Source organism: Perca flavescens, chromosome 3, assembly GCF_004354835.1.
Source record: "Perca flavescens isolate YP-PL-M2 chromosome 3, PFLA_1.0, whole genome shotgun sequence".
NCBI classification, from domain to species: Eukaryota; Metazoa; Chordata; class Actinopteri; order Perciformes; family Percidae; genus Perca; species Perca flavescens.
Window position 1 is genome coordinate 6,161,873 of NC_041333.1, and position 72,089 is coordinate 6,233,961.

The 72,089-nt window shown below is 42.6% G+C and overlaps 1 protein-coding gene and 1 long non-coding RNA gene across 2 annotated transcripts; both read right to left on the reverse strand.

The window, feature by feature from the left end:
* Positions 1 to 10,011: 10,011 nt before the first annotated feature.
* Positions 10,012 to 10,419, reverse strand: LOC114549797 (uncharacterized). The gene is made up of 3 exons (XR_003691579.1): positions 10,385 to 10,419; positions 10,178 to 10,272; positions 10,012 to 10,080 (listed from the first exon to the last, which is right to left on the reverse strand). It is a non-coding gene; the product is annotated as an uncharacterized LOC114549797 (long non-coding RNA).
* Positions 10,420 to 18,030: 7,611 nt separating this feature from the next.
* Positions 18,031 to 42,362, reverse strand: gal3st2 (galactose-3-O-sulfotransferase 2). The gene is made up of 4 exons (XM_028572850.1): positions 42,252 to 42,362; positions 40,910 to 41,137; positions 36,241 to 37,062; positions 18,031 to 18,159 (listed from the first exon to the last, which is right to left on the reverse strand). The coding sequence occupies exons 1-4, from the start codon at positions 42,360 to 42,362 to the stop codon at positions 18,031 to 18,033; spliced, it is 1,290 nt and encodes a 429-aa protein (XP_028428651.1).
* Between the last annotated feature and the right edge of the window lie 29,727 nt (positions 42,363 to 72,089).

The window sequence follows — 72,089 nt, forward strand, 5'->3', positions numbered from 1 at the left end:
TCAGGGACAGCTTTGATATACCAGACGTATATAATAAGATTTAACAGAACTATATATTATATCCAAACAAGCCTTCGTGATGAAGTTGAAGATATACAGTATATATATATATATATATATATATATATATATATATATATATATATAAATATTTATTTAAAAAAACACTTATCTGTCAGACATTTTCCTCTGGAAACAGCCGGTTTCACCCAGAATGGCGAGGACCTGTATTTACACCGGGATGGCACGGTTCCGGCGCATTGTCCTCTCTACTGGACCCAATTCAGTACATAGATCCAAGATTGCAGCTATATTACTATTACAGCTATATTAGGGAATTTAAATCAGCATATTAAATCATCATGGTCCCTGAAGTCTCTTTTTCTCCTGATTCTTCCATTGCTGTCCTCCTGCAGGGCCAGCAGTGCCATCATGCAGCATTACGCACAGGTTCACTGCAGTACTTATATGTTTAGCCTACAACAATTTGTGATTGTTAACACCTTGCTAAAATCACAGCAACAACTAGTGGTATCCCCCACCCCGAGATACAATTTGAAATCAAAATGTAATAGGCAAACACACTTTTCTTCATGCAGGGTTTGTTATAAACAGTATTAAATTTTAGACCGATAACAAGGACATAGAGCGTAACGATTGTGCAAGAGCTTAACGGCTGTATTTACAGACTTTGACATCTGATGATATATGCACAGTTTTAAAGACAGATATTTAGTTATTTACACTGTGTTGTGCAGTTATCTAATGGTAGGGTATTTGATGCTATCCTGTATTCCATGGAGTCGGGCCATCTCCTCCTCCTGCGCTCCGTAGCGGACAATGTGACGGCGAGACAGCGCTGATTAAATATTAAGAATGAGTTTTTATTTAATATTTGAGTTTGAGGTGTTTATGGAACAATTAGCACTCAGTACAAGCGCAAATAACAAGGCTGGATTTAATCTTCATATGGTGTGAAGACATGTGCGTGAGGCATTATTTTTTAATATTTAAACATATTAAGAGTAGCCTAACCCTTATTCCCACATTTACTTTCTGCAGCCTGACTTCAGTTCACCACCTCACCATCTGCGTCGCCAATTCCTATTTTGTTTCCAAAATGTGCGTACGCATGGGTCAGAGTTTGCGTGGAGGACCGCACATTCTCCCGTCAAGTTTGTTTTTTATAAATCACAACCTTTGCGTGGGAAGTGGCGTACGCACATTTTCAGCCCCGTTTTGTGCGTACGCCACGTTTATAAATGAGACCCCAGGTCTAGACAATCTCCTGAACTCCATACTGAATGTCAGAATGGGAAAGAAAGGTGATCTAAGCAACTTTGAGCGTGGCATGGTTGTTGGTGCCAGACGGGCTGGTCTGAGTATTTCACAATCTGCTCAGTTACTCGGATTTTCACGCACAACCATTTCTAGGGTTTATAAAGAATGGTCTGAAAAAGGAAAAACATCCAGTATGCTGCCGTCCTGGCGGGCGAAAATGCCTTGTTGATGCCAGAGGTCAGAGGAGAATGGGCCGAGTGATTCAAGCTGTAACCACTCGTTACAACCGAGGTATGCAGCAAAGCATTTGTGAAGCCACGTCATGCACAACCTTGAGGCGGATGGGCTACACCAGCAGAAGACCCCACCAGGTACCACTCATCTCCACTAAAAATAGGAAAATGAGGCTACAATTTGCACAAGCTCACCAAAATTGGACAGTTGAAGACTGGAAAAATTTTGCCTGGTCTGATGAGTCTCGATTTCTGTTGAGACATTCAGATGGTAGAGTCAGAATTTGGCGTAAACAGAATGATAACATGGATCCCTCATGCCTTGTTACCACTGGGCAGGCTGGTGGTGGTGTAACGGTGTGGGTGATCCCTTTTACCTTCAGAACTACCTTAATTCTTTGTGTCATTGATTCAACAAGGTGCTGGAAGCATTCTTTAGAAATGTTGGCCCATATTGATAGGATAGGGTCAAACACAGTATTACTATGGTGTTCCTAATAATCATCATTTAGGTGAGTGTACATTCACTGCACTTATACAAAAAATTACTGTATAAAATAGATTCATATAACGAACATAACATGGTCTTCATCGTTTCTTATATGACAAGGATGACTACATCAGTGCCACAGTCCAGTCAATGAGGATGTCATAGGTGCAAAAAAAAATAATGACAGTGGAGTTAGCCTATGGTGCAGAGTTCAATGTTAGAACAAGGGCAGTCAGCTTCACTGAGGTACATTGTGGAACTGTAATGTTTCTATGTGGTTGAAAAAAGGTTGCCGGATCTTAAAGAATTTAGCTAAGGATCCACGTAGCGTGTGCTTAATTTTTTCTAGCCTACTAAAATGGAGAGCATCTCTGATCCAGGACTCAAATGAGGGAGGAGAAGGAGCCTTCCAGGGAAGTAAGATCAATCGTCTTGCCAGTAACATTAGGAAGGCTACAAAATCTGCTTTGATCTTTTGCAGGGTTACTGTGGTTGGCATGACTTCAAAGAGGGCTATCAGTACATTTGGGTCCAAGGTCACACCGAGAACCCCTGATAGTGTCCCAAAGATGCTTGACTAGTAACTCTGGAGAGACGGGCACGACCAAAACATATGAATAAGAGAGGCTGGGGCTAGTTTACACCGGTCACAAACAGGATCAATGTCGGGATATACTTTTGAAAGCCTGAGTTTTGTCCAATAAGTGCCGTGTATTAACTTATACTGGATCAGGCCATGTTTGGCACACAGGGATGAAGAGTGTACTCCTACGAAGAATATGCTCCCAGAGGCCCTGGTTAAGTTCTTCACCTATGTCCTCTTCCCATTGTGCTTTGATAGCTGAAAGTTGGCTACTTCTGAGAAAGAGGATTTTATCATAACCATGCGAGATGGCACCTTTTGATATCGGGGGTGTCAATAACAACATATCAATAGATGGGGTTGCTGGTTGGGAGGGAAAAAGGGAGCTAATATTCTTTACAAAGCTACGATATCTGAAAAAAATACTCTTGGGAATCTTATAAGCCATAATCTGGGAGAATGAGGCAAAGATGCCCTCAGTATATAGGTCATTAAAAGATGTTATGCCATGATTGGACCACAGGGTAAATGCTCCATCTCTCAGCGAGGGCTTGAAAGTGTGATTTTTACTTACGGGGGCCTGCATTGAAAAGGAGTTTAGCCCAAAATGGCGTCTAAACTGGTTCCACATCTTGAAAGTAGTCTTAAAGGTCCCATGGCATGAAAATTTCACTTTGAGGTTTTTTAACATTACTATGCATTCCCCCAGCCTGCCTATGGTCCCCCAGTGGCTAGAAATGGCGATAGGTGTAAACCGTGCCCTGGGTATCCTGCTCTGCCTTTGACAAAATGAAAGCTCAGATGGGCAGATCCGGAATCTTGCTCCTTATGACCTCATAAGGAGCAAGATTCCAGATCTGCCCCCTAAGGTTACCTCCCCTTTATCTGCTTTGCCTGCCCAGAGAATTTGGCCCACCCATGAGAGAGAGACATCATGGCTTTCAAACGAGCAAAGTGGCAGTTGGTCAAGGCCACACCCCCACCCTCCACCTTGCCCCCCTCTCTCCTCCTCAATAGCTACTGACACAGAAATGGCACATACTAAGGAAAGCTCATTGTTGGACTGGCTCTAGTGGCTGTAATTCTTTACCAAGGCTGAATTTTGGGAAAGAGTCTTCAGATACAGTATTAGGAGACCACTAAGGTTTATATAAAAGCATCCAAAGATCACCATGTCATGGGACCTTTAACTAGAATATGTTTACAGTATTCTGTGCAGATTGAGCCATTAAATGTGCCAGAGCTGCCAGTGAGCATGGCAAACATGAAGCCGCCTCCAATCTCAACCACGCTGGGGCATTGTGTGAACTACAGTCAGTAGTGGAGTATACGGAGGTTGGTTGCCCAATAGTAATAGTTCAAATTAGATAAGGCCATTCCCTCCAGCACTTTTGGCCTCTGAAGAAATATATTACGGATTCTCTGGGTCCTATTTTTCCAGATAAACGCCGAAATAGCCCCTTCAAGTTTCCTGAAGAACAATTTTTGAATAAAGATTGGGATACATTGAAATAAGAAAGAAAATTTCGGTAAAATATTCATCTTTACTGAATTTATTCGCCCAGCCACAGATAAAGGAAGTAGTGACCACCTCTCAAAATCTTCCCATGTTCTAGTACAGAGGAGTGAAATTATACTTAAAAAGATCTTTAAATTTTTTTGTCACTTGGACCCCAAGATATGTAAATTTGTCGTGGACTACCTTGAACAGGATTGTTTGGTGTGGAAATTTATGAGCGGCAGCGTTTACTGGGAATAGCTCGCTCTTATCCAAATTTAGCTTGTAACCTTTGATTGAACCAAATGAGTGAAGGAGCGAGAGTGCAGTTGGGATAGAAGTATTAGGCCTGGAAATATAAAGAAGCAGATCATCCGCATGATACTCTCTACTCAAGGCCGCCCCTAGTCACCCCGGTAATTTTAGGATTAGATGGAAGTGCAATAGCTGGGGGCTCAATAGCAACAGTAAAGAGTAAAGGGGACAGTAGGCATCCCTGTCTAGTACCTCTAAAGAGGAGGAAATAGTTTGAATGATAGTTATTGGTTCGGACCGACGCAAGTGGAGATGGATACAACAGGCTAATCCATGCAATAATTTTCTCACCAAGGCCAAACTTCCCTAAAGTACGGAAAAGATAGCCCCACTCCACTCTGTCGAAAGCCTTCTCGGCATCCAAAGAGATTACAAATTCAGGCTCAGTGGAGTTCGACGAGTTGTACATAACATGAAATAGGCGTCTAACATTTGAAAAAGCATACCTATTCTTAATAAATCCAGTCTGGTCAGAGGAGATTATAGATGGCAAAACTGTTTCCAGACGCATGGCCAGTAACTTAGCTAGGATTTTGTAGTCCACATTCAGTAATGAAATTGGTCGATGGGATCCACATAACAGAGGGTCTTTATTCTTTTTTAATATCAATGAAATAGAGGCCTGTGACATGGTCTGGGGAAGAGAGGCAGTATCCACTGAATATAAAAATAATTTAAGAAGAAGAAGGGCTATCTTATCCTTAAACTTCCTGTAGAATTCAATAGGAAACCCGTCCGGGCCGGGACATTTAGAGCACTGCATTTTACCCGTCAAATTTCCTCCAATGTTATAGGCTCTTCTAACTGGAGGTTGGAGGTGGGGTCAATACTAGGGACATTAATGGAGTTGAAAAAGGAATAAAAATCTGAGGGGTCATTTGACTGTTCAGACATATACAAAGATGCATAAAAGCGGTTAAATTCATCATTAATTAGCTTTGGATTTGGGTGATTTGATGTATTGAACAAGCCTGTCATAGTTGGTGAGAAAGCAATTTACTTGGTTTGTCTCCGTATTCATAGTGGGCATATCATGACTTTAATAGCATGTCCTCAGTTTAAGCTGATGCCAAATTGTCAAACTCACCCTGTAAAGACAAGTGGTCCTTATATACATTAGGGGATGGTGATGTTGCATATACATTATCCAATTGTAATATTTGAGTCATCAGATCAGATATTTTCTTTTTTCGTTGTTTCCTCTCATACCTCGTGTATGACATAATTTGTCCCCTAATATAGACTTTAAAAGTCTCCCAGAGAAGAGATGGTGAGACATTAGCTGTTTCATACATTTCTATAAAAAAAAAAAAAAAAAAAAAAAAAAAAGTCTGAGCATTCAGAAAAGAGACAAATTTGTCATTGGACAGCAAACGTGTGTTAAAGCACCACGGAACGCCCGGGAATTAAGCTCTCCACCTAATGCGAGATCTAAGGTGAGGGGAGCATGGTCGGATAAGACGATGGAGTTATAAGAACATGAGCGAACTAAGGGTATAAGTCTATTGTCTAAGAATAGATAGTCAATGCGGGTGTAAGTATGGTGAACAGTGAGAAGTATGAATATTCCCTACCTGTGGGGTTAAAGAAGCGCCAGGAATCGGTAACTGAGAATTCTTGAAGAAAGTTTCTAATAATTTTGGAAGATTTTGAAGGAGTAGTAAGTTTAGCGGAAGACAAATCTAGTGAGCCCAACCAGCAATTAAAATCACCCCCGAGCACAAGCAGACGTGAAGACATACATACGAAAAAAGTTTGCATCATCCCAATTTGGTGCATATATATTAGCGAGAATCAACTTGGTACTATGAATGTGTCCTGTGACAATAGCATATCTACCATTAGGGTCTAGGATAGTACTGAAAGAGACAAAAGGTACGGATTTGTGGATCAGAATGGCAGCCCATCTGGCTTTGCTATGAAAGGTGGAATGATAAAGTTGCCCAACCCAGCCCCTCCTAAGTCTTGAATGGTCAGAGATTTTTAAATGAGTCTCCTGAAGAAATGCAATCTGGGCGCCCAAGTGACGGAGATGGTGGAGTACTTTGCTACGCTTTATTGGATGGTTCAAACCTTTACAGTTCCAACTGCAGATTCTGAGCGTGTTCCCAGCTGGCTGCCCCATTGGACTAGTCTGAATCATACTTGGAAACACAGAGAGAAAGGAGGATGAAAGGACTGCGGCACTTTGAGCATAAGAAGACCGGTTGTAGTGAACCTAAAAACAAACAAGAACAGATAAGCAAGCAAACAAACTAATGAACATTTTCCAACCCACTGAAGCATCTTCCGAAACAAGATGTGGGTGTCCCCCCCCCATTACAAGCCCTTGGGCTCTTCCTAAAAGACATAGAATACCTAGTGGCAAACAAAGCCTCCATTACAGGCAAAGAAGACAGCAATTTTCAAGCTGCATATGTAATAAGTGAAGAAGAAAAAAAGGGCACAGTAAACCAATTTGTAATGCAATCATCTACTGCAAAAGTCTTCTAGTAAGGAAGGGGAATATATAAATGAGATAAGTGGCTAAGCAAGAACTGTCTTTTTGCATGGCATTAGGAAGGTTAATTAGTAAGTAAATCAAAATAATATATTCTTTGACGTGACTGTATTGCTGATCCCCTCACTCTGGGTCTGGAGAAGCAGACTTCCTCAAGTCTCTCTTAATAAAGTCGATTGCGAGAGCAGGATCCGTAAATTTAAGGGGAGCTCCACCTGGCAAAGTGATCCTCAGCTCAGCCGGATAGTAGAGGCCAAATTTGTGCAGGAGACGCTTAGCATCCACAAACTCTAAGTGCTTCTTGGCCACAGATGGGGAGAAATTGGTGAAGATTGATAGTTTCTTGCCAAGGTGTAGTAAGGGGCTGGCTTCCCCTGCTCGACGCAGAATCTGGTCTCTGATGTGGAAATAGTGGACTCTGATGATGACAGGTCGTGGCGAAGTGACCTGTGGGCTTGGTCAAGAAGAGGTGCCTCATCCAGATGTAGCAGGTCCTGCAGAAGTGTAGAAATTAATTCTCTGGGACGTGGACCTTCCAGACCCTCTGGGAGACCTGTCATATAATATAAAACAATATATATATTTATATTGTTTGCTGTGATTTTTCTATATTGTTTCCTGTGATTTTCTTGTTTGCTGTGGATTTACTTTATTATATTTTGCTGTTCACAAGTTATCTTTTCCCTCTTTCACGAACTGCAACAACAAACACTAATTGACACACCTGTAGGACCCCATTCACATCAGCGATCTAATTGGCCAGCTGATCAGACCACTCCAAATACAAAGGAGGCTAGATCTCTTACCAGGGGGACAACGCTCTGGACGGACGGACGTGCCGTGTGCCGCAGCGGACTGGGGGGGTACAACGCTCTGGACGGACTTCCACTGTGTCTTTCTCGCTGTGTTGGTGTGGCCCGGGAATCCGAATCTAGATTAATTTAAAAAGTAACAGACCCCAACCAATCTGTTACATTCCCAGGGTGAAACAATACCCGAGTCCAGTCCAGACTGGAGTGAGCTTCGTGTTTCCCCTGTCGCCGTCACAGAATATCTTGCTTCAGCGGAGTTTCGAATAGTCTATTCCAATCCAGAGATCCAGGACCAGGAATTCTGTAGTGCCGTTCTGCTTCTGTCAGTGGAGAAATTGTAAAATCAATGTGCAGCCTGCTCGTAGCACGGCAACTTTGAAACAGTCTCAGGTAACTAGAGTGACAACTTTCCTTTCGTACACTTCATGTGGGCTCATCAACAAATACTGTTGTGTCTGCTGCTCTGCCGTCAGCCCCTGGATCTGGTACCTTCACAGAAATAAACAACTAAAAACGGCTCCTTTAGCTCAAATGCTAAAAACATCAGTGTGGGAGAAAAGGACCACTTTCCTTTAGTCAGAGTTTTATGAGCGTTGACATTGCAGAATCTGGGAGTCGGTTCCACCAGGGCACAGGAGATCCAGTCAGCAGCAACACCGAGGGCAAAGAAGATCAGCAAGCCAGGCCGCTGCAGCACACAGTCCATCCATCCAAAGCGTTGTCCCCCCCCCCAGTCCGCTGGGGCACGTGGCACACGGCACGTCCGTCCGTCCAGAGCGTTGTCCCCCTGGTAAGAGATTGTAGCAGTTCCACTGATGTAGACCTCTGTTCACAGATAACCACAAACACACAGGGAGGAATATTTGCCACAGCTCTTTATTTGATGATCGCATCAGCAATGAATTGTCCCACAATCCGTCTGGAGCTCCCTCGCTCCCACTTGGCCCGAGGCTCTCGATCGCGAGGGAAAAACTTGCGCTGTCCAGCTCACCACACAGTGTCCACGTCTCCTCTCTCACAGTTGGCCATCAAGAGCTTGCTCCGGCTCACTACTGCTTTAAAGGGAGAGCATGATTAGACAACTTGCTGCAGCTGTAGCAATCAGTCCGAGCCTGAGCCTGAGCCTGAGCCTGAGCCTGAGCCTGAGCCTGAGCCTGAGCCTGAGCCTGAGCCACACTCCCTCCACACCACCACAGAGATCTAGCCTCCTTTTATCGGGAGTGGTCTGATCAGCTGGCCAATTAGATCGCTGATGTGAATGAGGTTCTACAGGTGGGTCAATTAGTGTTTGTTGTTGCAGTTTGTGAAAGACGGAAAAGATGAATTGTCCACAGCAAAATATAATAAAGTAAATCCACAGCAAACAAGAAAATCACAGCAAACAATATAGAAAAATCACAGCAAACAATATAGAAAAAATCACAGCAAACAATATAAACTGTTACCCATCAATCACACTGCTCCACTTGTTTTATATTATATGACAGACCCACCAGTTGCACATTGCAACGTCTTGATCTTCCCTCTAAGTCATCACATTTAGCTTTGAGTATGTTGATTTCACCTTTGAGTAAGTTCACTGTTACACTGCATGAAAAGTGGGATTTCCGTCCCCGTAAATGCCCGGAAATCCCCCTAATTTTCGGCAGTTATCGACAATTTACAGGCTGTGAACGTCACGTTCGTCTGTGCCACAAATTGTCGGAAACGAACCATGACGTATGTGGAGAGCCCCTGCGGAGGTGTTAATGGATCTAATTAGAATATGAATAGCAGCGACACCTCTCGTGTCCAGAGAACGTCTGGACTGGCTGGAATTTCCTGGAATTGCCAGGAATGTGCTGTTTATTCAAAGATAGAGCTTTATTGAAAACACAAACGCAATCAGAAAAAAACTATGTACAAAGCATCGGAGACACACAGCACACACAACAAATCCCACGCTCACAAGGAGCAGCACCGTCCACATCTAACCCGTGGCCGGCTCGGAGCTGTAGGTAACCGGCAGCATTCGGTCTGAATTCGGTCCATAGTGCAGACGTCTGTGGTGCGTTGTCCTGTATGTCTATGGTGGCGCACTTCCAAATGTCCACCTCACCCGCAGCCAGCACACTCTGTCTCGCTTCCAGCAGCTGTAAAATCAATCAATAAAGACAATCAGTACTGCGCGATATACTGCTTACGGACACAACACATCTATGAAGACACCTGAAAAATATTACCATTGACCAAAAATGGATCTAATCTTACCCTCTTTTCTTCTCGACCGACTCCGAGCTGAACTCTTCACAGCTTCTGCCCGCGATGCCACATCTGGTTGTTTCTACCTAAAGCTCCTGTGTACTGTCTCGTCATGTCTTACAGGCAGCTGGAAAACAATTATATGAGAGTGGTATGAATAAAAAAACAAACATAAGTCACAGTAAAATTAAACAAGGAAAGATGAAAAAGTAAAAATTACTTACACACAGTGGTGTCATTATCAGCGTCATGTAAATCTGGACCCGCAGACAGCTCCGAGCAAATATAGGTCACAGCCTCGTTATGAGGCGAGGTTAGTCTGTAAAAAAAAAAAAAGTACGGTTAAGATCGGTATCTATTAACGTATTTATGTCCTTATACAGAAGAATTAATTAAGTTAATTCAATGAAAGCATATTCTTTAAATCTTACCCTTGCTCCGGTTCGTAGCGCCTGCTACAGTTTGTGTCAGAGTTGTGAATACGATAACTCTGCAAAGTTAACTCTTTTTCAAATGGAAGCAGTGAAGGCGGGGGTAGGGGGCGGGGCAGAGTGATAGAGAAACAAAGACAGCAAATTAACCAGCAGGGCGCGAACAGTGCACATACTGGTGTGGAGGTGAATTACAGTGAGTTTAAATGGATTACTGGGAAAGCTTAATAACCATAGGACAATTGAAGTCTAGATTATGAGGCAATTTCAGCAGAGCCAACAGCTTCATATGCCATAGACATGTGAATATGGTGCTGAATTTGCCAGTATTTTAAGAAGACAAATGGTTGGGACCTTGTCATGCAGTGACAAAGCTGATATGCGAATATTTGAAGCACAGTGTTTTGGTGTCAGCAGAAAGACTTCTCTTAGAAAACTGTACAGTGGAGCCTCTGTCTCCATTCCACCAGACAATGTTGGATGAGCAAGACCAAAGACTGTAGTCATGTCACTATGCACAGTGGTTGAGCTCTAGGAGACTGTGAATGAATCATGGAATGTACATTTTACCTTTGTGGCAAAGCCTGTAAAACTAATTGTTGAAATAAATTATTTTGTGTATCTTTTTTACATAACATTGGTCATTGCTAATGACATACAAAGTAATTAATCTAGCATACTTTCATTAAATAAATCAATTCAAGCTAAAATTGAACAGTCTACAATTAGGCTATACTGAGTCTGATCTATTTTAAGAGATTTTCTTAAAATTAAGTTAATACCTTTTAGAAAAATGTCACCTGGGGTAAAACTCCCCCTGCTGCTACCATGATTTGCATTTGTATAGCTCACAGCATTTTCATTTACATGTGAAAGCCCCCCTTAGAATTAGAGGGAGGGGGTCATGGGGGGACAACTGCCAAGCAAGGCCCACGTCAATTTCCGACAATTTACGGCAGTTTTCGGTGTTGCCTGTAAATTGCCGTGTGCAGTCGTAAACCTGAAGTTCCACGACATTCTACAGTGCTGCTTACTGACAAAAATCCCAGTTTTCATGCAGTGATTAGCCTCGTGAGACCGTCCTGATCTCGTAAGCTCCAGTTTTCTACTCGCAGATCAGTCTGGCATCTTGAGATAGAGAAAATTTTGAGCCGTTCGCCAAACGACCGACCAGTCAGCGACTGTTAGTCTGAACAACATAGTACCTTCCACGGATGAGATGAGCTTAGCTTTTGCGCAAGTTTTATCCAAATTAGAAAGTATTCCTTCATTGAAAGAAGAGCAAAAAACGGCACTGGAGGCTTTTCTCGGAGGAAAATGTTTTTGCTCTTTTCCCGACTGGTTTCTGCAAGAGTTTGATCTGATTGGTTGATATGGCCCGTCTATCACCAACATAGTAGCATTAGCATTGGTGGATTGGATGATTGAAGTTTGAAGAAACAAGACATATTGGCAATTTAACAATGTATTCATTTAACAAACAGGAGCCTCAGTAGCGTGTGGAAGAACCATACACAGCCACAACAGCCTGGCACCTCCTCCTCATGCTGGTCACCAGCCTGGTCACACACTGCTGTGGGATGGCATCCCATTCTTCAACCAACATTTGTTGCAAGTCAGCCAACGTGGTTGTGTTGGTCACTCTGGCACGAACAGCATGCCCAAGCTGATCCCACAAGTGTTCAATGGGGTTGAGGTCAGGACTGCTGGCAGGCCATTTCATCCTCTCCACTCCCACATTCTGGAGGTAGTCTCTGATAAACCCTGCTCTGTGGGGACGAGCATTGTCATCTTGGAGGATAGAGTTTGGTCCCAGACTGTGGAGATATTGGATGGCCACTGGTTGCAGAATCAGGCACCTGATTGTCAGCACCTGGGGGAAGCTCAAATAGCAACAGCAAAGAAAAGCTGTTTGGCATTGTCAGAGCCGATTTGGCAAATTTTTCATGGGCGCAACCCACATACTGAGCTCTGCTGCTCATCCCACAAATGTATTTTCCTTTCAGATGGGGCACCATTTGAAAGGGAAGATTTATTGCCAAAAAGCATTGTTACCACAGAGAAATAATCCACCAAACACAAATTTCCTTACTTTTTGTTTTAAGTTTATAAACTGACTTTATTGACCTATTACGGCATTATTAACCTGTGGACAGCCAGGGGGAACTAGCAGCTGGTAAGTTACATTAGAGAGTAGAGTCCATCACTCAGACAGTGACATATTTAGGTTGTTATGACTGGCATATATGATTTGAAATTAAACAAAATATCTTGTGTTGTGTTGAATATCTGTCACTTCCACTAATGTCATCTTCTCTCTGTAACCCTAGTGACTCCCCTCATCCGCTCCATTCCAACTTCCTGTAAGGGAGATCACATTTTCCGAAACAGTGTTGATCCAGTTCAACTTTTCCAGAGGAGGCTGTGGTGTCATCCATTGTTTTGAAAGGTGTCACTTGACTGTCAGCTCTCCATCGCAGCCCTGCATGGCAGTCAAGAAAAGAACCTCCTGAACCATTCCTGCTTAACTCACCTCCACTGGACTTCCATCTCAACATCAAACATATTGAACGATACTCTATAATATATATACAGTACAGGCCAAAAGTTTGGACACACCTTCTCATTCAATGCGTTTCCTTTTTATTTTCATGACTATTTACATTGTAGATTCTCACTGAAGGCATCAAAACTATGAATGAACACGTGGAATTATGTACTTAACAAAAAAGTGTGAAATAACTGAAAACGTGTTATATTTTAGATTCTTCAAAGTAGCCACCCTTTGCTTTTTTATTAATAAGGGAAAAAATTCCACTAATTAACCCTGACAAAGCACACCTGTGAAGTGTAAACCATTTCAGGTGACTACCTCATGAAACTCACTGAGAGAACACCAAGGGTTTGCAGAGTTATCAAAAAAAGCAAAGGGTGGCTACTTTTGTTAAGTACATAATTCCACATGTGTTCATAGTTTTGATGCCTTCAGTGAGAATCTACAATGTAAATAGTCATGAAAATAAAGAAACACATTGAATGAGGTGTGTCCAAACTTTTGGCCTGTACTGTATATATATATATATATATATATGTGTGTGTGTGTATGTATGTGTGTGTGTGCACGAGAGAGTAATCAAATGTTCAATTCTTGATGAGTGCCTTAAATTAGACAAACCATATTCTCGTCTATCCTGTCATATAATTAAGTAAGATGATAGTAAGCCACCATGTTTCAACACTTTACTAGACTGCACCGAAGCGGCATTTCAAAGAAAGTGTCCACTGTCTCCATTTGCTGGACAGGAAGAGCTGGTTGCCTAGAGTCGGCTGTATGTTGTCGATGAAAAAGGCTGTAGCGGCAGATGGCTCGTCAAACTTGTGTTCTCTGTCATGGAACAGAACCATCAGCTTATAGGGATACATAGGACGGAATCTAATGCCTGCATTGTAAAGCTGAGCTTTAATTTCCCACGGGGCAGGGCGAGTTCAGCAGAGATATCAGGAAAGATCCGGACGGAGGAACCTTGAAAGTTCATACTGTTTAAGTATCTCCTTCATTTGGTAGTGGTGGAAGCGGACTATCATTGCCAGAGGGGGATGGACCGGGCTTTGGGTTGAGGGAGCGGTGCGCACCTTCAATTACCAGAGTGCAAGACAGTTTTCCTTCTCCAAACAAAGTGGTAAAAAAGGATGACATAAACTCAGAGGGTCCTCCCTGTTCCACACCCTCGGGGATGCCTGTAACCCGGAGGTTCACTCTTCATGCACGGTTTTCAAGGTCGTCAATCTTCTCCCTGAGGAGCTAATTTTCTGTGGCTAAAGAAGCGCACTGCTTCTGAACATTTTGGAGGCTGCAGGTCATGTCGGTAAGGGCTGACTCCATAGCCACGATTCTGGTTCCGTGGTCCTCGATAGTGCCCACCAGAGCAGAATGTGACTTATGAAGTTACGAAAGAAACTCAGTCCTCAATTCAGAAATTTCCTTCCTCATAGTTAGGGTTTCAGTGGCCGTAGCTAGCTTACTGTCGGAGTCGCTAGCGTTAGCTTCAGTTGTCTGCTCTGAGTCGGATTTAGGTCCCTTTCGTGGCAAACACCTGTTGATGTTGAGGCCTGAATTCAGTTAGGAGTCAGTCAGTTGGTCAGTTAGTCCATCATGACATCATGTTAGCTGATAAATAACACCTCTTGTCCTTTCTTCATCTCCCCTCCTCCTTTCTTCAACTCCTCTTCTTGTCCTCTCATTTTCTCTTCCTGTGACAGTACATGTTGCTAAAGTGATTTGCACACTGAAGGAGTGGAGAAGGGAGGGGGAGACTATGTTTGACAGGTCAAAAATGTCCATTTAATGATGGACATTTTTTTTTGTCATTTAATTAAAAAAACGTGAGTCCAAACGGCAGAATATTACTATCATCAGAGAGATTAAAGTCTGGCGAATGCACTGATGTGGTTTTTATGTTTGTGGTGTCAAATATATGAGACACAGAGCAGGTAATGAAAAGGGAACCGTCTGCATCCTTCCAGATATTTATATTGTTTCTATCAGCAGTTGGTATGAACAGAGCCAAGTTTAAGTCCGGTGGATCCCTGGTTACATGTCTGCGACCAAGGTGTGTGAGAGAGAGAAAATACAATGATTGAATATATAATAAAATAAATGGAATATAAATCTTGAGAATAAATATTGACTGTAGTCCATACATGGACTGGACAAAGAAAGTTTGTCACAGTCTGCATTTATTCCCAATTCCTGTTCACCTGTTTATTTATCAGTTTCACATAGCCCAAATCCATTTCTTTGACAGTTGTATGGTTTATTACTGGCCTTGTGTTTGAGGGACTATCTCATCTAGATCTGACTGTACCTCTCAATCAAAATCAGTAAAGTCATCCTGATGCCACCGTCTGCCCCAGCTGCCTGAACTTTAAGTTATGTAGAGGAGGTTGTACACAATCGTAATAGTGACAGGATTAAATGAGGGATGTAAAAACTGATAACCCCATTGCATTTACGTGGCCATGGGAAGGTCCATACACAGACACACTGTCTATTAGCGCATCAATGTCTACTAGTTCTGGAGTAGTGGATGTCTAGATTATGGCCTGACTGGACATCTTTTCTTAGTGTCATTTATCAACCCCAAAGTCCAGTTCAGTTGATTAGTATGAATAGGGCATAACAGTCACTTTTTTTCCCCAAGGAGCACATTTTCCTCCTAAATTGAACAAATTAGGAGTAACTTACATAAACTAAGTGCTATTACTGTTGTAGCTCATTTGTACAATAATCTAAAATGTTATGAAGTGCAATGTTTTTTTTATTTTGAAATACATTCTATTGATCAATAAATTGTCAGTGATGTTGAGTATACAGTAGTGTAATGGACCGCCCCTGAACTGCATATTAATTGTAATTACGAGATTCTCAAAATTATGAGATCTTTTCTTGTAATAATAACATAAGAACTCATAATTGCAAGATAATGTGTCTAATTTTTTTATGTTGAATGCAATACGCTTCCGTAGCAGTTTCATAGTTATTATTATTCATGTCAGTTAAACATGTTGGCAGAGTTCATCCAATATTAGATTTGAGCTTGATCAATATTTAAGAGCTTTAAACATTTGATGAAGATATATTGGCTGTAACAAATATCATTGGTTACAATGTATGAAGTGAGTGGAACATTTTACAGTGTTAAAATAAAGTCAGTGCTCTTTGAGGGACAAACAAATTGAGACATCACATATATTACTTTGAAATTTCTCTGCTGGAGCATCCTATTGTCACCTCACATATACATATGATATGTCTTCATAACTTAAAATTGGTTGATAATATTGACCATTTTGATGTTGGTCAGGTAATATTGGCAACCACATGAGTATTATGGTTGTCAAAAAGTAGTGATGGAGTAAAAATTTATTTGCTCCTGATCACAAGTCCCAGAATACATTTTATATATTTATTAAATTTTTTATATTTTTTATACAGATATAACTACATCGTATAACTGCAAAATGTTGTTGAAGGGATGCAAAATAGATTGATAATATCAGCCATTGGTTGGGTTTTAATGGCAAACCACATCCAATCCAAACTGTGTAATTTCCTGTTGAGTGAAGGCTGAGTTATCGTCTGAGGCCACAAGAACTTAAAACTGAAAAACTGTTTTATCCTCTCACACCACTAAGTTGCAAGAAACCTATTGTTAATGTCAGTCAGTTTTGTCACATGAATGCCTAAAAACACATACAATGAAATAACCTTCAGAACCAGAGAACAGCCAGAGAAGGTTGAGAGGAAGCAGGAGAGTCCAGCATATATGTAGTGACAGATTTAAATTTTTATCAGTATTAACTGATGAGACAAGTACACACTGTGTGTGTGTGTGTGTGTGTGTGTGTGTTAGTCTTCTTTACATTGCTTGTTACAAAGCCTAATAAAGAAAAGCAGCTTGTGTGGTGTTTGTGTGAATACTTTCAGACTGAGTACATGTGTGATGTATGAAGTGAGTCAACCTTCAGTGGCCCCGGGCTGCTTAGTTGCTGTGTGTTATTTCAAACTAAACAAACTGACACACGTGCACACAGTGCAAACAGAAAGCATCATCTGCCAGTCACATGCTGCTGCTAGAGAACAAACACACATGCAGCACAGACTACTGCATAATACATCTGTTTGTATGTAATGTGTATTACATTCTGAATGTCTTCCTGGGTGAGTTTATTATGTAATGTGTATTACATTCTGAATGTCTTCCTGGGTGAGTTTATTATGGGGATACATTTCTGTTTCCAACATAGTCTATGGAGAATATGTGCATGGCAGAAATAATGATACAATTATGATAACCCAGGCTTTCCCTGGATTTTCAGCTACATATTACATATTAATGAACATATTCAGATCTGTTCATGCATCCATCCAGCTAAGGTGCTAAAAATAAAAAATAAAAATGCAAACAATGACCTCTAGTGGAGCCAAGATAAACTTTAATGTCATCAGACCATAGTCAGCCTTTCACACAAACCAAAGAAGGTTTTGAAAGAAGTTTTTTGGGAGTGCTCTGCCCGAATTGATTACCTTACTATTTATTACATTGTTACACTGCTCCAAAGGTAGGACATAGTTGATAATATATATATATATATACTGTGTATACTTCATTATACTTGTATACTCTGTCATACATTTTACCAGGATTTGATTGACTGCATCCTGTATCGCTACTAGGGGTGGCATGATTTTACTTTTGATTTTAAGTTCACAATTAGATTTAGTTTAAATATTTTCTTTTCAGCAGTGACAGCAGTGCCGCAATCAGAGCCACTAGATGGCTTTAGAATTTTCCAGTACTGGACCATCTCCGACTCCGGCAGCAGCCATGGAATCTGGTAGAGTCAAGCTGTGTCTTTAGCTACATGCTACCAGCCGGTAAGCTACGCTGTGTTGGTTGTTGTTGTTTTTCAGATGTACGCACCGAGGGGCAAAATAAAAAATGTTCTACTCTGTTGGTATTACACATTATACAACAAGTAGATTCAACCAGAAAATCTGATTGGTCAACTAGACATTTAGAATGTGCTCAAATAAGCATGACTGTTTCCCGGCGTGTAAGACGTCCTTTCCTCGTGGTTTTTTCCTAAACCAAACCTCCGCCATTACCGTTATTGTCGCGCATCCCCCGCGGCCGTCTCCCGGCGTGTGAGGCGTCCTCCCCCGGGGTGTGGCATTTGCTTTCCCCATTAATCTCCATATAGACCATTTTGTCCTGGCCACCACGAAACAAACGTCAAAAACGTCCCCGTGAACACATATCTATAGATTAAAAATAACGTGACCATTACAAGAACTGCCATGAGACAGTGTTGTAATATATCACTACGCCATTTCTGTGTCAACATTACGGAGTTGAATTAAAAAACAGTTTTAAAACATTTGTATTCATGTAAATAATGCAGGAACCACAGTGGAACACACAAAAGCTCTACAACTAGTTTATAAAGCGATTCATTGGATTAAACGACTTATTTGTTACAACGCTCTGAAGTTAACTTCACTGGAAATGTTTTGGATCAGCTGTGATGGCGCTATCTTCAAAATAGCTGCTAAATGTGATTTTCGCGGACATACAGAAGCTAAATCTGTTGATGGAAAAAAAAAAATTTCAACATACACCTTAGTTGTAACAGGATAGAGCAAGCAAGGCAGTTCAGTGTTTATATTTGCGGTAATTATTCAGTTTGGGAAATCGCAGGATCTCTTCAAAGCTAACGTTGGCTTAAGTGGACTGGCTGACTAAACAGGGAGGGACTAGAAATTGTCTCTGTTGCTGTTTTTATTTTGAGATCGAATTGCCCCACAACATGAATACAGTTTGATTATAACTTTGATTTTTTGGTAATCGTATAATCGCAATATTATTGCTTAATTACATGCAGGCCGGAAATACACACACACATGCACAAACAAGACCTATACATGCACTAATGGAGAGATGGCAGTGGGAGGGGGCTGCCAATGAATGCGCCCCGTGCAGTTGGGGGTTCGGTACCTTGCTCAAAGGCACCTTGGCAGTGCCCAGGAAGTAGTGGTGTGCGATACTGCAAAATTTGGTATCGATCCAATATCAAGTAAATACAGGGCCAGTATCACCGATAACGATACTTTTTAATAATTAAGGTAGATTCATCATCATTGCTAAATCTGAATGAATTTTCATGACCTTTAAGTGTTTTTGTGATTTTTCCTTAAGATTATCAATAAGTTAAAACCCAGAACACAATTTGAATATGCTTGTATAAATTTGTTGTGTTAACACTATCTTACAGCCTTTTTACAAATTATACAGCTTGAAAATAGCCCATGGGCCCACCACCTGTGGGAGGAACCGCTGGGGTCGGGTGCGCTGCCACATGGGTGGCAGTGAAAGTCAGGGGCCTCGACGGACCAGACCCGGGCAGCAGACGCTGGCTCTGGGGACGTGGAAGGTCACCTCTCTGTGGGGGAAGGAGCCACAGAGGGGTGACAACTGGTGCGGGAGGTGGAGAGCTACCGGTTAGATCTGGTGGGGCTTACCTCTACACACAGTCTCGGTTCTGGAACCGTACTCCTGGATAGGGGTTGGACTCTTTTACTTCTCCGGAGTTGCCGCGGGTATGGGGATACTCACAAGCCCCCGGCTGAGCGCCGCTACGTTGGAGTTTACCCCAGTGGACGAGAGGGTCGCCTCCCTACGCCTGCGGGTTGGGGGGGGGAAAACTCTGACTGTTGTTTGTGCATATGCACCAAACAGGAGTTCGGAGTGCGATGACCTTTAAGTGTTTTTGTGATTTTTCCTTAAGATTATCAATAAGTTAAAACCCAGAACACAATTTGAATATGCTTGTATAAATTTGTTGTGTTAACACTGTATCTTACAGCCTTTTTACAAATTATACAGCTTGAAAATAGCCCATGGGCCCACCACCTGTGGGAGGAACCGCTGGGGTCGGGTGCGATGCCACATGGGTGGCAGTGAAGGTCAGGGGCCTCGACGGACCAGACCCGGGCGGTAGACGCTGGCTCTGGGGACGTGGAACGTCACCTCTCTGTGGGGGAAGGAGCCGGAACTGGTGCGGGAGGTGGAGCGCTACCGGTTAGATCTGGTGGGGCTTACCTCTACGCACAGTCTTGGTTCTGGAACCATACTCCTGGATAGGGGTTGGACTCTTTTCTTCTCCGGAGTTGCCCAGGGTGTGAGGCGCCGGGCGGGTGTGGGGATACTCACAAGCCCCCGGCTGAGCGCCGCTGTGTTGGAGTTTACCCCGGTGGACGAGAGGGTCGCCTCCCACGCCTGCGGGTTGTGGGGGAAAACTGACTGTTGTTTGTGCATATGCACCAAACAGGAGTTCGGAGTATTCGGCCTTCTTGAGACCTTGACTGGAGTCCTGCATGGGGCTCCAGTGGGGGACTCCATTGTTCTGCTGGGGGACTTCAACGCACACGTGGGCAATGATGGAGACACCTGGAGGCGTGATTGGGAGGAACGGCCTCCTGATCTAAACCAGAGTGGTTGTTTGTTGTTGGACTTCTGTGCTAGTCATGGATTGTCTATAACAAACACCATGTTCGAACATAGGGATGCTCATAAGTGTACCTGGTACCAGAGCACCCTAGGCCAAGGTCAATGATCGATTTCATAATCGTGTCATCTGATCTGAGGCCGTATGTTTTGGACACTCGGGTGAAGAGAGGGGCAGAGCTGTCAACCGATCACCATCTGGTGGTGAGTTGGGTCAGGGGTGGGGAAGACTCTGGACAGACCTGGTAAGCCCAAACGTGTAAAAGCGGGTAAATTGGGAACGTCTGGAGGAGGCCCCTGTCCAACAGACTTTCAACTCACACCTCCGGGCGGAGCTTTTCGTGCATCCCTGTGGAGGCTGGGGCATTGAACCCGAGTGGACAATGTTCAAAGTTTCCATTGCTGAAGCTGCGGCGAGGAGCTGTGGTCTTAGGGTCTTAGGTGCCTCAAGGGGCGGTAACCCACGAACACCGTGGTGGACACCGGTGGTCAGGGAAGCCGTCCGACTGAAGAAGGAGTCTTTCCGGGATATGTTATCCCGGAGGACTCGGAGGCAGTTGCAGGGTACCGAAGGGCCCGAAGGGCTGCAGCCTCTGCCGTGAAAGAGGCAAAGCAGCGGGTGTGGGAGAAGTTTGGAGAAGACATGGAGAAGGACTTTCGGTCGGCACCAAAGTGCTTCTGGAAAACTGTTCGCCACCTCAGGAGGGGGAAGGGGAACCATCCAAGCTGTGTACAGTTAGGATGGGACACTGTTGACCTCAACTGAGGAGGTAATAGGGCGGTGGAAGGAGCACTTTGAGGAACTCCTGAATCCGACTAATACGCCCTCTATGTTAGAGGCAGAGCTGGAGGATAATGGGGGATTGTCGCCGATTTCCCAGGCGGAAGTCACTGATGTAGTCAAACAACTACACAGTGGCAAAGCCCCGGGATTGATGAGATCCGTCCAGAAATGCTCAAGGCTCTGGGTGTGGAGGGGCTGTCCTGGTTGACACGCCTCTTCAACATTGCATGGAAGTCTGGGACGGTGCCAAAGGAGTGGCAGACTGGGGTGGTGGTTCCCCTTTTTAAAAAGGGGACCAGAGGGTGTGTGCCAATTATAGGGGTATCACACTTCTCAGCCTCCCTGGTAAAGTCTACTCCAAGGTGCTGGAAAGGAGGGTTCGGCCGATAGTCGAACCTTGGGTTGAGGAGGAACAATGCGGATTCCGTCCTGGTCGTGGAACAACGGACCAGCTCTTCACTCTCGCAAGGATCCTGGAGGGAGCCTGGGAGTATGCCCAACCGGTCTACATGTGTTTTGTGGATTTGGAGAAGGCGTATGACCGGGTCCCCCGGGAGATACTGTGGGAGGTGCTGCGGGAGTATGGGGTGAGGGGGTCTCTACTCAGGGCCATACAATCTCTGTATGACCAAAGTGAGAGCTGTGTCCGGGTTCTCGGTAGTAAGTCGGACTCGTTTCAGGTGAGGGTTGGCCTCCGCCAGGGCTGCGCTTTGTCACCAATCCTGTTTGTAATATTTATGGACAGGATATCGAGGCGTAGTCGGGGTGGGGAGGAGTTGCAGTTTGGTGGGCTGGGGATCTCATCGCTGCTCTTTGCAGATGATGTGGTTCTGATGGCATCATCGGCCTGCGACCTTCAGCACTCACTGGATCGGTTCGCAACCGAGTGTGAAGCGGTTGGGATGAGGATCAGCACCTCCAAATCTGAGGCCATGGTTCTCAGCAGGAAACCGATGGAATGCCTTCTCCAGGTAGGGAATGAGTCCTTACCCCAAGTGAAGGAGTTCAAGTACCTTGGGGTTTTGTTCGCGAGTGAGGGGACAATGGAGCAGGAGATTGGTCGGAGAATCGGCGCAGCGGGTGCGGTATTGCATTCAATCTATTGCACCGTTGTGACGAAAAGAGAGCTTAGCCAGAAGGCAAAGCTCTCGATCTACCGGGTCAGTTTTCGTTCCTACCCTCACCTATGGTCATGAAGGCTGGGTCATGACCGAAAGAACGAGATCCAGGGTACAAGCGGCTGAAATGGGTTTCCTCAGGAGGGTGGCTGGCGTCTCCCTTAGAGATAGGGGTGAGAAGCTCAGTCATCCGTGAGGAGCTTGAGAGAGCCGCTGCTCCTTTGCGCCCGAAAGGAGCCAGTTGAGGTGGTTCGGGCATCTGGTAAGGATGCCCCTGGGCGCCCCCTAGGGAGGTGTTCCAGGCACGCCCAGCTGGGAGGAGGCCTCGGGAAGACCCAGGACTAGGTGGAGGGATTATATCTCCAACCTGGCCTGGGAACGCCTCGGGATCCCCCAGTCGGAGCTGGTTAATGTTGCTCGGGAAAGGGAAGTTTGGGGTCCCCTGCTGGAGCTGCTCCCCCCGTGACCCGACACCGGATAAGCGGGACGAAGATGGATGGATGGATGGATGGAGGAGTTCGGAGTATTCAGCCTTCTTGGAGACCTTGAGTGGAGTCCTGCATGTGGCGCCAGTGGGGGACTCCATTGTTCTGCTGGGGGACTTCAACGCACACGTGGGCAATGATGGAGACACCTGGAGAGGCGTGATTGGGAGGAACGGCCTCCCTGATCTAAACCAGAGTGGTTGTTTGTTGTTGGACTTCTGTGCTAGTCATGGATTGTCTATACCGAACACCTTGTTCGAACATAGGGATGCTCATATGTGTACCTGGTACCACAGCACCCTAGGCCGAAGGTCAATGATCAATTTTATAATTGTTTCATCTGATCTGAGGCCGTATGTTTTGGACACTCGGGTGAAGAGAGGGGCAGAGCTGTCAACCGATCACCATCTGGTGGTGAGTTGGGTCAGGGGGTGGGGGAAGACTCTGGACAGACCTGGTAAGCCCAAACGTGTAGTGCGGGTAAATTGGGAACGTCTGGAGGAGGCCCCTGTCCGACAGACTTTCAACTCACACCTCCGGCGGAGCTTTTTGTGCATCCCTGTGGAGGCTGGAGGCATTGAACCCAAGTGGACAATGTTCAAAGTTTCTATTGCTGAAGCTGCGGTGAGGAGCTGTGGTCTTAGGGTCTTAGGTGCCTCAAGGGGCGGTAACCCACGAACACCGTGGTGGACACCGGTGGTCAGGGAAGCCATCCAACTGAAGAAGGAGTCTTTCCGGGATATGTTATCCCAGAGGACTCCGGAGGCAGTTGCAGGGTACCGAAGGGCCCGAAGGGCTGCAGCCTTTCCCGTGAAAGAGGCAAAGCAGCGGGTGTGGGAGAAGTTTGGAGAAGACATGGAGAAGGACTTTCGGTCGGCACCAAAGTGCTTCTGGAAAACTGTTCGCCACCTCAGGAGGGGGAAGCGGGGAACCATCCAAGCTGTGTACAGTAAGGATGGGACACTGTTGACCTCAACTGAGGAGGTAATAGGGCGGTGGAAAGAGTACTTTGAGGAACTCCTGAATCCGACTAATACGCCCTCTATGTTAGAGGCAGAGCTGGAGGATAACGGGGGATTGTCGTCGATTTCCCAGGCGGAAGTCACTGATGTAGTCAAACAACTCCACAGTGGCAAAGCCCCGGGGATTGATGAGATCCGTCCAGAAATGCTCAAGGCTCTGGGTGTGGAGGGGCTGTCCTGGTTGACACGACTCTTCAACATTGCGTGGAAGTCTGGGACGGTGCCAAAGGAGTGGCAGACTGGGGTGGTGGTTCCCCTTTTTAAAAAGGGGGACCAATTACAGGTGCCAATTACAGGGGGTATCACACTTCTCAGCCTCCCTGGAAAAGTCTACTCCAAGGTGCTGGAAAGGAGAGTTCGGCCGATAGTCAAACCTCGGGTTGAGGAGGAACAATGCGGATTCCGTCCTGGTCGTGGAACAACGGACCAGCTCTTCACTCTCGCAAGGATCCTGGAGGGAGTCTGGGAGTATGCCCAACCGGTCTACATGTGTTTTGTGGATTTGGAGAAGGCGTATGACCGGGTCCCCTGGGAGATACTGCGGGAGGTGCTGCGGGAGTATGGGGTGAGGGGGTCTCTACTCAGGGCCATCCAATCTCTGTACGACCAAAGTGCTGGGGATCTCATCGCTGCTCTTTGCAGATGATGTGGTCCTGATGGCATCATCGGCCTGTGACCTTCAGCACTCACTGGATAGGTTCGCAGCCGAGCGTGAAGCGGTTGGGATGAGGATCAGCACCTCTAAATTGGAGGCCATGGTTCTCAGCAGGAAACCGATGGAATGCCTTCTCCAGGTAGGGAATGAGTCCTTACCCCAAGTGAAGGAGTTAAAGTACCTCGGGGTTTTGTTCGCGAGCGAGGGGACAATGGAGCGGGAGATTGGTCGGAGAATCAGCGCAGCGGGTGCGGTATTACATTCAATCTATCGCACTGCCAGACGAAAAAGAGAGCTGAGCCAGAAGGCAAAGCTCTCGATCTACCGGTCAGTTTTCATTCCTACCCTCACCTATGGTCATGAAGGCTGGGTCATGACCGAAAGAACGAGATCCAGGGTACAAGCAGCCGAAATGGGTTTCCTCAGGAGGGTGGCTGGCGTCTCCCTTAGAGATAGGGTGAGAAGCTCAGTCATCCGTAAGGAGCTCGGAGTAGAGCCGCTGCTCCTTTGCGTCGAAAGGAGCCAGTTGAGGTGGTTCGGGCATCTGGTAAGGATGCCCCCTGGGCGCCTCCCTAGGGAGGTGTTCCAGGCACGTCCAGCTGGGAGGAGGCCTCGGGGAAGACCCAGGACTAGGTGGAGGGATTATATCTCCAACCTGGCTTGGGAACGCCTCGGGATCCCCCAGTCGGAGCTGGTTAATGTTGCTCAGGAAAGGGAAGGTTGGGGTCCCCTGCTGGAGCTGCTCCCCCCGCGACCCGACACCGGATAAGCGGACGAAGATGGATGGATGGATGGATGGACAGCTTGAAAATATTGCCACACAGCGCTCCTCTTCCTCTCTGCCATTCTTCTGCTCTGTCTCTGTCCTGCTTGTGTGTATGTGTGGTGCTGGCCGCTGCCGGGCCTGGCTGGTTGCTTGTTCGTTTGCCCGGTGCCGCTGAGCCATGTGACGGTACAACATAAAATCACAAGAGGGGGGAGGAGGAGCAAAGTGTGCCTGCTCTGCGCTGACAGGAGCGGCACTTGAAAGCAGTGGCACTTACGAAGACACTGACAGCCACACAGTCACACTCTTTGATGAAACCGCAGCAGTGTATACTGGATAGAAACTAAAACTAAAGTATCGATCTCATTACACTGGTATTGATCAATATCAATATTAACGTTGGTATTGATATTATTGATATTTGGATCGATCCGCCCACCATCACCAGGAAGTGAACTGGCACCTCTCCAGTACTCTGTAGTTGGACCGTAGGGGGACTTGCTCATTTCAATCAATTTGTGATTTAAAACTGCAATTGTGACTCCCCTAATTACTACATATATTACATATATAACTATCTGTGAAAGGTCTCCTCAGCCCAGCTTAATGTTCGACGTCCAGCTGGTAGGTTCCTGAGTTGGCTGTTCTTACTGACATCTCGTCGGTTCCTGAGCCTATGGATTGCTATGGGCTCACAAAACGTCACCATTCCCATGTGATGCCGTTCTGAGCTACACTTGATGTTTAATAAACGCCACCACGTGTCTAAGAAAACACTACCAGGTGATTATTAAATGCCTGGTGGCGTTTTGATAATGCACTTCGCCCTATGGTTTTCACCACCAATCAATTGAACTGTAATCACCAGGGCTCAGTATTGATTTCAATACTTTTTAGGCACCAACCAACTTGCCTTTAAGCAGAGATTTTCAACAGGGGGTCCGGGATGCCTGGGGGGTCCTCAGAGTTATTGCAAGGGGGGCCACCAAATTATTGGTAATATTTGGAAAGCTTTTTTCAAAAATCAACTTTAAAATAAAAATCAACCTATTTGTGAAAAATACAACACATTCATGATAAATTTGCTGGCCTATAAGTAAGGTCACTAAAGTAGCCATCCACAGATAGTTACTCCTAACGATTCACTGTGCCACATGCATGTTTAACATTAAAACATGATTTATAAAATCATGTCAGCAATTATTATTATTATTTTTTTAACTAGTATTTCATGCACTAAAAAGGCTTTATGCCACCCAAACCCATCTCTCTCAGTTAGTGGGTCCTTGGCTTAAAAAACATTGAAGAATGCCTCGTCATCGTGGCCAGGTTGGGTCAGTGGGTAGAGCAGGCGAACATATACTGAGAGGTTTAGGTGATTTCCTGCATGTCTTCCCCCTCTCTTTCCCCTTTCTCACCTAGCTGTCCTGTCAAATTAAAGGCGGAAAAGCCCCAAAAATAATCTAAAAAAAAAAAGCCTCGTCATTCATTACCCAATTTCAATACCTATACCCAATTTCAATACCTAAGGAGTAAATCTTATCAGCGTCAGTGAGTCAATCTCCATGGAAGATGCTTCTACCAAGATCTAATAATGTTCGTGATTGGCTATCTAACGTTACACGTCATAGAGACATGCAGGAAAAACAAAAAATAATGTTGTAATATTTTTTGTTTTATAAAAATTGGTATCGTAAAAAGTATTGTTTATGAACCAGTAGCAAAGTCACGGTATTGGTACCGGTATCTAACATTTTTGAACGATACCCAGCCCTAGTAATCACCCAGTCAGTAAAGAAGAAGGGCACGCCACACTAATCAAGCACTGATCTCTTTTGCGGTTTGTTTGAGAAGCCTAAAGAAAATCTAAGTATGTGGGTGTTATTTTATTATTTATCATTTTATATACCTATGATTGTATGTTCAAATATGTAAGTAGAGTGTAGTTATATCATTTATAAATCATTCATCCGTTTGTACTTGCTGACTGGGCTAAACCAGTTTGCCTGTTGTTGCTCTAACATTTCTGAAGGAGGCAGCAGAGGACAATTTATAATTTAATTATTCTTTCTAAAAAGCAATAGGCTTAAATTATTGTTTCTATTGTAAGAAATTAATTCTAGTTTGTCTAGATATTGTTGTTACAGTTTTATTGCCATTGTAAAAAGGTACATAGTCATTTAATCCTCCTGTTATCCTTATGGTCAGTTTGACCCCATTCAGTGTTTTTACATTATCAAATAATAGACAGGACCACTGAAGATATATTAAAGTTCATTTTACTTGAGAACCCAACAAGGAGGCAGTTACAGTACTCACAGCATGAATACAGAAATGACCTAACGAAAAGCTCTCTACAGCTGCTTTTTATAATAAATTTAATAAATCATGATACAGAGTAGATGTCGTCTATTGTTATCTTGTCAGAGTCGATTACGTCTCCCCTTTCTGGTCTGGGAGGGCATGTATGACCTCAGGAACACACCATGCTTAGACAAGGATACACAATGGCTCCATGTTATCTTATTTAGAGTATTCAGTATAATATTATTCTATGCAAACAGTTTAATAATCACAGGGAAAGTATGTATCATAATTTCCCTAACAAACATCTATAAATAAATGCTTGACATCATTGTTAGTAAAGTTTTGTCACAGCTCTTCGACACTGAAAGTGACAGAGTAGAATGTGTCTGAGACTGAGGATAATGTTGATCCTGATTATAAGGCATCCTCCTCTGATGAAAATGAGACGATTTGGTTTGACCCTTCTGTTGTCGCTGAACCACCAGCAGACACGTTACCTTCCAAAATGGAAAATTATTATGGTCCCTCTCCCCACTTAAATGACAGGGTAGACTTAGTGCTGCTAATGTGTCCAACACATAACATCAGCATTTGAGCTTTTCATAACACCATCAATTTAAAAAGGGGAGGGAAGTGTATGTACAGAGTTGGAAAGATGTGGATGTGACCCACCTCCAACCCTACATTGGGTTGCTCATTTTGGCAAGAGTTAACAGGTCAAAAGGTGAAGCAACAGCAAGCATTTCGAATGCTGACACTGGAAGGACAATATTTTCAGCCACTATGTCTCTGAAACATTCAATATTTTCTCTCATGTCATATGCTTTTATGACAGAGAAACGACACAGAGAGTGTGTTAAACTGGCAGCAATACAGGATGTATGGGAAAAGTGAGTGAAAGGATTACCCTTTCTTTACAATCCAGGCCCCCACGTGACTGTGGTCACATTTCTTAGTCCCTGTCCTTTTAGACAATATATACCAAGCAAACCAGCCAAATATGGTATAAAAATGTATACACTGGGAAATCCCCTGGGCAAGCACCAGAAAAGAATCAAGGCATTGGGGTGGCCAAGGAACTGGATAGATAAAGAACAGGAGGCAGAGTTTCCCTAATAACTGGAAAGGCCAACGGGAACCCTTGCCTGGCCTGAATTATTTCTTTTATGCCAAAATAATGCTAAATATTTAGTGTTTCCCCTATATTCATTCTGTGGCTGTGCACTGCCATTAAAGTGATAGTTCGGAGTAATTTCACCCTAGGGTCCTTTGCACCATGACCTCGAGCCAAACACCCCCCCAGAAGCTTTTTTCACCTGGGTCAAACATTGGACGAGTTAGCGTTATCAGCTGAATAGCTTAGTGCAGGGGCTAATGGATCCGAGAGTGTCTCTTGTACATTACCCCACTAATAATGCCCGAAATGATACCAAACTTCTACACTAGTACAAATAGGTTATGTACTCATATAACGATGGATTGTAAAGTTTGTAACTACACTAGAAGTTTATGTAAATAACACTTGCCTGTTGGCTTCTCGTCTCTGCTGCTGTTGCTGTTAGTATCGGGCAGTAAGAGCACTTAGGGCTGTCTACAAATTACAACACCGAAAAGAGATGCAACAAAAATATTTATTAATTTAATGATTAAATAAGGTAATGTCTCTAAACTTACCTCAATTATAACTTGTCTCCTGCTAGTTATACTACAGCACTTACTTTAAAAAATAAGTTAAATTAATAAATATTTTTGTTGCATCTCTTTTCGGTGTTGTAATTTGTAGACGTCCCTAAGCACTCGTCTTACAGCAGCAACAACAACAGCAGAGAGCAGAAGCCAGCAGGAGAGTGTTATTTACATACACTTCTGGTGTACTTACAAACTTTACAATCCATCGTTTTATGAGTGCATAACCTATTTGTACTAGTGTAGAAGTTTGGTATCATTTCGGGCATTATTAGTGGAGTAATGTTAAGAGACACTCTCGGATCCATTAGCCCCTGCGCTAAGCTATTCAGCTGATAACGCTAACTTGTCCAATGTTCGACCCAGGTGAAAAAAGCTTCTGGGGGGGTGTTTGTCTCGAGGTCACCCTAGGGTGAAATTACTCCGAACCATCACTTTAAGTGCAGCAAAGAACTGCTGTGAGTCACTGAATGAGACAGCAATTGATGGATAGTTCACTTCTGTAAAGCAGGACAGTCGAGTGTGTTATTTAAAGGCCCCCCTATACCATAAAATGAATATAAAAACTAGGGGACACACTGGGACGGTAACATATTTAATCTCTGCCTTTACTGACTATCATCTCCTATTACCCCCAAGAGAGGGAAAAATGTTCTGATGATGAGCATCATGCCAAAAATCCTGCACTGAGCACTAGAGAACAGAAAACCACAAATGGTCTTGGACTACAACAAGTCAACGGGAGGTATTGATAACATGCACAATGTCACAGCCACATACAGCTGCCGATGCATGACTGCCCGTTGGCCCCTGGTCATTTTCTTTCATTGATGAGAGTGCCTACAATGATTTTGAGCGAAATAAACAAGGACTGGAATAGTGGAGAACAGAATCGAAGGAGCTGTGTTACACGCTGGTGAAACCTCTTATCGAGCAACGGCGCTGCTGCAACTGCTCAGGACATCCAAATGGAGACACACATCCAACTCCTCAAGTAGTTGAAACTGCAGGCAGGAAATGTGGCAGATGCCTCTAAGACTGTAAGGGCGTTTTTTTACACCTATAGTTCATTGCTCTTGTCTGAATCAGTTGATGAGTTTGTAAACTTGGAGCGATTTCACCTTGGTTCGGTTTCGTTTTACACCTTGGAAATCCAAGCGTACCAAAATGCGTCATTACAAATCAGGCATGACCTCATAAGGAGCAAGATTCCAGATCGGCCTATCTGAACTTTCATTTTCTCAGGGCAGAGCAGGATACCCAGGGCTCGGTTTACACTTATCGCCATTTCTAGCCACTGGGGGACCATAGGCAGGCTGGGGGAATGCATATTAATATTAAAAAACCTCATAAAGTGAAATTTTCATGCCATGGGACCTTTAAATCCTCTAAATGTCTTTCTGGTGTCAAATTTACCCTGAACATATTACATGTTACATTCCATTATAACAGAAATTGTTTTGTTTTTTTCCAAATGTTGTAAATAACAAAAAGCTGTATTGAAACACCAGAATATCTTTCTTTTCAATTGTAGGTTAAACAGGGAGATTTTATAGGTATTCTGGATGTATCCAACCCTAACCCCTATTTTCCACCAAGGGCGCAGCGGGCCCCACGAGCAATCACACCCATTCAAGTCAATATTATATATTCCACCACCTGCGTCCTGAGAGATTTGTAATGTTATTCAAAGACACGGGACGTTTCGTGTAGTCGCCCGTCAATGGTGTCATATACCCTTTGACTCCTCTAGTTGCTCTAATTTCAAGGGAACCGCCAAACGTAAAGGGGAACACTGGAAGTCCGCCAATAAAACCAAAGAAGAAGACAGCGAAGAAGAAAAAGCAGCAACACTGAGCCATTGCATTGAACTTGACCGAGACATACAGTAATTCTCTAAAACGTTACTATACAATTATACTTTTTTTGTGAATACCTCACTTGTGATTGAGCATGATTATTCATTGCATGCAAGTTCTGCTGCAGCAGCTAGCTCTGTGAAGCGCAAACGTAGGGGTGAAAAAAACGACCCAAGAACATTTTGGGCACGAAAAGAAATTAAACGAGGGAACATTGGGTGGCATTTCCAAGATGGAGAGATGCCGATCTCTCATGTGTTCTAATAGACAGGTAAGCACCTATTCAGCTAACATTATAGTAATAATAATACCACTGATGATAATCACAGCATGCTGTATGTTATATTTATTGCAGTCTAGTGAGCTAAAGTTAGCTCAATAACGATATGTGGTGACACCAAAGAACCTCTATTACTTAACCGTCTCTGGTAAAACCGAATGCAATCGTTACCTTCAGTGTCAATAGTTTCAAGACGGGTCGGGTGGGTTGCCCTGACATCGCAGTGTTGAGGGCAGTGTGCCCCAATGACAGTCGCGTGGAGGGCAGGGAGAGAGGGCGCAGCTAGTACTTGTAGTACACGCCAAGGAGGAAATGCCTTGGGGGAGGGCCAATCAGTGCTGGCAATCCTCACACACTGAGCGACTATGAGCTGAATTTGCAGCACCCCACCCGGTAGGTTACATATTTTCGGTTCTACATGAAACTGTGCCCATCTAGTAGGTAATAATAACACATTAAAATACAAGGAACCAATAGCTGAATTTTCGCTTTAAACAGGACTCTGTGTGGGTTTGTTGAAATATAGTGCTCAGGCTCGCTGCTTGTTTTCCTAGGCATGTTATGTACTGCCGTAAGTTCTTTAGTAACTTAGTATAATTCTAGATGTCTGTATTATGAGTTGGTGGCACACACACAATTTCAATTTATTTCCTTATTGAACAGTTATCAAAGAGAAGGACCATCCACATCAACTCCTAGCAAGAGACATGGAATGCCAATTCAAACCCTCTCTACCATAGCACCTTTGACCATAGCACCACTCCAGTGATCATCAGATAGGTAAGGAATACAGAAGTTTTAGAATATTACTTCTCCAATTTGCTACATATAAGTACACCAGAAGAATAGCTGAAATTTGTTTTATAGAGACCATTGCTTTCTGGAGCCTGGGATTGAAGACCTTTCCATGGTAGAAATAGAACAATAGGTGCTAGATAAAAGGTGATTTTAAACTGGTATTTAGAAGTAATATACTGTTATTTGATTGAAATTAACAATAGGCAATTGAAATAAGTCCTTTCATATGCAATTATTTCTTACTTTAACCTATATAAACCAGGGATGCACAAACAAGAGAAATGGCCATTGTGCTGCGTACTTGTTTCACAACAAATCCACCCGTTATATACCAATATTTTAATTCTTTGTTTTGTTTAGTTTTTCTAAGATGAGCATTCATGATGAGACCACCATTCACCTGACTGAAGACAATAATGATCTTCGAAACACAGTGTAAGTATTAATCTAATCCATTGTTCTAATCCATCCATTTCTTGTTGGTGGTGAATGGCGGAAAAGTGAGAAACTTGCTACACTGTATAGGGTAATGTTGTGTCTATAATAAGTTTCCATTTTATTGAGATCTTTTCACATCGAAAACGAAATACATTTTTCTGTAGTAAGCACATAGTAACGATACATATTCTGACAGAACTGGTTGAGAAGAAAAAAACTTTCAGATAATTGAGGAGCTTCCGTTCATCAGTCTGGAAGAGACAGTGCTTTTTTCTACAGAGAATGAAGTACCGCCCCGACGAGAAGAATCTGTCACGTCTCCTTCTGGCCACCAGGTCATGTGTGAGGACGATTTAATTGGACAACAGGCATCGATAGTGTATGAATCCAACTTGAAACAGCTGGTTATGTTTCTAAAGCTATCTGTTGTGAAGTGCAATTTCACAAATGTGACAGGCTTGCCAGGCTTCAGCACCATTTGAAGTAAATCTGACGTCAAGAGGCACAGGAACAATCATCGAATAGGTGAGGCAAAAAAATATCTCTATACCACAACATCATGTAAATCTCAACTATTATTTTACCTTTAATTTATAAGACATACAAAACATCCATCCTGTGGTGGTAATCAGGATTTATGGCACACATTACCATGCCCCTCAGTCACTTACATCTTTAGTTTGGCACATTCTGTATTTTTATTTCACATCCACACACCCTCCTTAGGTAACTGCCTACCTGCTTTAACAAGCATTTTGATTCAAGGAAGAAAAAGCTTCATGAAAGAAAGGTGAGATTCCAAATCCTGTATCCTGCCAAACTTAAAATAGAAGCCAAGAATGGAGTTAAGGCATTTGAATGCCCCCGAAAGGCAATGGCATTCATAGAAAATATGGAGTGATTTGTCGGCGAGGGATTTGTAATGATGTGCAGCTTCTGCTGATGGCTGCTTTACCTTTTTATCATTTTTCTCGGCTTTCATGGGACAGACTGGCGCAAATGTGAAACACCGGCTGGGATCCTACTTGGACATATTTCCTTTTGTATTAATCTGGGGATGGAGCGTGTGGGACCAAAACCAAAAACTTTAAGGAAGTTGAACTGGGTATTGCTCAGGTTGAGGTGCACATGGACTGTTCTGTGATTGTTTGGGATTTAGTTGTGTTCATTCATCACCACTTTGTATTTGTTATGTGCTCAGAAGATGACTGATATTTTAATATATAGTTATGAAGTCTTACTTAAGCTCTAAACGTTTCTTCACCTGGAACGTTAATGGGCTGGGGAATTCCATTAGGAAGAGGAAGGTTATTCTAGTCTTAGAAAAAACAAATATATGTTAAGGAAAGGGTCGTGGCTGGGCTTACGTTTCCATGACACACAGGACAACAACGGGACGGTTGGGTTTAGGAAAAGAAGAATGGTATGGTTGGGTTTAGGAAAACAAACGGTTGGGTTTAGGAAAAGAACAACGCGACGGTTACGGTTGGGTTTAGGAAATGTGACACGCGGGACACATCCCCGGTCTCTTTTTAAAGTTAGTCAATGTGTCGGTGATAATAGGGCCATAGGCTAACATACACTTTTTTGGACACACACCTGCAAAGGCCAGGTCTTGCAGTCTTAGACTTCCAGTGAGGTTTTGCTCTATTTCTCTCCATGGGACTGGATGAGGGGTCCATCCACACTCTGAGGGCCCGTAGCTGAAAGGCTCTGTCATACACTTTAAGGTTGTGGAGGGCCAAGCCTCCTGTGTTTGAGGTACGTTGCAGGGTAGAACATCTATTATTGTAATTCTAATATTCCCCCTAAACAAATTATTAAGGGGGATAATTAATTAATTAATTAATGTATGATTAGGTGAATAAGTGCCACATTACTTCCCCAAACAAAAGACACAAAGAGGAAGAGTAAATATGCCTACATGTGTGCTGACTTAGCAGAGATACTGTAACATTAAATTAGAAGTTATATTCCATTATGTTTTTGTATTTAAAACTGTCACCTGTGTTTTCCTTTACATAAATAAGGCGTTTCCACCATAAATTGGTGAAGACAGATGAACCACAAGGCAGGAAATTAAGTGTATAATGCTCAACATTTTCTGGTGGAAGTCCCCCAGACCCCCTGCTTCATATGTGTACCAATGTTGAAATAAAGCCTACCACATTACAGACTAGCTGTTATTTCAACCGGCAACCTTTTGGGCTACTAGTCTGTTGCCCATCTATGATTTCTACCAGCCCAGCCTAATAAAGCAGGCTAAAAGTGGTGCTGAAACCATACACTGTATAATATTAATGGACAAAGCATCCGGCAAATGCGGAAGTGCCTTAAACCTGCATTCTGAGTCTTCTGCAACACAGAATGATGTTAATTTTTTTAAATAAGGTCTCGTTGATTTTAAAATCGGCGATAAAGTAGGGGGTGTTTTAGGGCGTGGCTATGATGTGATTGCCAGTGACTCGTCACACATGCTCTGTCCATTAATATTATACAGTCCATGGCTGAAACACCACGTAACAAACGAGGTTTAAGAAGCAGCCACACACATTGTTGTTTTTAACTTCTTTAATAGGGTTTTCTGATAGTGTAGATATTTATTTCCCTACACATTTATTGTACTTTTATTTGAAATGTACATTTTAAAAACCTGAAGGATTTGCCATTGTCCTCTTTGAAATGTTCTTATTATTTATGAACTAATTTAAAGAAATCTACTTGAAATTCAATTTTATTTATATAACATTATAACAGAAGTTATCTCAGAACACTTTACAGATAGAGTAGGTCTAGACCACACTTTATAATTAACAAAGAGCCAACAATTCCCCCCAAAAGCATTAACATAGCTGTGCACTTGATTTTTGAAGTTTTTTAAAAACATTGCCATAGCAATGTGTACTCATACAGTTCAATTCCTTTGGAATACATTTAAATTTGACGCAAAATTGTATGATTCAGGTATCGAAACCGGAACTGAGAAAAATGGATCCGTGCATCTCCAATCAAAAGATGAACCATGCTCATTTGGTGCAAGTCTGAATTTTTGTTTGGTGCAACCATCAGGCCAAATTTTCCACTTTATACAAAAGAGATTTAATTGGCTGATTACCACAACACATACATTCATGTTATTGACAGGATGAACCCTTTACATTTATAACACTATGACAGTTCCTTTACCCCCACCTTAATAAAACCTCTACCTTTTTATCTTCACTATTAGCAAGGATAACAGAACAGCCAAACCATATGTTGTTTGTTTTATATCAACACTTTCATAATGTGGGATATAATGGATACTGCAACGGCAGTGTAATTATAGAAAGTGAATATTAGACGGAAGAGCTGCTTCCATACATCACAGTACAAACAAAACATTGTCCCGTGACTATTAGTCACAGTTACCAGTCATTGCATACTTGTTTTGTTGTTAGATTCTGTGTGTGTTAACATGGCACTTGTGGAGGCCTTTTGGTTCTTTAGATTTGAGAATTTGCTTCTTATAATTTGTCTGTGATGGGCTTCCCTGGCCCAGGCCATTCCCATCATACCAGTTCTGTCTGAGCGTTGACGTTGTGGAGCAACCATCCTTGTTTCTTGTCTATGCTTAGCCGCTAGCTCTGGGAACTGCTGGGTGTATAAACGGTCTGTGTACTGCAGTTCTGGAGTTATAAGTCTTTGACATTTTATTTTGGTTTGTCTGTCTATGTGTGGGTTTAGGTTATAGCCCTGAATTACAGCTGCTCCATACTGGAATGGCTTTAGTCCGGCGTCTTTAATCTGGGATGGGTCAACTGCCCCGCCATCTTTCAGGCAGCTGTTTGCTAGCTTGGCCTGTAGCTCTCTCAACTGAGATACTTCCCTCTTTATCTGCTCTTGCCCAACAAGACTATCCATCTTGTGCCAGAAGGTGGTGTTAAAGTGCAGGTAGATCCTCCAGTCCAAAGCATTCCACCTCTTGATTTTCTCTGCAGTGTTTGGTAAAAGTGGGTGACGAGTTTGTTCACTGCGACCGTTGAGCTTAAAGGAAACCACGTCTTCCAGGGACCAGCAGAGGGCATGCTTGAGCAAGATCATGGACTCATCAAAGTATTCAGAAATAAGAATAAGGTGGAAGTCCCGCTCAATAGCTGCAATAGCCATGCTGGCTCTCTCCTCCAGGTCTTCAGTATCAGCTGCAGCATTGTTGTCAAAGCCAAAGTCGAAAGCCAGGATATTATGAGCGTAGTGGTTGTTTTTCAGAGATGAGTTGTAGTTTCTCCAGCTGCTGTCTAAAAAGCTGTCCAGGCTGTGAGTCTTGTGGAAGGCTGGGATGCTCTTGTAGTAGATAAAGATGGACTCCATCATGGCCACAGGATGCCTCAAGATAGAAAAGTAGAAGGTATCCTCAGGCATCACTTTTGCCACCTGGGACATAACATGAAAAACAAGTAGTTGCAAAAGTTGCATTTAACTAAGTTCTACTTAAAAAAATTGACTTTTTATAAGTAGGAGAAATTAAATCTAAAGAGACTGGTAAAATTTATTTTATTTATTTATTTTGTTAAACTCTTAAGCAAACATATCCATTGGGGCCACAAGTGGGTAAGTGCTCTGGTATTTAAGACCCCTTTGGACAAAAAAGGGTAAAAGTGGTTCCAGCTGTCATTACTAATTTATATTGTACCATACCATATGTTGGGCCCATACCTTAAGTGGGGAACTTTTCATATGTACCTAACATACAGCACACCCAGCCCCCACATGGAAGTTTTTGGACTTCACTGAGGTTGCCTAAATGAGTCCCAAATACCAGTCCATCACTCCCCAAAGGGGGTTCAACATAGACATGTTGGCAGCACTATCTGTAATCTGTCTGGCTAATCAGGTCTCTTCTGTTTCTCTACAATCCTTCAACAATCACTATGTTACAGGTAATCACCAAGCCAGTATGTCCAATGGGGCCCCACAAGGCTGAGTAATGCATTACCATTAAGCCCCATTAGGGCAACTAAATTTGGACCCATTAAAAATACTTTTACATATTAAAAGTACAGTAAGAGCCCCACTAATGTGTCTCCAACATGTGTTGGGCTGCAAGTCAAATTCAAACACGGGACGTTGCCAAGGACTTAGCCTAGATAGGGCCCACACTCTACCGGGTGCTAGAGGTCGCTCCTGTTCCTATATTTTTTATTATGAATTACTGACACTGTACAGGAGTTTTTTTAATTTTGTTTAATTGTAACGTGCTTCTAATAGGCCAAATATGGCCAAATTATGATGCTTTGTGATCCGTTTTATTCATTTTCTGAGGCCACTAGATGGAGCTCTTGGATTAAAGAAAAAGGCTCACAGAATGACAATCCCGTGTGATTTAACCGTTTGTTGAACAGAGTGCTGAATGATTATATCGGGTATTTCACACTGTTCCTTAAGGTCTCCTAATAGGGTATGTAACATTGGCTGGGCTGAAAATGGCATGGTTGATATTTTATTGGCCCTTATGCATCCCTGTGAGCTTTTCTTCCAAATATGGTATGCTCCTGAATATTTAGATGAGCGCTGATTGGTTGAGCGAATTCCCATACACACACATTGGAGACGAGACAGTAGGTCTCATATTTCAGACACTGCAATGTTTCATTACCAAATTCACTTCTGAGACTTTTTTATGCGAGAAATCAACTGAATAAAGCTCAAATATGGGCCGTTTTACGAAAAATTGTTGGCTAATTGCAAATTTGGTAAGACGTATCAGACTTTAGGAGAAAGTGGCAGCCTGTTGGGCTCCATACCCAGGGCAACGTCACCCTTTGTGGATTACTGCACTACCGGGGCTCCGGAGCTGGGCGGCTGCCGGCATAACTATAATATATTTACAGTTTGAATTTTGTCACCGCACTTATATCACAGCTACCCCAAGGTCTTACAAAGCTAACAGTCCGATTTCAATTTAAGGTGTTTTTGTGAACGTGAGGGGTCTTGTTAGGAGGAGCAGCTAGCTAGCTATGTGTCCCATTCAATACAATGGGAAAAGATTGCGGCTAGCTACACTTTCGGCATAAGTATAGTATATTTACAGTTTGAATTTCGTCACGCCACTTATATTACAGGTTCCCCAAGGTCTTATAAAGCTAACAGTTGTGTCCGATTTCAATTTAATGCATTTTTGTGAATATGAGAGGTTTCGTTAGCTGCTAGTCTCCTTCAATCCAATGGGTAAGGATAGCGGCTAGCTAGCTACACTTTCGGCAGTATATTTACACTTTGAATTTCGTCACAGCATGTATATCACAGCTACCAAAAGGTCTTACAAAGCTTAGCTAACACTTGTCCGATTTCACTTTAATGCATTTTTGTGAATTTCAGAGGTCTCGTTAGGAGGAGGCTAGCTAGTTGATGGACTCATTGATGGACTCCAGTTCACCGCAGGCTCTATCAATGAGACTCGCGGACAAGAGGCGTTTATTTCCCCGATCGTTTGTTTAAATAACTCAACACATATCCATTATAAGATTAACTGGAACCTGCAGTAAGAGATTGCGGGCGTAATAAGCTTGCTGACCCTGCTCTCAGTCACACACCGAATATTTAGCAGAAGAGGGGAGGGAGAACATTGAGCTGCAAGCCCTGGAGCTCTGTCAGGGCAGCGGCGTTTGGTAGTCCGATGTAGCAACACAGGCAGCACCGGCCGCTGAACTCCGACACACATTGCAATTAGCCATCAATTTTTGTAAAACGGCCCATATTTGAGCTTTACATAGTTGATTTCCCGCATAAAAAAGTTTTAGAAGTGAATTTTGTAATGGAATAGCAGAGATCTGCGTGACCTTGATTCAGAAGACTACCTGATCTCAGGTCACTTGTGTAGCCTATGTAAATGTTGGGGCATTACAAAGAGAGAGACTGGAGCCAAATGAGGAGGAGCCACCAAGTTGACGTCAACTCGGTGGCTCGTTGAGATTTGAGAGTTTTCAGAGGCAGTTTCATATTGTGAGATTTGCAGAGGAAAGAGGTGTCAATGGGGTTTTGAGGTTCTATGTATGTCCTATTTACCCACCAAACTAAAATCGCTTTTGCATTCTATCACCCCTTTAAAACTGCCAGCCCATTATTTACCAATGTGGCCAATATGGACATGTTGCACAGGCTTAAAGGGTAACTACCATTTTTTTTTACCTGAACCCTATTTTCCTATGTTTTTGTGTGTAAGTGACTCATAGGAACAACAATCTTTGAAATTGGTCAAGTATTAAGCATGAAGGCTGTAACCGGCAGCCACAGACCTGGCTGCAATGTAACCCTATAGGGCAAATGTTCAGCATCAGTTTGCTCAACTAAAAGTGCTTTTTTGCCACTAAAAAGGCTCAGATTATTATTCTAAGTGTCTGACAACATTATGGAAAGGATCTCTACAGAGATAGACCTTTTTAAAACATCTTTGAGACCTTTCTGTTTGACCAGAAACAGCTCTGAGGTTGCTAGCGCTAAACCAGACAAAACAATGTTTTTAGTGTTTATAGAGCCAACATATTTTCACATGGAAATTGGTACACTGTGTTTATTTCAACCATAGCTAGAGTTGTGATGGTTGAAAACGTGGAAAGACGAACCAAAAAGGCTTTTCAAAGTTTTATTTTGTTTCTGTCGACTTTGAATGAAGTGTATTTTACGATGCTAAAATTACTGTTTATTTACATGGAGTCTGGTGGGGATCCATGAAATAACTGGCCTTTAAAAATAAAAATCAGCCTGCCTCTATGGGTTTTTTTTGGTTTTGTTTTTAAAAAAGGTCTTACTCTTTAACAGAAAGGTCGACCTCCTTAGAAATCCTTACCATAATGTTGTCAGACACTTAGAATATTAATCTGAGTCAGTGTCAAAACGAGCACTTTTGTGAAACGAAATACAAGCTGCACAATTGCCCTTTTAACTTACATTGTAGCTTGTTTCGCAAGTTGCTAACTGTAGCGATGGATACACAATCAAAATGTCAAAGAGTGTTGTTCCCATCAGTCACTTAGATACAAAAACATAGGTAAATAGGGTCCAGGTTGAAAAAAACGGCAGTTACCCTTTAAGGGTAAAGCAGTTCCATCAGATTTCTTCTGAATCTTTTTTCAATTTTGTCAACTACCATATAACTACCAAAAATTATAATAACTGGAATAATTGAGTAGTTGACAAAATGTGTTTCCAAAAGGCATCATATTTCATTCATACATATAGTACAAAACAGGGCAAAACTTTTACATTTTCTGATGAAGCTCACCTCAGATTTTGTAAACCTCATGTGGTTGCACATGATGTGGAACTCCCTTACACTTCGGCTGCTGACACCTTCCACAAAATGTGAAGCAAAAAAGAATGGGTAAAACAACTGGCTGTGTTTGTTCAGAGGTAGGGCAAAGGTCAAGTTCCTGCTTTCACCATAGCGATACAGGATATTTAAGATGGTACTGCTTGCTGTTTTGTGTGTCTTGAGAAAAAGAATGTGAGACTTTGGGTGGCAGGTTGATGTCTTATGAACACTGTTGATGTGAGCCTTTAAAAAACTTGGGGTGGGAGTGTCTGCAGTAAAACCTTTTCTACTACTGTCTAGGGCCAAAGAACCTGGAAGTCCAAGGCTTGTTACAAGTTTAGGTAGAAGCATCGTCACAGGTGAAACTTTTCTTGCCTCCATCTGAGAGCCTGTAGCAAGGTTATCCACATGTCTTGACTGAATATAAACCGATTGCTTTTGATATCCCTCATTTTGATGAGGACGAGCTGCAGTTGTGTCAGTCTGTAGTGACGTCAGGTCTGTCTTTACTGCCTGTGAAGACTCAGAATGGACGATTTCCCAGACATTTTGTGCAGTAGAAAACAGGTGCGGTTTGTTGACAGTCAATCTCAGATGTGGGAGTCCCGTCAGCTTGTCATTCCTGGGAAAAGTCATTGAAATATTTTACAACATAGTTTTTTTAGGTCCTCAAATACTTGTTATCGTGTTAGGTTGTCATGTGAATTAGAATGTAGAAAGATAACACAAAAAAGATGATATATAATAAATGTAAGGTCCTGACAAAGATTGAAGGATTTCCTGTGATTATAAATTCTTGACTTGCCCTGAATACATCACTCCAAAGATTCCTGGGATTTCTAACCCTAAAAGAAACATGATTTTAAACACAAAACTGTAAATAATTGATCATACAAAGATGAAGGAACATTTGGGAAAATCTGTTGCATGTAGCCGTTCTGTTTCATTGGATTTTGAAATTAAAAAGCCATTGAATTTCTAGCACTTAACATTTATGCATTGAAATTATGTATCTGAATTTTTTGCCTCTAAATTTTACTCTTCAAAAAACTAATTTTCACCTCTATTTTTCTCTAAAGTTCATGAATTCAGAATCCAAAATTCAACATAAAAAAGTCAGATGCAAAATACAATGTATTCAACTAATATATTTTCAACTTCCTCAAATTTAACAGGCCAAATTCAGCTGCTAATTGGAATGTTTAGAGAGAAATCCACTGTGTAGAGTTTGAATATGGGTAGTTTTACGGAAATTGATGGCCAACTGCACATTTGCTCCGATGTTGTCGGACGTGAGAAGCTCCAGTCTGACCTGACAACCAGCTGGTGGCGGCCGGGATCGCTCGCTTGCCGGCTGACCAGTAATGCTCAGAGACCTCGCTGTCAGCTGGAAGTCTGTCAATAGACTCATCCATCCATCCATCTTCGTCCGCTTATCCGGTGTCGGGTCGCGGGGGGAGCAGCTCCAGCAGGGGACCCCAAACTTCCCTTTCCCGAGCAACATTAACCAGCTCCGACTGGGGTATCCCGAGGCGTTCCCAGGCCAGGTTGGAGATATAATCCCTCCACCTAGTCCTGGGTCTTCCCCGAGGCCTCCTCCCAGCTGGACGTGCCTGGAACACCTCCCTAGGGAGGCGCCCAGGGGGCATCCTTACCAGATGCCCGAACCACCTCAACTGGCTCCTTTCGACGCAAAGGAGCAGCGGCTCTACTCCGAGCTCCTTACGGATGACTGAGCTTCTCACCCTATCTCTAAGGAAGACGCCAGCCACCCTCCTGAGGAAACCCATTTCGGCCGCTTGTACCCTGGATCTCGTTCTTTCGGTCATGACCCAGCCTTCATGACCATAGGTGAGGGTAGGAACGAAAACTGACCGGTAGATCGAGAGCTTTGCCTTCTGGCTCAGCTCTCTTTTTGTCACAACGGTGCGATAGATTGAATGTAATACCGCACCCGCTGCGCCGATTCTCCGACCAATCTCCCGCTCCATTGTCCCCTCACTCGCGAACAAAACCCCAAGGTACTTGAACTCCTTCACTTGGGGTAAGGACTCATTCCCTACCTGGAGAAGGCATTCCATCGGTTTCCTGCTGAGAACCATGGCCTCCGATTTAGAGGTGCTGATCCTCATCCCAACCGCTTCACACTCGGTTGCGAACCGATCCAGTGAGTGCTGAAGGTCACAGGCCAATGATGCCATCAGGACCACATCATCTGCAAAGAGCAGCGATGAGATCCCCAGCCCACCCAACTGCAACCCCTCCCCACCCCGACTACGCCTCGATATCCTGTCCATAAATATTACAAACAGGATTGGTGACAAAGCGCAGCCCTGGCGGAGGCCAACCCTCACCTGAAACGAGTCCGACTTACTGCAGAGAACCCGGACACAGCTCTCACTTTGGTCGTACAGAGATTGGATGGCCCTAAGTAGAGACCCCCTCACCCCATACTCCCGCAGCACCTCCCACAGTATCTCCCGGGGGACCCGGTCATACGCCTTCTCCAAATCCACAAAACACATGTAGACCGGTTGGGCATACTCCCAGGCTCCCTCCAGGATCCTTGCGAGAGTGAAGAGCTGGTCCGTTGTTCCACGACCAGGACGGAATCCGCATTGTTCCTCCTCAACCCGAGGTTCGACTATCGGCCGAACCCTCCTTTCCAGCACCTTGGAGTAGACTTTACCAGGGAGGCTGAGAAGTGTGATACCCCTGTAATTGGCACACACCCTCTGGTCCCCCTTTTTAAAAAGGGGAACCACCACCCCAGTCTGCCACTCCTTTGGCACCGTCCCAGACTTCCACGCAATGTTGAAGAGCCTTGAGCATTTCTGGACGGATCTCATCAATCCCCGGGGCTTTGCCACTGTGGAGTTGTTTGACTACATCAGTGACTTCCGCCTGGGAAATCGACGACAATCCACCGTCATCCTCCAGCTCTGCCTCTAACATAGAGGGCGTATTAGTCGGATTCAGGAGTTCCTCAAAGTGCTCCTTCCACCGCACCTATTACCTCCTCAGTTGAGGTCAACAGTGTCCCATCCTTACTGTACACAGCTTGGATGGTTCCCCGCTTCCCCCTCCTGAGGTGGCGAACAGTTTTCCAGAAGCACTTTGGTGCCGACCAAAAGTCCTTCTCCATGTCTTCTCCAAACTTCTCCCACACCCGCTGCTTTGCCTCTTTCACGGCAGAGGCTGCAGCCCTTCGGGCCCTTCGGTACCCTGCAACTGCCTCCGGAGTCCTCCGGGATAACATATCCCGGAAAGACTCCTTCAGTCGGACGGCTTCCCTGACCACCGGTGTCCACCACGGTGTTCGTGGGTTGGGTTTGGCCTAGGGTGCTCTGGTACCAGGTACACTTATGAGCATCCCTATGTTCGAACATGGTGTTCGTTATAGACAATCCATGACTAGCACAGAAGTCCAACAAAAAACAACCACTCTGGTTTAGATCAGGGAGGCCGTTCCTCCCAATCACGCCTCTCCAGGTGTCTCCATCATTGCCCACGTGTGCGTTGAAGTCCCCCAGCAGAACAATGGAGTCCCCCACTGGCGCCCCATGCAGGACTCCACCCAAGGTCTCCAAGAAGGCCGAATATTCCGAACTCCTGTTTGGTGCATATGCACAAACAACAGTCAGAGTTTTCCCCCCCACAACCCGCAGGCGTAGGGAGGCGACCCTCTCGTCCACCGGGGTAAACTCCAACGTAGCGGCGCTCAGCCGGGGGCTTGTGAGTATCCCCACACCCGCCCGGCGCCTCACACCCTGGGCAACTCCGGAGAAGAAAAAAGTCCAACCCCTATCCAGGAGTACGGTTCCAGAACCGAGACTGTGCGTAGAGGTAAGCCCCACCAGATCTAACCGGTAGCGCTCCACCTCCCGCACCAGTTCCGGCTCCTTCCCCCACAGAGAGGTGACGTTCCACGTCCCCAGAGCCAGCGTCTGCTGCCCAGGTCTGGTCCGTTGAGGCCCCTGACCTTCACTGCCACCCATTTGGCAGCGCACCCGACCCCAGCGGTTCCTCCCACAGGTGGTGGGCCCATGGGCTGGAGAGATGGGAGCCACGTAGCTTGTTCGGGCTGTGCCCGGCCGGGCTCCGTGGCAAACCCAGCCACCAGGCGCTCGCCGACGAGCCCGCCGTCTGGGCCTGGCTCCAGACAGGGGCCCCGGGCTTACTCCGAGCAGGGTCACTCCATCTCTACCTCGATTACTCATAGGGTTTTTGAACCATTCTTTGTCTGGCCCCTCACCTGAGACCACTTTGCCTTGGGAGACCCTACCAGGAGCACAAAGCTCCAGACAACACAGCCCTCAGGTTCACAGAGACACACAAACCTCTCCACCACGATAAGGTGATGGTTCACGGAGATAGACTCATGGACAAGTTTATTTACTCAGTCTCAACAAAACACACAAAAATCCATTATAAGATAAACGGCAACCTGTCGTTATCTGTCTTTTGCAAAAGCTCCACAAGCGATTGCGGGCATAACTTGTAAGCTAGTCGGCTGACACACACACACACACACACACACACACACACACACACACACACACACACACAGGCGAGAGAGAACAGCATCTGACAGGGCAGAGATATACAGTATCTCACAAAAGTGAGTACACCCCTCACATTTTAGTAAATATTTCATTATATCTTTTAATGGGACAACACTGAAGAAATTACACTTTGCTACAATGTAAAGTATTAAGTGTACAGCTTGTATAACAGTGTAAATGTGCTGTCCTCTCAAAATAACTCAACACACAGCCATTAATGTCTGGCAACAAAAGTGAGTACACCCCTATGTTAAATTCCCATTGAGGCAGGCAGATTTTTATTTTTAAAGGCCAGTTATTTCATGGATCCAGGATCAGTGTTTGGAATTTAAAAGAACGGCGTTATTTTTTCAGTAATGGGGTAATCTAACTAATTACTTTTCCTGTCGTTACAACGCCGTTAACGTTACTAGACGTTAAATGCGGTGCGTTACTGTGCATTGATTGAATAAACTGTGTAATCCGAACGCATCCCTTGCTAACAGCTACTGAGGAGGTGGGTTAATAACGAGGTAAGCGTTTATGATTGGCTAAGGCAGAGTCGTGTTTCATGGTAGCCAATCAGAGCCAGTGTTTTTACACACATGCCAGCACACGCGCCACATACACAACAGCTAAACAGATTCAACACAGTCTCACGCCCTACTCGTCAAATGTATGACGCATGGTCAAGGACCCTGGCGTCAAGTTTCAACGAAATAGGGGTACCCTTGACGTTATTTTTCGACGAGTGGGTCCGTCAGATAGACATTCATGTTATTCCCTCACCGTCGTCGGATATCGACGAAAGAAAAAAACACGCCCCCCGCCCCTTAACTCAAAATCTGTGACAGTTATTGGTATTTTTAGCCCAATAACCGCTGTTTTAATCAACATTATTCACGAGATAGTATCATGGTTTATGTGTATTTCTTTTTATGTTATTATTTCGGTATATTTCGGCCAGGGAAGCTGGATTGCTTTTTTGTTGATTTATATTTTTTAAACTATAATGCTACATCTATCAACATTTATTTAGATGTTACCATGGTATTCATTTCTTTACTTTAATAATATTATTTTGGTCTTATTACCAGTGAAATATTACAGTATATGCTGTAATACAGAACATTACGATATGATCCGAGCAGGAAGCATTCAAAGCCAATAGGCCTATCCCCCAATGCAATGCGGCAATTCATTTCAAAGAATCGGGCAGCGATCAGCTGGTCTTTAACGCCAGGATCGCTTCAATATACATATATACAGTCAGTGATTGTGTCACCAGCAACAACACGTTGCTCAGTTTTGTTCCAGTAAGTTATGAACCATAATAACGTTTAAACGAATCCGCGGAAAACTCCGGAAGTGACGTAGTACGTCCCGCTTGGCGGATACGAAGATAAAAATATATAGGCCTAACATTCGTAATATTAATGTTTTTTTCTAATGTTGTATTTGAGGAGTTAAACAATAAAGATAGTTATAATATTAAAATACAGTTTCATGTATTTGTCTACGTTTAAACGAATCCGCGGAAGTGACGTGGAAATTCCACATCTCGTCTGTGAAAGAATGTTCCACGTTGTACGTGAGAATTTACACAATAAAATACTAATAATGAAAAATTTGTGATTTATATTTAGCACTTTGATTTGCCTTATATATACTATATAAAAAACCTACAGTTGAGTGTTTAGAAATACAGCCTAATGGCTTGTTTGACTAATTTGCATTTGTTTTGAATTGTACTGTTGTGAAAAACAATAAACTGTATACAAAGAGAAGCATTTTTTATTTTATTTTCCATACATAGTTATTTAAAAATGCAATTTTCTAATTTTGCAGTTGATGAATATTAATAGCAAAGACTAAAGGGGAAAAACATGAGTATATTTATGTGTGGGACTTAGTTTGATTTAAAAATCACACTGCATTATTAGTTGTTTTAAATAAATTACTTTTTTGAAATATCAATTTATGGTAGGCCTAACATATTCATTATTATATTCAGAAGATGATCCTCATATCAATCACCGTGGTTACAGTTTGTAGCCATCCTAACCTTTGTAGCCTTTACTGAGACTACCTTTTCAAAATTAAGAAGGGACTAGTTTTAAGAAGCATTTTCAGGAAATTAAAAGGATAAGCAGATTGTTACCGAGGTTTTTGTTCACTGAGTAAGATGTATATAGCTTTGTTTGGGTATGTATACATATACAACATTTGTATATATATGGCATTTTTGGCACACTTCTACCTCAGCACTACTGCACAAAGACAAAACTCACACATCTCATTCAACCCTTTTCTCACAAGCTGAGAAAAGGGTCATGACATGGGTCAGAGCAGTGGTTCCCAACCTTTTTTCCTTGGTGCCCCCCCCCTACTTATGTCTAAGAAAAGCTGACCCCCCCCCTTTGAAACTGAAGTTGAGGTAACTCTCGAGATAGAGCTGGGTCAGAGGATATCAGAGGTCATAAATGATGAACCAATCCATCGGCTCTGCTCCTATAGGCCCAATGGTGTTCATATGGACAACATGCACCTTTGGCTGGAAGGCCCGTGTTGAAAGTGTGTGTTATCATTTAGAGCAGACACCCACGGTGAATCAGATGGTTTATGTTATACAAGGCTGCATTACAGAGAATTTTATTATGACTCTCATGAAGGTTGTGTAGAGGAATAGAAACCAGTCTCTCCAGGCAAGCACACAGAATATGGCCTGCTCTATCTTTATTCTCGATGCCAAGTATGAGCTCTTATCCTCTGGCAGAAGATATGGGTAAACTTAACATTTCTAAACTATAAAAACGTTGATGATGATATAGGCCTAATTTGGACCTACCTCAATTAAAACTTTAAATAATGTTGCTTGAGATTGAGGGTGTGCAATAGCTTCATGATATGAAGCATGGTTGTGTTGCTCTTGTCACTGTTTGTGAAAGATGAGCAATAGATTGTTGCTGTGTGATGTGCTTCAGTCTAGCCTATATCACTTTGTTCATGTTGTTTTTTATTTTAAGTATGTCAGCTGTATGATAAAACAATATGTCAAGTGTTATTTGTGAAGCATTTGAACTCGAGGCAAATATCCCTCTGGGGACAATAAAGTATCTCCTGCTAAGTAGTCTCCATGATGTGTAAAAATTAAAACGTTGTTGTAGGACTATAGCAAACACATCGTTGGAAAGATCTCAACCTGGAGAGGAACATATGTCAGTCTGAAGAGGATACATTACTCCTGCTTTGAAATATTGACCTCTGAACCTTGAACCCAGTACATGTATGAAGGCCTGTCATTTAGCAACAGAAGGTTCTACACACATAAAACCAGCTGTTATAGAAAGCTCTGGACCTCAGCTGTCATGTAGATATGGTCACCAAATTACCTACTATAAGCACTGTCAAATATGGTAATAAGCTATTTTCACCTATTTAACGATTCGATTTTTAAAATCTGATGACACCAGTGTTTTCTCCATCCCAAAAAACCCCAGGGTGTATCCAAAATTATACACTGCCAACTTCTACTTATGAGAAATATACCAATATACTTTAAAACTACAACTCCCATAAGAAACGCCACAGAAGCTGTTACAAAGCTTGAGCACTTGTAGTTCTTCCAGGGTGGGTGGGGGGACTCGTTCGGCTCCTCTTTCTGCTGTCCGCCGTGAAATGGCTTGATTCCATTTCAGATTGAGGCCGCCCGCCGGCCGGCCGAGCACACAACATATGAGACAAATACATGAAACTGTATTTTATTATAACAACTATGTTTATTGTTTAACTCCTCAAATACAACGTTAGAAAAAAACATCAATATTACGAATATTATATATTTTTATCTTCGTATCCGCTGAGCGGGACGTACTACGTCACTTCTGGAGTTTTCCGCGGATTCGTTTAAACGTTATTATGGTTCATAACTTACTGGAACAAAACTGAGCAACGTGTTGTTGCTGGTGACACAATCACTGACTGTATATATGTATATTGAAGCGATCCTGGCGTTAAAGACGATTCTTTGAAGTGAATGGCCGCATTGCATTGGGGGATAGGCCTATCAGCTTTGAATGCGTCCTGCTCGGATCATATCGTAATGTTCTGTATTAGCCTATACTGTAATATTTCACCGGTAATAAGACCAAAATAATATTATTAAAGTAAAGAAATGAATACAATAACATCTAAATAAATGTTGATAGATGTAGCATTATAGTTAAAAAAATATAAAATCAACAAAAAAGCAATCCAGCTTACCTGCCCAAAATATACCGAAATAATAACATAAAAAGAAATACATATAAACCATGATAATATCTCGTGAATAATATTGATTAAAACAGCGGTTATTGGGTTAAAAATACCAATAACTGTCACAGATTTCGAGTTAAGGGGCGGGGGGCGTGTTTTCTTCTTTCTTCGATATCCGACGGTGAGGGAATAACATGAATGTCTATCTGACGGACCCCCTCGTCGAAAAATAACGTCAAGGGTACCCCTATTTCGTTGAAACTTGACGCCAGGGTCCTTGACCATGCGTCATACATTTGACGAGTAGGGAGTGAGACTGTGTTGACAGATTAGGCAGAGATGGCGAGTCAGGAGCAATCCGATGAAAAGTTGGCATTTTCAAGGTGGAGATACAGTATGCACTACTTCAAATTAATTGTGGTCAAAGGCAAGAACGTGCATGTGTACATTATGTTCAGGAGCGAAGACTTTGTTGACATCCGTTATAAGCAACTCTAATTTAATGAAGCATCTCACAACAACACACGCATCTACAAAGCTAGTGGCCAAAACCAGCGATACCTCCACCACAGATGATAGCTCGCCATCTGCTAGCAAAGAAGGACTCGGAGCAAAGTCCTCCAAGCAGCAAAAGCTAGATCTTTCTGCCTCACAACAAAAACCTATGACACAGGCTGAAGTCAACCGTATGACAGGCAGGTGTTAAAAGTATATGTGTCATATAAGTTTATATGGTGTAACGGTTTACTTTTCTTACAAAGATAATACTTGAAGTGCAGGATAAATCTCTTGCTGTCTGTTGACGTGCAATAAATATCAAAAGTTATGTACGTTAAACACCTGTCTGTTCTACTCATTTCAACTGACTTGTGAAAACTGCTAAAAAAAAAAATCAAAATTCTTTGACATATAGCAATTTCTTCTTTTTTTTTAAGTAAGGCAAATAGTTACTTTCCCTGGTAACGAGTTACTTTTATTATAGAGTAATTCAGTTACTAACTCAGTTACTTTTTTGAACAAGTAGTGAGTAACTATAACTAATTACTTTTTTAAAGTAACGTTCCCAACACTGTCCAGGATACTATGCATCCTGATAAAGTTCCCTTCGCCTTTGGAATTAAAATAGCCCCACATCACATGCCCTTCACCATACCTAGAGATTGGCATGGTTTTATGTCGGTTAGCCTAATAGCTGGTTTGATTTGCATTGAGAGATGATTTTATGGAAAGTACCCCATGCCAATCTCTAGGTATGGTTGAAGGGCATGTAATGATGTGGGGCTATTTTAATTCCAAAGGCGAAGGGAACTTTATCAGGATGCACATTTATTGTCCCTTGTAACAGCTCCGCTGCTGCAGACCTCTGTTCACAGATACACACAAACACTTGGAGAGGAATATTTTTTTTATTTAATGACCGTATCAGCAGTGAATTGTCCCCAGTGATGCCACGTAACACGTTAATGGTAACGCGTTACTCTAATCTGAGCACTTTTTTCAGTAACAAGTAATCTAATGCATTACTATTTCCAAACCAGTAATCAGATTAAAGTTACTTATCCAAGTCACTGTGCGTTACTATTTGTCATTTTCCTTAGTAAAAATATATATTTTTGTGTCTCGGGGAGTGAAGTCACGTATGCGACAAGTCACGTTTTCAGCATGTGGACAGTTCACGTCCTACCACGCAGCGACACAAACGTAAACAACAATGGAGGGAGGAGAGAGATGCGCGTTTTCTAACTGAAAATACAGTCACTATTTAGAGTTTGTGTCAGCTAAAGACGGCAATATTAAGGTGGCGACTACGTCAAATTTGAAGAAACATTTGGAGTCGCAGCACTGCAGTCAAACTTACAGAGCAAGTCCCAGGTCCCCCACCACCCAAACAACAAAAGCTGGACTTCGGTGCAAAACCAGTAAGTGGGGGAGAGTTGAAGAAGTTGGTTGGGCAGTAGGCCTATATTGTAGCGGAAATGCTGCCCTTAAACACTGTTGACTCACTCTCTTTCGTGCCATAATAAACCAGATCCCGACAACTGGCAACGCCAAGCTGCCTCACAGTAAACCGGTTGTCATTTTTATGTTGAGGCTGTAGGGGTGTTGTCGGCAGCTGCTGCATGTAACTAATAAAGTAACTTGTAATCTAACTTCGTTACTTTTAAAATCAAGTAATCTGTAAAGTAACTAAGTTACTTTTTCAAAGTAACTGTGGCAACACTGATTGTCCCACAGTTCATCTGGAGCTCCCTCACTCCCACCTGGCCTGAGTCTCTCGGTCGCGAGGGTAAGAATTCACGCTGTCAAGCTTATCAGTGTCCACGTCTTTTCTCTCACAGTCAGCCATAAAAAGTCCTCTTGCTCTGGCTCGCTACTGCTTTTAAAAGGGAGAGCATGATTAGACAACTCGCTACAGCTGTGACAATCAGTCCCTCCCTGCCTGCTCACCTGAGACCCCACCTGCACCCCACACTCTCTCTCCCCACACCTCCACATCCCTGTTTTAAGCCAATGAATGAAAATGATAAGCTTTGGTGTCTCCACTTAAGTCTAAATAACATATGCCATAATTTATTATTTACATTATTATTATTTGTTAAAGAGAGACCTATCTCTCTGCCCTTTCAGGCGCTGCTCTCCTACTCCTTTGTCTCCTGCTCTGGCTGCCCAGCGAGCTCGTAAAAGTTACGTCCGCAATCGCTTGTGGAGCTTTTTAACTCCGAAAGGCAGATAACCACAGGTTGCTGTTTATCTCATAATGGATAATTGTGTTTTGTAATTTAAACAAACGATTGAGGAAATAAACTTGTCCATGAGTCTATTGAGAGACTTCCAGCTGACAGCGAGGTCTGTAAGCATCAATGGCCGTCCGGAAAGCGAGTGATCCTGGCTGCCACCTACTGGCTGTCACATCAGAGTGGAGCTTCTCAAGTCCGACAACATCAGAGAAAATGTGCAATTCACCATAAATATTTGTAAAAATGCCTGCATTCGAACTCTGCAGTTGATTTCTCGCATAAAAATGTCTCAGAAGTGAATTCTAGTGGTGAAATAGCAGACGGAAATTATAAAAAGTTTCCAGTTGTTGGCTGCTGCTACTGGCAAACTACTGTTCTAGATTGTATAATCTATTGCTTTTACTTGGGTTCCCGGACGTTAATACTGAATTTTAAACATTACATTTTGCATCTGAATTTGGCCTGTTGAATTTTAGCAAGTTGAAAATATATTATTTGAATTTTAAACATTGTATTTTGCATCTGAATTTGTTATATTGAAATTTTTTATGTTGAATTTTTGATTCTGAATTTATGAACTTTAAAAAAAATGAAAGCTGAAATTCAGATACATAATTGTAATGCATAAATATTTAGTGCTAGAAATTCAATGGCATTTTAATTTCAAAATCCGATGAAACAGATTTACTTCCATATGAAGGCCTGCATGTCTAGATTATATAATTCATTATCATAATAACTGCGTTTCAAGCTATGACAGTAATGGAGAAAGCATTTAGGTTTCAGTAAATATGCCCTGAGTGTGGACACAAACACACTCTAAAGATCCTGGCTTCCTGCAGGTGTTGGTCCCTGGAAATGCAAGCAGAGTTTTGCAAGAATTCCCAGTAAATTTTGGGATCTTATTCAACCCTATTCCTGACCCATCGTTTAAAAACTCTGATGATAAGATATGCTAGACATGACATGACATTTGAATTTTATTATAGTTTCAGTCAGCCAACGTGGAACAGAATATTATGTGAATGTATAAATGCACAGCAGTAAATTTTGTTGCCAAGGCTCTGACCTCGTCACTCTCCACAAGTAACATTAAGCTCAGTGCAGCAGCTGCACCTCCTTCACACCAACAACCAGGGTCAGACCAGGGTTATCAGACCTGTGTTCAATCCTTCTTTTGTGAATTCAAACCAAACCAGTCAACAATGTCCCTGATCATGACAATTCAAATACAACCTAGGTCACATCTGCGGAGCAATGCATACCAATGCTAGAAATTGGCGGGGCTTTACACATCAGCTAACGTCACATAATCCAGTCCAGCTGTACGTACACCAACAGAACTAATGTATTATTATCATTGTAAAGTATGCTCTCGCCTACGTTCCAATGCACAAATAAATGACCATCGAAAACACTCAACACATTGGGCGCTATTTTAATGATCTAAGCGCACGGTGTGAAGCGCCTGGTGCAGGTACATTTAGGGCGTGCATGAATCTACTTTTGCAAGTTTAACGGCGGAAAAAAAGGGTCTGTGCGCCACACGCATGGTTCAAAAGGCTTGTACCTACTGTCTTAATTAATCATAGGTGTGTTTTGGGCGTAACATGCAATAAACCAATCAGAGTGTCATCTCCCATTCCCTTTAAAAGCCAGGCGCATTTGTGGCCGGGTTGGCTCAGTGGGTAGAGCAGGCACACATATTCTGAGAGGTTTATGCCTCGACACAGAGGTCCAGGGTTTGAATCCGACCTGTTTCCTGCATGTCTTCCCTTTCTCACCTAGTTGTCGTATGAAATAAAGGGAGAAAAGCCCAAAAAAGTATCTTTAAACAAAAAAAATAATAAGCCAGGCACCTTGGCGCATGGCTATTATGATGGCAGATTTGCTAAGCAGGACGGAGAGATTTTCAGGAGAAGAACCTGATCTGCTTGTGTGTGACGTGAAAGTGCGCGAGCAGATTATATATGGCACGAGCACTATGCCACCAAAACTCCATGAGGTGAAGCAAGCTTTAAAATAACAATGAAATGCTGCCTTATTGACTTTAGACAATGGCGCGATCACTTTCCACTGCCTCAAGATAGCAATACGCTAAGAATCAGTCCTTCCAGAAAAAGTTTGTGATTATTGCGGGCAAAAATTCTTGATTATGCGCACGTTTTCTTAAAAAATGCAATGGAATATGCGGGATATTTATGCAATTTTATGTGATGAAATTGCGGGAACTTGCAAACATTGGGGGAACTTACAAAAACTGCGGTTTGATGAACAAGAGAAAAAAATTATTCCCCAACACCCTGCTTTTCAATGATGTTCACGTCGCATAATTACGTCACTTCATAGTTCCCATGGCAACAGGGGAAAATGGCTGCTTATGTGTGAAGTAAACGCAACATTTTTCAACCTTCTGCTAAGATATATGTGACTTTTTTGCAACGAAAATGTGGGGATTATGAAATCATGCAAGCCCTGCATATTTTGCGCGAAAATCGGCAATTTATACAGCGAAAGTGCGGCGTATTTAAAAAAATGTAGCCCCTGCATAAATATGCAGACTTTGGCTGATTATGCATTGAATTATGCGATCGCATAATCGTGTTTTTCTGGAGGGACTGAAGAATGCACCTGAACACATCTCCCTGTAAGACCAGCACCTCCATGGGCGCACCGATGGGCGCAGCTGCATTTGCTATTTAAACGACATGGGCGCTGGACTGGAAATTGACACTTGTGTCAGACTTTGCGCTGTGCCAGGTGCAAGGTAGGGCCCATTAAGTTTGTGGAGACAGACAATCTTATAGTTTCATTCTCCTCCTCTTCATTTCAGTCATTGCAGGTTGTAACGTGAATGGTGTAGGTGGCGAGAGCTAGCAGCTAGCCGGTTAGCTCAAACAGTCGACAGACAACTGAACGAAGATTCAACACTGATACTTTATTCTACAACATCGACCATACAATGCCAGGTCTCCATGGTGCTATATTTGCTTATCATAAATGAGTAGTAGAACATGTAGCATAACCTGCACCAACTTGTTAGTTATGTCTCTCTTGATGTGTTGGTCCGAGGAGAGCAGACTGCAGCCGTACATCTTCACTCTAGTACAAACCCCAATTCCAAAGAAGTTGGGACGTAGTGTAAAACGTAAATAAAAACAGAATACAATGATTTGCCAATCCTTTTCCACCTATATTCAATTGACAAAGACAAGATATTTAATCTTCAAACTGATAAACTTTATTGTTTTTTGCGAATATTCACTCATTTTGAATTTGATGCCTGGAACACATTCCAAAAAAGCTGGGACAGGGGCAACAAAAGACTGGGAAAGTTATGTTAAAAAAAACATTACACAGGTGAACAGGTTAATTAGAAACAGGTGAGTGTCATTCACAAGCAAGGATGGGGCGAGGTTCACCACTTTATGAACAACTGCAAATAGTCCAACAGTTTGAAAGGAAACTAGGGATTTCAAACCCGGTCTCACGCCAGGTCGTGAAATAGTCACGTTATTTTGATTTGTTGATTCGTTTACAGGTCACGATTTTGACGTTTATTTTGTGTACACGTCACGAATTTTCAACGTGTACAGGTCACAATTTTCGAACATGCTCTGGGGGACGCAACAACGGGAAAATGAGGCGCCACACGCTGGCCACAACAACAGGACGGACCGCCACATGTGGGACGCGATCCCCGGGCACATCCCCAGGTGCAGGGGCACAACACAACGGGGAAATGAAACGCCACAACAACGGGACGATTGTGATTAGGAAAAGAAGAACAGGGAAAGGAACCGTCACACGCGGGACATGCCGACAACAGTGGGACAGTTGTGGTTAGGAAGAGAATAATGAGGAAAGGAACTGCAACACGCAGGACGATATCCCCGGTCTCCAGGGTCAAAGTCCTATGTTGTTTGACCCATCCACCACCTCGACCAACCTCCCTGCGCTGACTTTCGGCTTATTAATACTACTCGCTAACGTCATCGTTCTGTGATCACAAAATATGCTTCCCATTGAAATACATTGATTTAAAATTCATAATCACCACACGAAAAAATGACATTATCGTGTCCTGTCCATGACTCAATAGATTCAATAACGTGACCATATCACGAACTGCCATGAGACCGGGCTGGGATTTCATCATCCACAGTCCATAATATCATCAAAAGATTCAGAGAATCTGGAGAAATCACTGCACATAAGTAAGTCATTATGTAAAGGATATTACCACGTGGGCCCAGGAACACTTCAGAAAGAGGAAAAGGAACATTTAGATTGTTATTAGCGCAAAGTTCAAAAGCCAGCATCTGTGATGGTATGGGGGTGTGTTAGTGCCCATGGCATGGGTAACTTCCACAGCTGTGAAGGCACTATTAATGCTGAAAGGTACATACAGGTTTTGGAGCAAAATATATTGCCAAACAAGCAATGTATTTTTCAGGACGTCCCTGCTTATTTCAGCAAGACAATGCCAAGCCACATTTTGCACGTGTAACAACAGCGTGGCTTAAAAGAGTACAGATACTAGACTGGCCTGCCTGCAGTCCAGACCTGTCTCCGGTTGAAAATGTGTAGCGCTGATGTTGCAGCAGTGTTGTAATGTAACGGAGTACAAATACTTCGTTACTGTACTTAATTAGAAATTTCACGTATCTGTACTTTACTTCGCTATTTAAATTTATGTCAACTTTCACTTTTACTCCACTACATTTCCTAGATAAATTGTATACTTTTACTCCGTTATATTTCCACTAAGCATCTTCGTTACTCGTTACTAAAAAATAAAATGCAATAAGGGAGGTTTGGCGAATCACTGCTCCTAGATTGCATTATGCACGCTCTGCACGCCGCGCGCTCTATTTCAGCGCTTGTTTGCTGCTAAAGGAGGAGGAGGACGCACAACTGAAACCGCCATGGAAGCACGAGCACCTACTGGAGGACCTCCCGTTATCGTAGACGACCACCCCGACGATAGTGGTGAACTCGGTGAACAGGGTAGTGGTGAAGATAATGTCATACACCCGTGGCTGTATTTGCAAGAAATGTTTCTGTACATTGATGTCAGCTCTAAAAATATGCTGTTTGTTCTTTGAATTTAAGAGAATTGTGCCTGAAAAGTCCTAGAAAAGAATGTGATTTTGATTTGATGAGTGAGATTAAGAAGATATGGGAACCCTGAATATGCTTTATGCTTTACTATAAGAAAGCCACAGTAAAGTTCACAATAAAAGTTCTAACTGCTTCTAAAAATGTTTTTACTTTTACTTCAAATACTTAAGTACATTAAATATCAGAAAATTACTTTGGATACTTAAGTACAGTATATATCAGATACTTTAAGACTTTTACTTAAATAATATTCTAAAAGGTAACTTTCACTTCTACCAGTCTTTTTTCTAGTACGATACTTCAACACAGCGTTTTCCAAACTCGAGGTGAAGCTAGATAACATCCAGACTACAATATTGGATCACCAACAGCATCTTTCGGCATTGGAGACATTCGTCAACACCACAAGCCAGGACATGAAAACCATGGAGGCCAAGCTAGCTACGGTGTCTGAAGTGAACGCTAGGCTACAAGCTAAACTTGTCGATCTGGAAAACAGAAACCAACGAAACAACATAAGAAAGAACATTGAAGGTGCTCAGCCGAAAGCTTTTTTTTTTTTTCAACTTCTATTTGGCGAACATACACTGGATTCAGCCCCGGAGCTGGAATGAGCCTATTGCACGCTAGCTCCGAAACCAGGCCCTCGCGTGAAGCCTAGGGCTGTCGTGATGCGGTTCCACAGATTTCAGATCCAGGAGTTGGTTGTGCGAGAGGCTCGAAGGCTGCGGGGCAAGCTGCAATACAAGGGTTCCCCGATCCACAGCTTTGAGGATTACTCTCCCGAAGTAGTCGAGCAACACTCCGCATACCGAAATGTCAGGAAAAGCTCTACAACCTGGGCCTCAAGCCCGCTCTGCACTTCCCGGCCGAGCTGTCCATTAGGACCGGAGAAGGACCTAGACACCCGCTGACTTCCCCTAAGGCTGCTCAGGATTTCATCTCTTCTAAGCACCGACACAATTCAGGACCCACGGAGAAGAGAGCTTGCCTGGCGACGTAGCGGCTAAGTTAAAGCTGCCCGAATAGCTGGTTTTTGCTAGCCCCACGCCCTCATGAGGGGCTTGATGGCTCTCGGCAGTGGGCCACTGTTAGCACCGGGCTGCTAATGCAAGCTAACCCCCCTGCTTCGCTGTGTGCCGATCTAGTAAGACTGCTCCAAGATTCATAGCTACAAGCTGCTAATGTTACATCAAGCTTTTCTTTGCTGATGTTATCTCAAGCTTTTCTTATGGCTGTGTGTGTGTTTATGTTCTGTACTTTAAAGACTCTACTAGCTAGCATTCAGCTGGCATTTTTAAATTGACTCTCTGCCTGGCCCGGACGGGGCCGCCGTGGACCTCACATAGTCGAGACTGTGATGTAGCAACATAATTCAGATATGTTTGACTAGTTTAACTATGCTTCTCCTGTTCACAGCTGTAGCAGCAGCACAATAATCCTTTTCTGTGAATCTGTATTCTCATTTCTTTGACGAGGTGGAGACCTTGAGTACTGTACATAATGCACATAATGCTGGCCTGTTTCTACCGATATTGTTCTGGTATTGGACTGATCTGTTGTTTTGGGAATTGGGGACACTGGAAACCCATGTGGATGTGTAGATGGCACACCACTGTGCAATGGACACCCAAGGTACTCAAGGTTAGTTATCGGGATTTCAGGTCAGGGGATTTAGATTTGATCGATGATTACATGATGTTCTATTCTGCCTGTTCTATATGTATGTGTGTGTGTGTGTGTGTGTGTGTGTGTGTGTGTGTGTTGTGTCGTTTGTGTCCCCGCTTTTTTTCTTCTCTTGTTTCCCTTTAATCTGGTCAAGGACCCTATACTGGACAGATCATCGAACAAACTGTACTCCTTAACTAAATCAGTCAAAAGTCTTTTTTTTCTCATGTGCAACACACCTACACTCGTATAGACTTCTTTCTTCAAGACAATAGGCTGCTCTCCAAGATTAAATCCAGCGACTACCACAGTATCGTAATATCAGATCACGCAGCAACCTCCCTTGATCTCTACTTTTGTGCTCACTCTAACCCCTTCAAGCAGTGGAAGTTTAACTCTTCTCTACTAGTGGAGGATCACTATAAGCAATTCCTACACTCTCAAATCGCTCTATTCAACAGAGGCGTACTATGGAAGGCTTCTAAAGCCTATATCAGAGGACACCTTTGTTTCTAATTTAAAAAATGTCCCAAACAGCGGACTTACTACGGAAAATTAAGGACATCAGTGACAAACACGCAGCCGACCCAGATCCTACCCTTTACAGAGAACTTCTTAGATGCAAACAGACTATGACATCTTATCTACGAATAAATCCAAGCTTCGTCTGCTCAAATTTAGACAACGCTTTTTTTGAGTCGGGGGATAAAGCTGGGAAGCTTCTGGCTCATTGGGCCAGAGCCGAGGCAACCTCACAGTTAATTCCTGCCATCAGAGCATACTCAGACGAAATCCACACTGATCCTGTCAACATTAATGAAATATTTTCCAAATTCTATGCTGAACTGTATACCTCTGACTGCCCTCCCGTTGCAGACGACACGCTTAATAGACGCAGAATCCGCGAATGACTTGGGTGGTCTCATAACCACCGCTGACAATTTTATCCTTTGTGTCATATTATCATATTCATCCCTGATGGCCTCAGTTCAAACTAACGACACATTGTCTCCCCTTTTATAACTCCCCGTCGCCACTCCTGTTCACTATCGCAATCGAACCTCTGGTTCACTGCATGCAGATGACTTGCTCCTGTACATGTCTAAACCAGCTGCCTCGCTCCCTGTGATTTTTAACATTCTGGATCGGTTCGGTGCGTATTCCAGCTACACGCTCAACTATCAGAAAAGCGAGCTCCTACCGATAAATTCTCTGGCTACGCAGCTCCCATGCTCTTTATCGTCATTTAAGTGGGCAGAGGACGGATTTCGCTACCTGGGGTTTTTAATTACAAAGGCTGTATCAGACATGTTCTGCAAGAACTTCTTACCTCTGGTCGAAAAAACTGAAAGCGATTTTGACCGCTGGTCGATCTTACCGCTCTCCCTTGTGGGCCGGATAAATTTGATCAAGATGGTTGTCCTCCCCACATTTCTTTATCTTTTCCAGCACATCCCGGTACTTATCGTTAAATCTTTTTTCGACAAGCTGGACAGGGGGATATCTAAATTTCTATGGGGGCAGCAAACCTGCTAGGATCCGAAAGGCGATACTACAGTCTCTGAAGGCTGAGGGGGGCCTGGCGCTCCCTAACTTCAGACAATACTACTGGGCAGCTAATTTGCAGAAACTCCTATACTGGATGAGCGATGACTGCGTCTCACTACCTGTCTGGGTATATTTGGAAAGGGCGAGTTCACACCTTTCACTGCGGCCGGTCCTCTGCTCTCAACTCCCTCTGCCTGTATCCCTCTCGCTCAAGATCTGGAGTCAGATTAGGAAAAACTTTGGCTTACAGGGACCCCACTGCTTAAAAACCATGTCTTTACACTTTCAAGTTCAGACTTGGCATTCAGAGCTTGAAACAGTAGCTATGTTTCCATCGACCCGTTTTTATCTGAATTAAGTGATATTGAATGAAAAATGCCTTATGGAAACAGTAAAATCCGATTGAATTTCATGAATATCGACTCAAAGAAAATACGTTCGGTCTCATTGGATTTTCTCTTGATCTATATACGGCTTATGCGATAAACGCTGATGGAAACGTTATTTGCCGAATAAATAATGAATTGCGATTAAGTTTTAGGTCATTTTATGGTTGCAACCCACAATAAAATGAAGAAGTTTCAGTTCATTTTCGCCCAGTATTTCCGCTCTGTTTACACACATGACAGGTGTCAAGTGAACAAATGAGGAGACAAGATACTTTTTTAATTTAATTTACCAGAAAAATATAACAGCTATTTTAGATAGCAAAAATCTAAGAAACGCCATCATTTATCAGGAGCTCGCGAAGGAAACGACCAACAAAGGTTACGACATGGACATTCTAAAACGCTTAACGTGAAAAAACTTAACGTGGTTTAATATATCTAAACAACGATCAATCATCACCAGATTTATCGTAGTCATATCTTGTCATGAACACTTAAGCCTGTCAAAAAAACTAAATCAAAATCCAACGATTATAGAAGTTATCGCACGTTAATGTTTTCTTCATCAGTGGCCGTATGGCAAGGAAAAAGGTTAACGTGGTTTAATGTACCTAAACAATGATCAATCATCACCAAATTTCTCTCTCATATTACCCATCATAACCACGGAAAACTGTCAAATAATCTAGCCCAATGTCCAATTATTATGGACGTTATCTGACATGAAGCGTTTCTGCTTCAGGGCAGCGGAGCGGCTGGGGGTTGACTCCCCACGGTTCTCATTGGCTTTATAAGTCCTAATGTGAAAAAGCTTAATGTGGTTTAATGTACCTAAACAACGATCAATCATCACCAAAAAAATCCTCTTCTATATTGCTCATCATAACCACTTACTACGGTCAAATCTAACCCAATGTCCAAATATTATGGACGCTATCTGACACATTAATGTGAGATAACTTCTGTAATCGTTGGATTTCGATTTAGTTTTTTTGACAGGCTTAAGTGTTCATGACAAGATATGACCATGATACATCTGGTGATGATTGATCGTTGTTTAGATATTAAACCACATTAAGCTTTTTCACGTTAAGCATTTTAGAATGTCCCTTACGACAAGCCGTGGACGTCCTGCGGAGTAAATGGAAGGCGCTCAAACAGCGATACACGGCTCAAAAAAGAGAGTTGTCTCACAGCGGTGCCGGAGGGAAAATATAAGGCAAATTCCACCTTTTTGATGAGCTGGATCAGATCCTCAGCCAAAGGCCCATCAGAGCTTATAGCTTGGCTTCCAATATTAACAACAACAACTGTCTAGCAAAACTTTGTTCGCAAAAGTTCGCTTGAATCTTGTGCGATTCAGTGCGAAAATGAATGGAAACACCTTAAAATGTCTCAAATCAATTCAGTATACCAATTTAATCACAAAACAGCATGTGACGTCATTATGCACAGGTTTGTATTCGCTTTAAAGCTGTTGGATGGAAACACACTTTCACCAGCTTTATTCGCATGAGTTTTTTTGGCAAGGATGGCATATTTGCATCCTTCACAGAGCTTTCCTCCCTTTATGATTTGCCTAAGTCATACCTCTTTCGCTTTTTCCAGGTTAGGGACTTTGTCAAGAAGACATTCCCCCACTTTCCAAACTGATTCCCTCCTGTTCTAAATATTCCTAGTGACATGAAACCCTTTCCTAGAACTCGTCGACTCCCTCAGCTTACTTCCTGACTTGGAGCTCCTTCTCTACTGCTCCATTTGACACCAGGTGTGTAGGGGGGACTTGAGGGGAAGTGACATATCAATTCCACCATGCTATGTTCACTTTGTTCACTATGTCGTGTCACTTTTTGTTAAAATTCAAAATTCAAATGAAAAAATTTGAGCAACTGAATTCGTACATCAAGCAAGAATGGGAAATAATTCCACCTCCAAAAGCTGCAACAATTAGTGTCCTCAGTTCCCAATCGCTTATTGAGTGTTGTTAAAAGAAAATTGGTAAACATGCCCTTGTCCCAGATTTTTTGAAATGCGTTCAAACGCATCAAATTCTAAATGAGTGAATATTTGCAAAAAAAACAATAAAATGTATCAGTTTAAACATTAAATAGCTTTTCTTTATTGTGTATTCAATTGAATATAGGTTTAAAAGGATTTGTAAATCATTGTATTCTGTTTTTATTTATGTTTTACACAACCTTCCAACATTGGAATTGGGGTTTGTACACCACCATAGTAACAAAGAAAGGCACCACCTTGTGGCTCTACTAAGCAGTGCAGTTATATTTCTGTCTGTTACGAGGATGAGGGGAGAGCATTTTTCTTTGTTTGATTACATTGAAAGTAAAGTTAGGCTTTTTAAAAATGAGAAAAAGAGGGCGTGAGCCAACAGACACTGAACTGCAGGCTGCAGACCGACGTTTGTGTTCCTGGGTTTTCACAGGCAGCTTTTTTTTCAAATGCAACTCTGCTACCATTCTCCAAAGTTGACGGTGGACATCAGGGCACTTTCACCATGTCAGCGGTCTCTGCTCATACTGCTGTTCTCATAGGCCAGGGTGTGCAACCTGTGGCTCCAGAGACGCATGTGGCTCTTTAGCCGCTCTCCAGTGGCTTCCTGTGGCTTTGACAAAATGTTACATGGAAATGAGTAACGGTTATTTAATTTAATATTTATCATTGTTATAGGCCTTAAATTAGTCTTACATAACCCATTTACATAACATTTCAATCAAACTAATTTAGACTTAATAGGTTGTAACCTTCATTATAAGGTTCAAATAAGTTTTGTGGCTCCAGACAGATCTTTTATTTTTTTATGGTCAAAAAACCCCTGTCAAACCCAGAGTACAGCAGTGTGGCGTTGTAGTTTTTTTTTAAGTCTGTGACATGTTAAACATGTGACGACTATGCTCCACCCCACCCCCGATTTCCAACCAATGACATAGTTTGTCCCGCCCCATTTCTTAGCAACCCTGGTCATGCACAGTTCACATTGAAATAAACCAGTGTCCACCCTCCTCGACTGGTTTAGTACCCTTTCAAACACACAGTCAACCCAGGTTCAACCATGGTTGAGCCCTCGGAATGAAACAGCTGTAGAAGTGGATACAGGAGACTTTACCTGGCCTGGCGGGCAACAAACATCTGAATGGCAATACAGACAACAAGCAGGATTAGCAGTATCCACAGAGAGTGACGCCTGCTGCAGACCCCTCTCCTCACACACCTGCAGGGAGAGCACACACACACACACACACACACACACACACACACACACACACACACACACACACGTAAATTAATTTACTGCAAATTAGGCTTCAGCTAAACATTCATCAAACTGGTTTGATATAAAGCCAAAACCCAGACTGGTATACGACTAGGTGTTGCACGTGCCACAGCAGCTGCTCCAGAGTGAAACCGTAATGAGACTGAGAGAGCCCACCCTTTATTAATACAAGGGTAAAGACAAAAGGTAGGTCCTGTTCCCCATCTCTGCAATAATAATTAATAAAGGCTGGTTTAAAGTACCTTTCCTGCCTCTATGTATTAATGCTCATGGGTAGCTTAAATGGGTTGCATTCAGACCTTAACATTAAGTCTGTTATGTCAACAAGATTCAACAAGACATTTTCACCTAGCTATACCCAATGTTTAGATCTGTTGTGGTATTTATGCAAATTAGCACATACGTAATTAGATTATGCACCATTTGCCCATGTTAACAAACAATTTAAAAAAACTTGTAATACATGTTTTGTTTGTCTTGATGGAAGTAATCAACTCAGTAATTTTCATCGTGATAAGTAAAAGTTAAAATTTTTAGCCTATTCACGTGAGAAAAAGAATGAATAGGCATATGAATAGGCTATATTTCAATTCAAATCATAACACGAGTTATCGCGAGACACTTTACAGATAGAATAGGTCTAGACCACACTCTATAATTTACAAAGCCCCAACAATTACAGTAATTCCCTCAAGAGCAAGCAGTGCGAAGATTTGGGTCTTTTTCGAAACTTTCCCCTAATGGGGTTCTTTGGGGCTTTTATTCCTTACTCAGGACATATTGAGGATACAAAATCAGTCGAGTTTGCTTCTGTTGCAATTTGTTCAAGGTTGACCCCCATTTTGGCTTAAAATGACTGGACTAATAGTGCAACTTGAAAAACTAAAACTGTCTATGAAGAACAGCAAACATATCAAAATGTATTAAATAGGCCTCACTGGTGGCCAGGTTGGTCAGTGGGTAGAGCAAGCGCACACATATTGAGAGGTTTATGCCTCAACACATAGGTCCAGGGTTCGAATTCGACCTATGATGATTTCTTGCATGTCTTCCCCCTCTCTCTCTCATTTTCTCACCTAGCTGTCCTGTCAAAATAAAGGGGGAAAAGCCCAAAAAATTATAATAATAGGCCTCACTGAATGCAAAAATATAAAGGCATAAATCGGTGGCTTAGGCTGCTCAAACAGAATGGAAAATGTAAACTGTAAAAGTAAATGTCCGACTGCAGGAATGTGCAATATGAGAAATGCTTAAATGGAAAAAAACTGTAAAACATATAGATATATAACACTGCAAAACTGTGCAAAGAAGATAAATGGCATTTAATGAAGCCTGCATAGCATTGGTTTAGTCAAGGCTTCCTTAAGTTCCTTACAAGTTCTTGGCCAAAAACATAAGCATTTTTAGGGGTAACACCCACTTCATGGAAATGGAGGAGAAAGACTGCAGACAGTTCTCTTAAGTTGTGAACGTTTTACTGGATCACACACTGGAGAGAGAATAAGTTTGAAGTTTGAGCATAGCAGCTTGAAAACACCAGCTTGTGGGAGGAAATATGTAAGGATTACCAAGGTGATCTTTCCAGAAGAGCTGCCAGCAGCCGTGGCTACAGTGCTTTGCGTATTCATTGCAGCTTGTTGTGAGACATGGACCAAAGAAGACAAAAATTCTGAACAGTGCAAAGGTGACAAAATTCTGCAGTTTACTCCATTCTACTTGTGGACTGGAGGAAATAAAATTAAATTCTCTCTTGGAAGCCCAAGGACATAAAGGCTTGTGCTTATCAGCCAGAGAATGGAGTCAGCTGAAAGAGCTTGTGGAAATTTTAGTCCCATTTATTTAAGCAATAAAGTGGAGAAAGAGGTGACTGTTATTGTGGCTCTCCCTTGTGTACTCTCACTCAACAGCCACCTCATTCATATGCTGAATGCATCTCGTCACCTGGTTGGTTTAGTAAAAGCACTGCAGAAGTCAATGCTGTTTTCAGGGGATCTTTACAAATGTCAAAATGGGTGAAACAGCTCAACCCCCCCATACAGCATCCCTTTGGAGATATGGTCTAAATGTCAGCAGTACTAGACCCGTCCTTCTGCCTCTTTTGGCTAGAGAAAGATGTCCTTGCACCAGATCAAGAGTGAGGTGAAGGAGATAATAGGTAGGTGAACACACATTATTTACCAGATTTAAGAGATCATCTTTTTGAAATGTAACCATTCTGTTGCATAAACCTTTCTAACTCTTGGGCCACTGAAGGGCACCTACAAGCCAGAAATTTGTTGTAGCCCATACCCACTGTGTTAAAAGAAGAGAAAGGTTACCTACTCTGATCTCTGAATTGTTGTTTCTAACCAGTTACATGTCACAAGTTGGTCATTTTCTGTATTTGATCTTATGGCCCCACACAGCCTGCACAATTGGAGGCTACAGCAACAGAAATGCGAGTCCTTTTTTCTTTAGTCCAGGGGTCGGCAACCTTTTTGATATGAAGTGCCCTTTTCAAAATGTGTTGTTTATTAGTGTGCCATGTTAACATAATTTTTTTTATGAAATCACATCAAAATGTAATATCCAGGGAATCTGTAATAATCAGGACCTTGTAATTATTATTATTGTATATTATTATTATTATTATCATTATGGAAACATGGTTTTAGTATGCAGTCCTGATTGGTGGAAAATGGGCTGACAAAAATATCACTGTCAAAGAGCCTGAAGCGAAAAGTTGTGGAAAAGCCCAGCTTTAATGATGAATGGACTGATAAGCAGGTCCTGTATGTCTCATTTTCAATGAAACGATGCTGTGGCAAAATAATAACACAACCAGCATCATTATCAAGAAGGAAGTACGATTGCGTCATTCACGTGCATATTAAGTAGCCACATGTATTTGTTTTGGTCTTATAATGCATCCATATTTACCGCTCCAGCGGAGAGGATGGTTTCTTCAGACAGCTTAAGTTTATAAGAATTTGTCCAAATTTCAAGATCCCTGCAAACTAAGATACAAAAACAGACTACAAACCAACAGCTTTTGCTTTAGCTTGTTTTGTAAAAATTCGCTATTTGCAGAGTAGAGCTGTGTTTGCGTAAAACAGCGCAATGGACAAGAGTGTACTGAGCAGACAGAGCAGATTGAATTATCGCTTTCTACATGTTTATGCCGGTCTACACAGGTGAGTGCACTGATAAGTATTGGCTTTTAACTCACGAAGGTTTAATTGTAACCACCTTACATTAACAAGACGTTAGTTCATCTGCCCCAGCGGCCGTTGGTAATCCTCTTTGTATTGTTCCCAGTCAGAGATATGAGTCAATCAAACTACCGTAAATATCAGGTTGCGCAATGGCGCCGATTTGTTTTTCTCCGTGGGTGCTCACACGCGCACACCCTTTAAAAAAAAAAAGTTGTCAAATATGTTTGCATTTCAGAACCTTAGGAAATGGACAGTGGCCGACACGAACACACACGCCGTAGAAGCTATCTTTCAACTCAGGACAGCGCCACTTCTCACAGATAGGATTGGAGATGAGAAGTTTAATCAGCTTCGTGGGAAATTATAAATCAATGCCACCGACATGACCAATCACACTATGACAGACGCTCCACTTAGCACCACCTGCAATGTTTAATATTAAAATAATGTAAAAATGAACTGGCAGTCTGGCACACGTGGGTGCTCAGTATTTTTTTTTTAGTATCGGCACCTATGAGGTCGGCAATTGTAAACGTTGTAATTTGGCATGCGGATGAGAGAGTGCTTCAGCATTTCAACCAGGATTTCAACACATCAATAACTCTCTTGCACACATATTGCCAGCGTGCCATTGGTTAAGGTGCCGCGTGCCCAAGGTTGCTGACCCCTGCTTTAGTCCCTCAATATTTAGTCTGAACTGTACAAGTATGTTCATGTTACAGGTATTAACTTAAAAGTAAAGCATTCTTGGTGTTTTTTGTAATAGCCTGTTTACACTGATTATATACCACATTATGCCTAGGGCTGGGTACCGAACGTCGACACTTTTATGGCACCGAAAAATTATTTATCTTCCGGTGCCAAATTTCAGTTCCAAATGCGTCTGAGTGCGTAAGCGCAAGCAATCTGTCCTCTCTGCATATTGAAACAGAGCAGAGCTCCGACCGACACACACACACACACACACACACACACACACACACACACACGGAGAAGTGTGGACGGAGTAAACTGTCTGCAGTTTTGTTGAAGTCACAGAGAGTCACGGTTTCAAGTGTGGTTACAGTTTTTCAAAACTTCACGCAGACAGCCTTTGCTGCGATATGATATTAATGGCGAGCCGAAAGCGGTCGCGGTGCTGTTGACGTTACACTTCCTCTTAGACAAGCAGACCAACAGTGGTTTCTCTGCCCTGATGACTGACTGACAGGCTGAGCTTGCAAGGCAAGGCACTTTTAATAATGTGACTCTGAGTGAGCAGTTTTACCAGAATTTTTTTAATTTTGATAACTGTTTTGATTAACAATTAAGGTGGTAAATAAAAGCTTTAAAGTTTTAAAGTTTAATGTATTTTTGTAGATGTTGAAATGGATTTTAAAACATATGGTATCGAAAAAAGTATCGTTAGGAACCAGCATCAAAACTGAGGTATCGAAATTGGCACCGGATCAAAAGATTTTGAAAGATACCCAGCCCTAATTATGCCCCACATTTTGCAAAAGCTTTGGGGTGGCAGACTGCACTGCAGAAAGTATTAATTCTCAAGAGATGTTGGGGTGTACTCATTTATGCTGAGTACTGTATAATGTAGATGATCAGGCTTTTTTTATAGATTTGGAAAGGAAATTCCAAGCTGTAGGGAACCACAATATTGTTCTAGGGGGCAATTTTATAAAGGATCCAGTCCTGCGCTAGCCTCGTGAGACCGTGCACCACGCTGGGCCCCCAGAGCCTCTCTGGATTTGTAAGAAGGCTTGGTTGATATTTGAAGAATTTTGAACCCAGCTGGGAGAGACTACTCAATTTTTTCATCAGTGCACAAGATATTCTAGACTTTTTTAATGTCCAAATCACTGGCTCCCTCTTGTGTGATAGGAAATATTATAATCTCTGATCATGTGTAGGTGTGCCTAGACCTGCTGCCTCAAAGTGAGGGAAGTTCTCATAAGTGGTGCCTTAACTCCTCCCTTTTACAGGAGCCAGAAAATATAGAATGGCTTAGGTCTGGTATACAACTTGCTTCATTTTGTAAGAGGAATAGTGCTAAATCACTGTTAGAATTAGAAAGTAAAATCAAACAAGCTGAAACGGAGATTAAGCGAAGAATGTCGCAGGATGGTTTGAGAAAACTGGAGGGATGGCGGGTTGTTTAGAATATGAATAAAAAATTGTTAATCACAAAAAATACAGCAATTTCACAGTCAACATGTTTGCTTTAGGTATAAACAAACAAGTAAATACTGAAATTCATCCTGAAATTACTAAGGCAACAGGGCCTGTTAACATTATAAATCAGATTAAAACAAAGTAATCAGCATTCATATCTGTTAACACCCAATCTGTTTGTAACTATTCAGATAGCTACATTTTAACAATTCAATTCAATATGTTTGTCATGGACCAAGCAGTCAAGGAACATAGGAAGACAGGTTTAAAGTTCAAAAGGTTGGGTTTATTTTCCCCCCAAAAAAAGATTCTCAAGTAAATAAGGCAAATAGTTATAAGGCCCTTAAAAAGGGTCAACAAAACATAACTCTACTGTAAAATAAGACCAACAAAATCAAAATGTTAATTCAATTAACAGACCTCTCAAATGAAATGTGAGGGATACTTACAGTATATACAAATTGACCAAACAAATAACCACACAGAGGGGAGGAGTAATAACTACAACTTGCAGGAAGAAACCCTGATCCCTCCCTGCTGTCAGATCTTTTGGAAAGGTCCAAGACTGGAGCCTCTGCATAAAAACTAGGCTCCACCCTCTGACCCATCTTTTGTTCACCAGGAAAAGAACTGCAGCCAGGTAACTCAAAGACAAATGTATCTGTATCTCACAAATGCAAGCAGCTGCGCAGCACCAGACACATCTGTCGATTAATTAATTTGCATTGAAAAAAATTCCACTATTCTTTACTCTGTCCATCAGTTGTTTTTTTGTGTCATCTGCCATGCCATGAATGTGCCGGCTCACTCTGTCATTTGCCAGCGGAACAGTGTGAAGTATGTTACCTATTTGTTCATCATGCATAGCTCTTGTCATTGCTATGACTGCTGGGCGGATGAGGTTTCCGGTAATAGTACAAGGTGTTTTTGATTGACCAGCCAGATATGCCACTTTATATGAAGCTGCCAGGGCCTTAGCAGGGACTGTGAATGCTTACACACTGCTGTCTTTTGGCGCCATAGTTCTCCCTCTTTGCATCAAAAAAAACTCCCAAGAGCTTATATATACACTGAAAATTTTGAAAAAAACGTAATTTTTTGTTGTTGAAAAAACTGACCAAAATCTTAACAACGCAGACAACTTGACATTAATCAAAGTGACATTAACAGAAGTTGTCTTGGTCATGACAAGTTGACATTAAATTAGTTTGGTGTCTTGGTAATCTTCTGGTAATGTAATCCTGGTTAATGTTAAGTTGTCATTACAAAGACATCCCAAACTAATTTAATGTCAACTTGTCATGACCAAGACAACTTCTGGTAATGTCACTTTGATTAATGTCAAGTTGTCATAATCAAGACAACCCAAACAATGTCAACTTGTCATCCAATCCAATCCAATCCACCTTTATTTATAAAGCACTTTAAAAACAACTCTGTTGACCAAAGTGCTGAACACAGTCTATGAATAAACAATAACATACAACAGAGGCACAACACAATATTAATAAAACTCAAAGTCAACCCTCAAACTGAGTTAAAAGCCAAAGAAAATAAATGAGTTTTAAGACGAGATTTAAAAACACCAAGAGACTCAGTCAGTCTGATGTGTAAAGGCAGCTCAATCCAGAGTCTCGGAGTTGCCACGGCAAACGCACGGTCACCTCTGGATTTACGTTTGGTCTTGGGCACGACCAGTAGTGCCTGGTCAGCCGACAGGAGCAAACGAGAGGGGGTGTAGGGCACGAGCAGATTTGACAGGTACTGGGGGGCCAGGCCATGCAGGCATTTAAAAACAAATAACAGAATTTTAAAATCAGTGCGAAAGTGCACAGGGAGCCAGTGGAGTGATTGGAGGATGGGTGTAATATGGTCAAATTTTCTAGTTCCAGTTAAAAGACGAGCAGCTGCATTTTGGACTAGCTGTAATCGTGCCATATTAGATTTGCTAATACCAGTGTAAAGTGCATTGCAATAATCTAAACGAGTGGTGATAAAAGCATGGATTAAAATTTCAAAATCCTGTCGAGATCGAACCGGTTTTACTTTGGCTAGTTGCCTAAGCTGGAAGAAGCCGGTCTTCACCACTGATCCAATCTGCGCATCAAGTTTTAAATGACCGTCCAACTTGACACCCAGGTTTGTAACCACAGGGCTAATGTGTCCGGTTAGACAACCTTAGTCAACAGGAACCGCAGCAGCCGAGTCACTAGGAGCAATTAACACAAAC

Excerpts from the sequence above, each read along its gene's own strand:
- gal3st2 (XM_028572850.1), bottom strand. The coding sequence starts at position 42,362 with ATGGATGGATGGATGAGTCTATTGACAGACTTCCAGCTGACAGCGAGG. Across the intron at positions 37,063-40,909 it reads TGAGGTTTACAAAATCTGAG|GTGGCAAAAGTGATGCCTGA; the intron begins GTGAGCTTCATC and ends GTTATGTCCCAG. Across the intron at positions 18,160-36,240 it reads ATAGACAAGAAACAAGGATG|GACAAAATGGTCTATATGGA; the intron begins GTTGCTCCACAA and ends CGTGGTGGCCAG.